This window comes from Coenobita brevimanus, chromosome 20, assembly GCF_032717465.1.
Source record: "Coenobita brevimanus isolate Jiangsu-jjx chromosome 20, ASM3271746v2, whole genome shotgun sequence".
NCBI lineage: Eukaryota > Metazoa > Arthropoda > Malacostraca > Decapoda > Coenobitidae > Coenobita > Coenobita brevimanus.
This window is the reverse complement of record NC_136973.1, coordinates 2,833,146-2,905,234: the sequence shown is the minus strand read 5'-3', so window position 1 is coordinate 2,905,234 and position 72,089 is coordinate 2,833,146. Positions and strand designations below refer to the sequence as shown.

The 72,089-nt window shown below is 41.8% G+C and overlaps 1 protein-coding gene across 1 annotated transcript; it reads right to left on the bottom strand.

Moving 5' to 3' along the window:
• Window positions 1-44,971: 44,971 nt before the first annotated feature.
• On the bottom strand, window positions 44,972-58,979 carry Prestin (solute carrier family 26 member prestin). The gene is made up of 15 exons (XM_080266455.1): window positions 58,877-58,979; window positions 54,439-54,584; window positions 53,398-53,580; window positions 53,109-53,219; window positions 52,330-52,505; window positions 51,825-51,989; window positions 51,120-51,224; window positions 50,583-50,716; window positions 50,075-50,237; window positions 49,388-49,564; window positions 48,548-48,820; window positions 48,038-48,223; window positions 47,253-47,387; window positions 46,767-46,896; window positions 44,972-46,333 (listed from the first exon to the last, which is right to left on the bottom strand). Exons 1-15 carry the CDS (start codon window positions 58,960-58,962, stop codon window positions 46,194-46,196), a joined length of 2,310 nt encoding a protein of 769 aa, XP_080122581.1. The 5' UTR covers window positions 58,963-58,979; the 3' UTR covers window positions 44,972-46,193.
• Window positions 58,980-72,089: the final 13,110 nt, after the last annotated feature.

The following is a 72,089-nucleotide window of genomic DNA, read 5'->3' as shown; positions in this document are numbered from 1 at the left end:
CAAATTCCTCTCCCCACTCCTTCCACCCCTGCACCCCCTTCTCCCCACTCCACTTCCGCCACCACAAATCACCCTCCTTCATAGTTCCGCCTCTGAACGTGCGAACGAAGGCGAGCCACGTTCTTGATATGCAAAAATGTTCACTTTTTTCATAACTTCTCGAGGAACGAACACGAGACCAGGATAATCTTCAGTGTTCCTTTTTTCTCTTTAATTATCTTTTTTTTTTTTAGTTTTAGATTTATGCCCGGTTCGATTTCCATTTTGTAGGTGTGAAAATTTGTGTCAGGTACTGGAGTGGCTAAATTAAGGTTGGAATATACTGTTAATATATTTCCACTAAGATATATGAGTAAAGAATTTTTTAACGTGGAGAGAAGGTTGTCTGTAGCATATATGGGCCTGGAGATGGTGTATTAAAAAGCAGAATAGCAGATATTGAGGGGGAGGGGTGGTAGAAGTGTTTATGGCTGAAGGTACATTAATCAGTGTTATCTAGTTCGTTGTTTGTCGAAGCGTAACCCCGGTCTGTCTAGCCATGAGGACCCGTCGACCACAGGAAAGTAACTGCTTCTGTGGGACCGTCTTACAGGTATATTAAAGGGTATCTCGAAATGATCGGATCTCGAATTTGGCTCTCTCTTGTATTTTGTTTTTCTCTTGGAAGGAACACTTATTGCGGGCTTGTGGTTTTTGGTTCCTTCTTCCTCGCATAAAAAAAAAAAAAACGTAGAGGGATCCGGCACCCCCTTATGGTAGACAGTGCCCCCGAATGGACGCCGCATCTGCTCCACCCAGAGTTCGCAGTGCCATCATATGTAGGCCACGAGATATTCTATTTTAGTTATAATGCCCTCAGTCTTCGCCATTTTTTTCTAATTTTTCCTAAGTTATGTATTACTTAGGTTTCCGGCTATTTTACATCTGCTTATGTGAATATTTATATCTAGCCAATTTATAGCGGAATATACTCCCAAGGAACAATTTTTTTTTTTTAGCAAGTTTCATGTCGCTGGGAAGATAGGCGACCCATCACGAGGAATCTAAAATGACATGACCCTCGCACGTAACCATCACGAGGAATTTAGAATGACATGACCCCCGCACTTCGATGATTACAGCCCTGGCACTCCTGAATCACCACCCTCTTCCTTCATCCCATCCTTCCATCTCACGTGCCTCGAGGGAGATTCTGAACTGCATAGAACTGACCAGCTTTACGATGCCTAGTCTTCAATGCTTGGATCCCGTTATGGTGCAGCTGAGGAGGTCCAGATTTTCGTCCTCTTGCAGCTCATTTCCTGTAGCTAAGTGGCAGGATGAGATTTTAGGCTCGACCTCCTTCCCATAGCACTTCTTCGTGACTGACACCATACCTCTTTGTGTCAATCTTGTGAATTTTGTGCCTAGTTGAAGTGAACGGAGTAAAGGCAAATCCACCCTCCGTTCTGACTACACTTGGCCATCAACTGAGCTGAAAGAGGTGAGGGATTTTGATCAGGTTAGAACGAACGGGCTGTTGTTAGGTTAAAATAAGTTAGAATGAGATAGGTTAGGCTAGGTTGGGTTAAGTTACATTAGGTTTAACTGGGTTGGGTTAAATTAGTTTAGACAAATAAGGAAAGATCTCATAAGAACTGTGACCCACTCCATCTTGTCAACATTGAGAGTAAACAGATGCAGCACCAGTTGATAATTTAGGGACCTTGAGTGTTAATCGCCTGGTTCAGTCGTTAATTGCTCTACAGGCTCGTTATAGCCTAAACAGTCGTGCCAATTAACCGCTTCTGGGTACGCTTGTTGCTCTACCCCTTCACAACGATGACGTGGTGCTAAAGAGGGACGCATTTCAGATGAATCTGGGGTACAGCAACAACAACCACATACTGCTACTACTGCTACTACTACTACTGCTATTACTACTACTATTACTACTACTACTACTACTACTCGTTGTGCAGTGTTTTCCTTGCCGTACAGTTATTTCCTTGTTATGCAGAAGGTTTAACTCCCATTGCAAATATACCTTCGTGTTGCATGTGTCCCTCTCGCCTCCTCAATGCTTGCTTCGTGTGGATGGATAACTATTTTTTGCCCACATTCTTTGCCGCACCCTCCCATTCTTCTTCCTTCTGTTCATCTTATTATTTTCTCCTCCTCCTCCTCCTCCTCCATCATGTCTTCTTCCTGTGTTTGGCTTCTCGTCCACTGAAATACCCAGTCTTAGGCATCGAAAGCTGTGTCAGTGTGTGTGTGTGTGTGAGAGAGAGAGAGAGAGAGAGAGAGAGAGAGAGAGAGAGAGAGAGAGAGAGAGAGAGTTTTATTTGCTTTTATATATTACAATAATTTTTCCTCGCTACTGTTAAGTCTCTCTCTCTCTCTCTCTCTCTCTCTCTCTCTCTCTCTCTCTCTCTCTCTCTCTCTCTCTCTCACACACACACACACACACACACACACACACACACACAGTTCCGCATCATCTCAATCCCGTTGTTATTCAGTACTGCATGACAGGAAGGAGAGCAAAGAGCAAAGGGGTGTGCGTCCTTGGAGTATGGGAGGGAGGAAGAGGAGTGGGGTGTCATGGTTTGAGAGAGAGAGAGAGAGAGTCATCAATCATTGTAGTTCCGTAAAGGTTTGGAATTAAAACCTTCATATAACACTTTCTTCTCTCAAAATTAACCCAACAGTCACCTCTCGAAGCCAGTGCATCAGCTCACAGTATATAGACAGGTAGATTGATAGACAGATATAGATGTGTGTGTGTGTGTGTGTGTGTGTGTGTGTGTGTGTGTGTGTGTGTGTGTGTGTGTGTGTGTGTGTGTGTGTGTGTGTGTGTGTGTGTGTGTGTGTGTGTGTGTTGTAATCTCACTCACACGAAATGTTAAGTTCGCTGAATGGAATCCCGTCTCTGTACACAATAAAAACGGTACAATATAAAAAAAAGAGAAAGAAGAGGCAGGAAATAAAAAAGAATAATGAAGAAGGATGTGGCACTTGAGTATTCATTTTAGGTTGTCAGAAAAAAAAGAAGGAAAAATAGGAATGGGGTTAAATGGAGATTGGTAGTGCCTTTGTTGTGTATGCAGGTGGTGGTGGTGGTGTGGTGGTGGTGGTGGTGGTGGTGGTTTGTCGTGGTGGTGGTGGTGGTGAGTTGTCGTGGTGGTGGAGGAAGTTGTGATGGTGAGTTGTGGTGGTGGTGAGTTGTCATGGTGGTGGTGGTGAGTTGTCGTGGTGGTTGTGGTGAACTGTGGTGGTGGTTTGTGGTGATGGTGGTAGTACTGAAAGTAAGTGATGGAGGAGGAGGACGAGGAAGAGAAGGGGGAAGAAGAAGAAGAAGAAGAAGAAATGACGGGAAGGATACAGAGACGAGAAAGGAAATGAAAACGAAGAGGAAATGAGAACAGTAAAGAAGAAAATGAAGTTGTAAAGAGACTGAAAGGAAAAGAAATAGAGATAAAGGAAGAAAGAAATAAAGTAAGAAAAAGGGAAGGAAGGAGAGAGAGAGAGAGAGAGAGAGAGAGAGAGAGATTGGAGGAACACAGGAAGAAAAGTGGCCTGGAAAGACGAAACAGAAATAGGGAGAGAATGAACGAAGGTAAGACAGAGGGAAGGAGGGATGAGGAAAAGAGAAAAACATGAAAGAGAATAGGGGAAGAGAGGAAAAAAAAGTGATATGGAAAGGGTGACCTGAGAGAGAGATGAAGAAGGGAGGCAGATGAAAGGAAAGGTGAAGGAGAGAAATGAACAGTGTGTGAGAATGGATTGAGGGGGAACTGGAATCAATATCAGGAAGTAACGGAGAGAGGCAGACTAGGACAATAAGAAGGGAGGAGGACACGGAGAAGAGGGGGAGGGGGGGAGGGAAGGATGGAGGAAGGGGGAGGGGTGAGGGAAGGATGGAGGAAGGGGGAGAGTTGGGGAAAGATGAAGAGTAAAGGCGTAGGGTGGGAGGGGGACATGTAAAGAGGAGGGCGAGGGGGAGGAGGGGGGAAAAGGAGGGGGAGGGGGTGAGGGAAGGATGGAGGAAGGGGGAGAGTTGGGGAAAGAGGAAGAGTAAAGGTGGAGGGTGGGAGGGGGACATGCGAAGAAGGGGGAGGGGGAAGAATTGGGATGAGAAGGGGAGGAGGAGGAGGAGGAGGAAGTAAAAGGAGGAGCAGGAGGACGAGGAGGAGGACATGCTAAGAAGAGGAGAGGAGATAGTGAGGAAGAGGGAAGAGGAGTGAAGAGGGCGTGAGGAGGAGAGGCAGAGAGAAAGAGAGGGAGAAGAATGAGAGAAATGAAGAGAGGAGAGGGCGGAGTGGAATGCCGTGAGGAGGAGGGATGGAATGAAGAGAAGGTAGTGAGGAGAGGGAAGGGAGGGGGAGGGAATCGGGGGGGGAAGGGGGGAGGGGAAGAGTAAAGAGGTCATGTCCTTGGCCCTACCCCCCTCTCCCCTCTCCCCTCCCCCTCCCCCTCCTCCTCACGGGAAGTTACCAAATAAAGACGGTTCCCAGGGCTTCGATAGGGGGGGGAGGGTCGCAGCGGTCTCGTTCACCTGAGGCACAGATGGGTTAATTAAGGTAAGGCAGGTGTGTGTGTGTGTGTGTGTGTGTGTGTGTGTGTGAGAGAGAGAGAGAGATGGGGAGATGGGGGTGAACTAAGGTGAAACAGGTGGGAGAATTAGTCGAGGTTTGTGAGAAAAGGGGAGATGGGGGGAGCTTATATGGGAGAGGGGGAGGGGGTCAAGGCAATTGCTAAGGGGAGGGAGGGAGGGAGGGAGGGAGGGGAGGGGAGGGGAGGGAGGGAGGGAGGGAGGGGGAGTAGGGGGAGGAATATAACCTTGACCACCTGTGTCCTTCAGATTTTTAACTGCCAAGAACCTGAGTTGAAAATAATTAAATAAACAGGTTAAAGGAGGAGGAGGGGAAGGCTGAGGAGGAGGTGGAGAGATGGGAGGAGGAGGGGGAGACTGAGGATGTAAGGTGGAGAGATGGGAGGGGGAGGGTGAAGATGAGGTGGAGAGATGGGGTGAGGAGGGGGAGGCTGAGGATGAGGTGGAGAGACGGGAGGAGGAGGGGGAGACTGAGGATGTAAGGTGGAGGGAGGGCAGCCTGATGAAGAAGAACAAGTTGACAGGGAGGCGCTTTGTTTGTGGTCCATTCCTGTTGGTATAAAGGCACCTGAATAGATAGACAGATAGATAAATAGATACAAATTCTACTGGCCTACCCTAGCACTTCTTCGTGACTAGCATTATATTTACCAGGGAAAGTAAGCTGCTCATCTACCCTTAAATCCACTTTATTACCCTAGCACTTCTTCGTGACTAGCATTATCTTTACCCAGGGAAGTAGGCTGCTCATCTACCCTTAAATCCACTTTATTACCCTAGCCTAGCCCCGGGACCCTACGCCTGCAAGGGGGTAGTTGAGGATTGGCTCTTACTCTTATCGTTACTACAATCTAATATAGCCGTGTGTGTGTGTGAGTGTGTGTGTGTGTGTGTGTGTGTGTGTGTGTGTGTGTGTGTGTGTGTGTGTTCGATACTGGATATAGGTTTAGCAGCCCGTTCCCTAAGGCCCTGTAGTCCTCCTGTCTACCACACACCTTCACCTGTCACCACTCTGGCGCTAACACTCACCGTCCATATTAATTGCTAGGGTTATCTCACACAGGACTGGTGTATTGGTATTAGCGGGGCAGATTTTACATGTTGGTGAGTTAAAAAGATCAGTCAGTTCTATCCATCTATCTATCTATTACCAGACGCCACAATCCCGTATGGGTGGCCATTTGACTTTGAGTTATTTGTTTTACGGGGAGGGGCACTAACCCTTCACCAACCCTCTTGTTGACACGTAGGGAGCACGTATGGTTTGGTTATATGGTTACCACCCGGCGTTATAAATGGTTTCTTGGCTTACAGGAAACCATTTGGCTTGTCACTCAATGTAAAGTCACTTGTAAAGGAAAGAAAAGCAAAAAGAAGTGACAGGAAAGATGGGAGAAATAGGAAGAGAAGAGGGCTGGCTCAGAAAAAGAATGATAAAGGCTAAGGAAGAAGTAGGCAGCACTACATCAAGTGAGTGGATGATGGTCGCCACCACCTACCACTAAATCAACAAATACTCATTCTTCTGCATCAACGAAATTCCATAAACTATTCCATGCCGTAGCTGGGATTCGAACTGGCATCCATCAAAACAGCAGGTCACATGTCTACCGCAACCACCCCTGGGATTTTAACTTACAGGTCACACATAGAGCGCCGTAACCCACTAGGCCACCACACGAGAATGAAAAAATAAAGAGAATAATGAACTGAACAGAAATAGAAGCAAATAAAGGAAAAATAAATAAAAGAAATAATGAAACTGAGGGAAGAAAATCATAACAGTAAAGACAAGCCAAGGAAGAATTAAAAAGGACAGGTTGATTGCTAATTAAGGTGAGGCAGGTGTGTGGGATGAGGCAGGTGTGTGATACTGGTGTGTTTTAAGAGGCAGGTGTTGTGTGAGAGGGAGGTGTGTTGTGAGACAGGTGTGGTGTGTGAAGCAGGTGTATTGGGTGAGGCAGGTGTGGTGTGTGAGGCATGTGTATTGGGTGAGGCAGGTATATTGTGAGGCAGGTGTACTGTGTGAGGCAGGTATGTGAATCAGGTGTGTTATGAGAGGCAGGTGTGTGAGGCAGGTGCGAGAGGGAGGTGTGTTGTGAGGCAGGTGCGTGAATCAGGTCTGTTATGAGAAGTAGGTGTGTGAAGCAGGTATGCTGTGAGGCAGGTGTGTGTGTGTGTGTGAGGCAGGTGTATTGGGTGAGACAGGTGTGTTATGAGAGGCAGGTGTGGTGTGTGAGGCAGGTGTGGGATGAGGCAGGTAAGATCGTGTGATGCCTCAGTGACATGAAGTGCTTTTAAAATGTTACAGGTGAAAGAAATGATCAGTTGTCGTGCTGGAATTTCTCCTTTTTTTTTTTTTTTCATATAATCTTTTCGTTTCTTCTCAGTCTTAATTCGTCCATTTCTCTTATAGTTTTTTTTTTTTTATTCGTCTGTCTTTTTTTCCATTTTTCTGTCTGTCTGTCTGTCTGTCTGTCTGTCTGTCTCTCTCTCTCTCTCTCTCTCTCTCTCTCTCTCTCTCTCTCTCCTGTGTACCTACCTGTATATCTATCTATATCTGTAGAACACACACACACACACACACACACACACACACACACACACACACACACACAACCCCCCCACACACACAAACCCCACACACACAAACCCCCCCCCACACAGTCCCCAACACAAACCCCACACACAAAATCACGTAACATTTTCGATATCAATAATTCCTCTACAGTTTTGGCGGGAAACTCTTCAGCTCAGTAAAGCAAAAATAATGACCTCCGTTTAATATATATATGAAATTCTTCCATGTCTTTCCCGCAATTGTAACCTTCGGAATACACAAAAACAAAAAGTAAGAAGGAGAAGAGTAGAAGGAGGATGGAGAGGGATGGGTTGAAGAACGATAAGATAGGGAAAAGGAGGAGGAAGAGGAGGAGGAGGAGGAGAAGATGAAGTAATAATAATAATAATAATAATAATAATAATAATAGGAGTTGTAAAAGAGCAAGAGGTACACGACAACGACGGAGAGTGAAAATTTGTGAAGGAGAGAGAGAGAGAGAGAGAGAGAGAGAGAGAGAGAGAGAGAGAGAGTTCTTCACCTCTGTTCCCAAACTCGCTTCTATTTTCGCCCCTCTCACCTTTCCCATCCCTTCTCAATTCGTCTGAACATTTCCCACTTATAATTTCAACATATCCCCTCTCTCTCTCTCTCTCTCTCTCTCTCTCTCTCTCTCTCTCTCTCTCTCACACACACACACACACACACAATTGGTAAAAGGCAGGGCGCGCTTGTGTGTGTGTGTGTGTGTGTGTGTGTGTGTGTGTGTGTGTGTGAAACGCTTCGAATCGACATTTAAATCGCCAATTGATAGTGTCAAAGTTAGTGGTGACAACGTGATTCAGAAATCGATACGAACTGTGTGTGTGTGTGTGTGTGTGTGTGTGTGTGTGTGTGTGTGTGTGATCTAAGTTCATATAAGTTGTATGAACTTAGATCTGAAGTTGTGAACCATATATGATATAACAGATGGGTCACAACCTCACACAGGTTTCATAACGGCATACTTCGACCATGTTGCTGGATTATAAAAAATTCTATCTATCTATCTATCTATAGCCCGACGCCCTAATCTCGCAAAGGGTGGCCGCAGACAAAACGCCTCCAAGTCGCTCTGTCACCCACCATTTGACTACCCTCCCCCCAACTCATCCCCCCTCCCTCATATACCTTTCAACTCCATCCCTCCACCTCATCCTCGGTCTACCTCTCCCTCTCCCTCTCTCCACCTCACCTACATACACCCTCTTAGTCAGTCTTTCGTTCTCCATTCTCTTCACATATCCAAACCACCTCAGTGTATTTCTCCTAATCTTCTCAACCACATCCACATCCACCCCACAGCGTTCCTTCACTTCTTCATTCGTCAACCTGTCCCTCCACGTCACTCCACATGCTCCTCTCAAGTAACTCATTTCCACTGCTCTCACTCTTGACTTGTTCCCCCTCTTGCAAGGTCCATGCCTCGCTTCCATACGTCAGGGTAGGGATCACAATACTATCATGCAGTGACTTCTTAACTTCCATACTCACCTCCCTATTTCTCATCACTGCTTTCAGTGTACCAACAACCTTCCTTCCCTGCTGTACCCTTTCACGCACTTCATCCCCCAAAGTTCCATCCTTACTCATCACACTACCCAAGTACTTGAATGCACTCACATTCTCCATATCCTCACCATCCTACTGTGCGAGTGGATGGTGAGCTGAGTGAGTTCTTTGATCTCAATGTGGAACTGAAACAGGGTTGTGTGATGTCTCCATGGCTGTTTAATATATACATGGATGGGGTTGTAAAGGAGGTGCAGGGTAGGGCAGTGGATGTGTGGGTGGCTCTAATGAATGAGGGTGAGATTTGGAAGCTTCCGGTGTTGCTGTTTGCTAATGATACAGTACTGTTGAGTGAAGATGAATGGGAGTTGCAAGGTTTGGTGAATGAATTTGGGACAGTGTGTAGGAGGAGGAATCTGAAAGTTAATGTAAACAAAAGTAAAGTTATGGTGTTTGAGAGGAATGAAGTCACAGAGTGTGCAGTGAGGTATAAAAATTGCAGCTCGTAAAACGGTGAAAAGTCAAATAAATTCCCATAATGAATATTTCTGCTACTGTCATATCGCTCACTATCCGAAAATTCCATACATAACATGCATGTACTGACACTGTACTCATATATACTCGATACTCGAACATGGTATCGATACTGCGGGGTTTAAGTATGGTGTTGATAGTATCGACTCAAAGCCAACAGAATTTTAGAGTTTGGACTGTGCAGTAGTAAGATGTTCTCACGTCATAGCAGGAGATAACTAAGTTTACGCTAAATTTCAAGTTTTCTTTGTGCGCAATACCCGTTTTCTCTCAAAGTTAAAGTTATGTGACACTATTATTCTGTCTTCGAGTCAAGTTCGTTTTATCAACTTTTGCCTCAGCTCCTTGACTACATTGATATTTATATTATATCATTCTTACTCACTCCATGATCTTTACGCAGCTAAGGAGAGACTTTCCAGGCTGGAGAGTCAAAAGTTGTACCCTGTTTGCCCGTTTCCTATTCATTTATGCAATAGGTGTCGTCGAAACTGAAGATTGTCAAATGTTCTATGAGTTTTAAATAAACTCATCCACTCTGAGTAGTCATGTATTATATCACCTGCTCTTGTGTTTGTAGAAAAGTACCAGGCTTTCTTTATACTAGCCCTTAATACCAAGTTTTTATAAATTATACCAAAATCTGTGGAAAGGAATCAGAAATATCTGTCTGTATACCCATCTAGCCAGACACCATAATCCCAGAAGGAGCGGCCACAAACAAATTGCATCCATGTCACCTTGACCTTGTCCTCTGCTATCAGTTTGCCTTTCCACAATTTCGCACCATCCTCATACACAGTACCTGTGCCTCCACCTCATCCCTCCATCTCATCCTCGGTCTACCTTACCCCTTCTCCCCTTCCATGTCACTCATCACTCACAGTCGCCTAATCAGTCTTTCTCTTTCCACACAGCCAAACTATCTCACAGTACCTCCTCAGATATTGTCCAGCAAGTACACATAGTGTTATATGCCTTTTCAACAGAGTTCAAACTTCACTTCATGCATTAGAGTGGGTTGCTTGGATTTTTAAAAAGGGATGGCCATTAGGTGACCAAGCCTAGCTATGGGGTGGCCCAAGGAAAACTCAATTGGAGGATCCATGGGTATTCCTCTGGAAGTTAGGATGGCCATGCATATTTTAGGGCTGGTCAGTGCCACGTACCTTTCTGGTTGTGCCACTGCATAGATGTGCTGCTAAACTCTGCGACAAGACTCCCTAGCCTGTGTTCAGAGTTAGATGCATATTGTTTTAAAATGGGTGTTGAGGTGGCCTAAATATACCATTCCCATCTACAACACTGAGTTCACACAATAGATAACAGTAGAATATGGAGATGATCATGAAGAAGTGCCATGAACAGGATGTAGAGTCGCGGTAATACCATTTTCATCCACTGAGCTACATGAAATATACTGCAAAAGGCAAATATGGATCATGTTATGTTTAAAGAACAAGCGTGACGTGGTGGTGAATGGTAAGAAGCTTATGCCAAGATCTGTCGAGGTGGTGGAAGAACCTGTGAATGTCCCTAGGTACCATCTCCCCTGGGGAATGGGGGATAGAACACTTCCCCGTCCCTGCTTGTCGTAAGAGGCGACTAAAAGGGCCTTTTGTTTCCAATTTTTCTCTTCTTAATTGCTATGCTATCTTCTGTACCACCTCTGTTCTTGATCTTTCCCTGTTTCTTCCGGACTTTATTTTCCCTCTATTCCTATCAAGTTAGAAATTTGGTTTAATGACATGGATAGTTTAAGGACCTCCCATTACCCTTCCTACCTATGTAACACCAAATAGTTTCTTCACCAAACCCTTTCAGCTCCAAAACCACTTCAGCGCCAGCCTTAGTGAAATATAGCCAATTTATGGTTTTGTGCTAGTCATTCGCCACGTTTCTACCCTCAACCAAATGACGTATATTGTATATTATTTTTGCTGTCCCCATGTAGAGGTAGAGATAAAGGGAGAGAAGCTATGAGGTGTTACATACAGGCTTTGTGAAGAATAAAATCGTGTGGTAATAGATTAAGCTAAAAGTAGTGTGGCATCACTTTGCAGGAATTAATGTCCAGGCTGCGTTGCTTCCACTTTTAGGCCGTGGCCCAACATCGCTTTTCAATTTTGCCGCGGTCAAATGTGGTGGGTAGTCGTCGCTATTGGACAAGGTGCGGTAGAGCGGTTTCTTAATTGTTGAGAAGTTGAGCATCCGTAAATAAACTATATTATTTAATTTGTGAGCCTTAGGAATGAAATATGTGGATGAACTCATCATATGCAATAGCCTGTTATTTTTCTGTGGATCTACTTCTGATTTCATGGACATCACTCAGAACCTAGCAGGGAAAACTTCAAAAAGGATGAAAAGATTCAACGAGTGTGTGAACCTAAGTTAAATAATGACCATTCTAGGTAGGAATGAATTCCTGTATTGTGAAAAAAGAAGGGTTATTACTTTTATTCATAAGCCTAAACAAGTTAAAGTCAGTCCCTATGCAACGTCTCACATTGATCAGTTTTTGCCATTTCCTGCCTGCTAGTCTTGCCTTCAGAATCGATGGTTTTTGGATCTCCAGAGGGCTGCTCTGGGCGGCATATGCAGAAGTCGTTCATGGAATTTTGAATTGCTATCTGGTAAAATGGAATACCATCCTGATATCATAGGTTCAAGCCCTCCATAACAGAGTTATTTGTGACTTTGGAACCATCTGAATCCCACAACAGCCCTGTGGTTTTTGGTTTCGAATCATCTGAACCCATGAACCCGCCGTAGTCCACTGCCACGTAGGCGGTTAGACGAGGCGGAGGTGCGGAGAGGTAACGGAGGTGAGATAACTTTATTTGATGTTACAGTTGCATATTTCCAGCTCAGTCTCATTACTTTTATGCTGCTTTTGATTTCCAGCACCGTTTGGTGAAAGATAGTTGTCATTTACTAAAGGTTAATAGTGTTAGCAGCCCTGCTTGTTTTGGGCCGCTTGTTAACAGCAACGTTTCCTTTTTCTTCTCCCTTTTTTTATCATGAATTATTGGGCCCAGAGAGTTAGGAAAAATTATAGAGCAAGCAACTAATCAGAGTTTGCTCAGTTGATTTAGTCAAAGTCCCATTCAAGCCCCCGGAATCCTGGGAATTCGGAGCCGTAGACCATGGTTAAGGATAGTGTGAGTGGAGTTCTGTATGTTTTCCTCTAACCTGATAGAATATTACCCACCATCTTTAAGCCCGTCGATGTAATGACGTAATAGCATTTTATTCCTACAGTACTACCATACGATTTTATTCAATGTAGGAGAGGCATTGGTGAACGGGTTACTGAAGGCTATCTCTTAACCCCTCCAGCTCAGTCCCTTATCAAAATAAAATCGTGTGGTGGCGTATAAAAAGCGCCATCGTAGTAAAGGATTGACACTAGAATATCATGCTACAGTCATGAAAGGTGCTATGGAAAGAATACGAGTTGTAGTCTTTCTCCCATCACGGAATAAGCTGCAAAAGGACAAACTTAGGCTAGATTAAGAAAGGAATTGCTTATAAATGTCTTCTTTTCAAACATAACATAGTAGCCATAATCTTGTCTTGAACTTTCTATAAATTGTCCTCTCAGTTTTAAATATGGAGTTTAATTTAAGGATAGATTAAGCCTAGAATATGGTGCTATACTCCTTTAATTTTTATTTGATCCAAAATTGACACCCTTCATGAGTAATTAGCTGTAAAAAAAAAGTTAATAAATAACACAATAAAGTACTGTACTCTAATCAATCTTTGCCTCAATTTGCCATCACACCATCTAGCATGCTGAGTTATAGAAAGAGATGAATACTTGAATGTGATGCATTTGGTGAAGTGCTGTGGAAAGGATAAATAGCTTTAGTAGTATCTTTTCCTGTCACTGAACTGTAGGTAAAATGGACTGCACAAGACAAATCTATAGCAAGTTAAGGTGGAAGTTAAGAATAATAGTCTGTTACCTACTATATGTCTACAGTAAATGTTAAAAAATTTGCACACTATTTCTACAGTCATTGCAGGCATGTTCCTATGGTGACCTGGGGTTCGTGTGGCTGGGAATGAAGTATCAAGGTTGTTTGGTTCAAAAGAGAGAGCAACCTTAAGGTCTGGTTCAGAAGTAGTGATGGGAGACCCCTGGAGTGGCTCAAGTGGTGGATGGGCTTCAGCTGTGTGGAGGTGAGAGGCGGAAGTCTGTTTAGATAGGCATACTGTACTGTATTACTGTAATGCATTTGTCCTAACTGGATACGATTCTTAAGCATCATCAGCTGTGTTAAAGTGTAGTCATTTGTCCTTACCTGATACGATTCTTAAGCATCGTCAGCTGTGTTAAAGTGTAGTCATTTGTCCTAACCTGATACGATTCTTAAGCATCATCAGCTGTGTTAAAGTGTAGTCATTTGTCCTAACCTGATACGATTCTTAAGCATCATCAGCTGTGTTAAAGTGTAGTCATTTGTCCTAACCTGATACGATTCTTAAGCATCGTCAGCTGTGTTAAAGCGTAGGCAAGTAATTATGCAAGGGTGAATTGACCAAAGAGGTTCATTCCCACTTTGCAACAAAGGCTGATTGAATTTCATCCATCTGTTGCCAGACGTCTCAATGTCACCGTCTTATGCCATTTGGCTACCCTCTTTCGAGCTTAAAATCCCCTTCTCTCACATCTGTCTCTGCTCCATCCCTCCATCTCATCCTTGGTCTCCCCCTTTTCCTTTTCCCCCTCCACTAACACATACAACTCTTCAGATCAGTCTCTTATTCATGCAACCACAATTTGTTGATGTGAGAGTGTTAGTTCTGTCCAGAGAAAAAAAATAAAAACAAGAAGACTCATTTCTGTCTCATAAGTAAAAAGCTAACCAGATTTTTTTCAGTACTGTATAGAGTTGTGGGAATGGCCCAGGCCCAGCAGGTGAATAACAAACTACAGTATAGCTAAGCAAAAAGAATTTTCTAGTGGTAAGAGAATTGTTCTCAGAGTTAAACAATTAAAATGAGATGGAGGTACCTTTTTTTTTTTTTTGTTTCTTTTTTTTTTTTACATTGGTCCATATATTTTCCCTGTTATTGCTTATTTAATATAGTACTGTATAATGGCAGAATGGTAATACCTTGCCTATATACCTTTGCCATACCACATCCTTTAGTAGCAGAGGTGTTAATCTTGTACTGTATTTCATTTAGATTCTGATGGTAGAACAAGTTAATACAGCCTCTATCTATCTGTATATTGCCAGATGCCCTAATGCTGTGAGGGGTGGTCATAAACAAATTGCCTCCGTGTTGTCCTGTCCCCTGCCATTTCACTGCCCTCCTCCCAACCCACACTCCCCTCTCTCATATACCTCTACTTCATCCCTCCATCTCAATCTTGGCCTCCCCTTTCCTCTCCCCTCCCTCCACCTCACTCACACACACTCTCCTCTTTCTCTATCCTCTCCACATGGCCAAACTTCCTCAATGTATTTCTCCTAATTTTCTGTCACGTCCACACCACAATGCTCCATCACTTCCTGATTTGTCAGTCTCTCTCCATGTAACTCACATGCTCTTCTCAAATTACTCATTTCCACTGCTCTCACTCTTGACTTGTGTCTTTCCAACAAGGTCCAAGCTCTGCTTCCAGATGTTAGAGTTCGTATCACAGTACAGTAAAACCACTATTAACTGACTAATTGGGGCCCAAGCCATTCTGAAAAGGCAAAATTCGATAAAAGCAGCGACATCTGGACTTCCTTGCTAACCCAGACTTTTTCCAGTACAATATATCAGACATTACTCCAGATTGCACCAATGGTTTTTAAACTGTTTTCACTACCATTGCAGTCCTGTACTGTATTATACATCTGTTACAGTAATCAAATGGTATAATATATTTAATAATACTGTACTGTACACTGATAAACATGTCTTTTATTATCTTGTGATAAACATAGCTGAAGTGGTTAGGCAGTCCCGACTGCTTTGGCTTTATCGGACTTTTTCCGATTTATAAGAATTTAGTCTGGTAGCTCCATGATTCCAGTAAAGGCGAATTCCAGTCTACTGAAGTCTGTTATATCGAGGTTTTATTGTACCATCATGCAGTGACTTTTTACTTCCATGTTTACTTCCCAGTTTCTTATCACTGCTTTCAAAGAACCAGCAGCCTTTCTTCCCTGTTGTACCCTTTCAATAACTTCATCCTCCAAACTTCCATCCTTCCTCATCATACTACCCAAGTACTTAAACGCACTCACATTTTCCATTTCCTCATCATCCAGCCTCACTGTTCATTCAGTGACTTCATTTCTCTTGAAGGCCATAATATTACACTTCCTTATGTTCACCTTTAGATTCCGATTCTTATACACGCTTCCAAACTCATTCACCAAGCCTTGCAGTTCCCCTTCGTCTTTGCCTAACACTACAGAGTCATCTACAAACAACAGAACAGGAAATTTCCAAATGCTGCCCTCTTTCATTAGGGCCTCTCCAATATCCACTTCCTTACCTTGTATCTCTTTTATAACTCCATCCAGATACAGATTGAAATCCTTGTTTCAGTCCAACATTCAGATAGAAAAAATCACCTAGTTCACTATCCACACACACACTGCAGCCGTAGCACCCTCATACGTACTCTTCACGGCATTCAAAAACTTCCCATTTACTCCATGTATTCTTAATATTTAACACATTCCTTGCCCATCCACTCTGTTATATGCTTTCTCCAGATCCTTGAAAGCTGCATATAACTTCTTTCCCTTCACTAGAAACTTTGTCCACTAAAGACCTAAGGGTGAATATCTAATCTACACAACCTCATCCCATGTTAAATCCTCCCTGGTCTTCTCCAACTAATTCTTCCGTTATTTCCCAAACTCTGTCAATAAGTATCGTACCATATACTGTACTGTAATGTAGCATACAGTATACAATTCAGATAGTGTTAGAGAAAGGTGATTGAAACATTTAGGCTTAACAGTTTGGTCCAGTGTGGGTGAGAGCAGAGGTAAAATAAGTATGATATATATATATGTTGGTGCAGTCATTGAAATTTTTGTGGCCCATTTCACTGGTCATGTGGAGGGATGGTGAATAACAGTGTGTGGAGGGTGAGTGGTGTGAACATTGAGGGTAGAGTTGCAAGAGGCAGACCAAAAAGACCTGGAATGTGGTCATAGAGTGTGACATCAGGGATAAGAGACTGAAACGGGAGGCTGTTAGAAATCAAGTAGCATGGAGAACCACCTTTACGTGACCAAAGCCAATGTTTGCAAGTGTGTTGGAGCCTTTATAAGTGAATGCAGGAATTGTTGATTAGTTCACCCTCTTTTTCTGAACCCTGCCTTATCCCAGCCTTAGGTAGGTAAAGAGGCTGAGATTATTTGGATATAAAGAATCCCTCTGTAGTGCTTTCTCAAATCTTGTGCTCTAGTCCCTGCCCCCTCCCACCCCTCCCACCAGTAAGTGTAAAGAGACTGGGGTGATGGAAGATTAATAAGTTTTGTTGCTAGATAATTCACTTACTGTTTGTAATAGTTCAACTTAACTAGAGAAGTAGCATTACACTATAGGAAGAAGTGCGTTGGTTACCATACACATTTTGGTGAGGATATTTTTTGGTGAGATTAGGTAGCTAGTTATGTACATAAGACCTTAATTCATTTGTGGCCCCATGCTCTTGTGATTGTGAATATGGTGAACTGCAGACTGATTTTACCTCTCTGAAATCTACCATCCTCCTTCTGGGGGATTTGTGCTTACCTGTATTGCAAGAATTTTAACTGATAGACTTCATGAGGTGAATGACACAGATATAGCCTTCAGTTATGTCCTTTAGCATGAAACTAAATAGTCACGAGGTAACACTGTCATTGTAGTTGTTGGGTTAATGAGGTCTAAAGTATATTTGTATTTCAGGGCAGTTGGAGGGGAGAGGCAGCTTGGCAAAGGAGGCCACCCATCCTTGGATTAGGGCATCTGGAGGTAGACTTCCACATATACGATGACCAATGTAGAGGAACAAACTCAGCTGGGTACTAAAATGGTGAGTAGCCTGCCCTTAAAAATGTTATACTTAATCATATAGATGCCAGTCAGATGAATCAGCCAGTGATGGGCCTAGTGGAGTGTAGAATACAGCAACTTGTATGTACAGTATTTGAATCATGCCATATTACTTTTTTTTGCTAGTTGCCAGTCATTTGCAGAACTTGCCTCAAAAATGTGTTGGAAAGTCAGGATGCATTAAAGCCTATACTTAAATAGCTCAAGAAGCTAAAGTGCAAGAATCCAGCCTAATTTTGGTAAAAACTCACTTACTTTTGCTAAATGAAATTATCAAGAGTAGGTGTAGCAGTTACATTGGCAAGGCTAATAACCATATCCCTGGAAAAGATCATTTTCATCCCTTGCACCATATGTATATTTCATTATTAATTTCATTATATAGTTTTAATAGCAATGAAACTGGAAAGGTTAGATATAACCATTCTTTCCCCTTCACTACAGAAATTTAATTAAAGTGATAGGGTTCTAGAGGTTAAGCCAGAATCAGCTTGAGACCCAGTGCATTTAACAGGGACAGCAGTGTTGTTAGAAAAGTCTTGTGTTTTAATGTATTTGTGCTTTTTAAAGTTCCACTGGTTCTTTTAACTTCTCCACACAAATAACTTTAAATTTTATATATGCTATTTCCTGATTATATTCATTGTATACATTTTGAACTGGAAGATATAACCTTCATTAACCCCATCACAGCTTGAGGTTCTCCTTAAGTTGTAAAATGTCTGACACTAACAAGAATAAAAGTGTCATAAGGGACTGTAAGTATACCTTATTTTGAAGTTATCCCTTGGCCATCTGATATTTGAACCAATTGAATTGCAAGCTGAAGAGTTCCCTCGTGCAGTTCACCATTCTCCCTTCAGTGGCTAGGGAAGTAGTTGAGGAATATTTCTATAATGAGTCAGTTGAGCAACCCAGCTATATCAGTACCACCTCATGAAGTCTCTTCATATCTCCATTTTTAAGTAGGTTTATATAGGGGGAAAAAAAAAACTGCTTGTGACTGTTTCCTTCTCTTTGATTTGTTCTGCCTGCGACTGTTTTCTTCTCTCTCTGACTTTTTTATGCCAGTGACTGACTCTTTCCATCTGCCAGTGTTTGTAAATAAGTTTCTTTTCCTGTGACTGACTGTTTCTTTCTGTCTGTGACTGACCGATTCCTTGTGTCTGTGACTGACTAACTTCCTCCTGCCTGTGGCTTTTCTTCGTCATATGACTGACTGTTTCCTTTTGCCGGTGACTTTCCTTCTGCCAGTGACATGCATTTCTTGATTAAATATCTATTTCCTTCAGCTTGTGCACAGGGATGAGTGAGGCTGGTTACTCTCATCTTAAATGCCAGGACCAGCTTGCCTAGCCCCGGGCTCCTATGCTCCTCATGGGGCAATATAGGATTAGATGATGGATGGATGGATGGATCAGCTTGTGCCTGTAAATAACTGTTTACGTTTGCCAGTGTCTGACTATTTCCTTCTGCCTGTGACTGGCTGTTTACTTCTGCATGCGATTGAATTTCCATCTGCCACTGATTGTAAATAACTGTTTCCTTCTGTTTGAGACTCAGCCTGTTTCACTTTGCCTGAGACCTCAAATAACTGTTTCCTTCTTGCCTGCAACACAGCCCGTTTCCTTCTGCCTCTGATATCATAATCTTCTCAATGCAGTGGCCTGGCATCTTTCACTGAATGGATCTTGAGTTTGTTCAAGTTTTGTTAGAAAGATTTTTTTTTTTTAACTATTATTATTTTTTTTCAGTTAATATCTACCGTATAACTTTAATATACTGTCTAGGATTGCTTCTCTTGATTTTAACACTACCAAGGCTTCCAAGGGAGTATGGTGGATTATCTTTTGGTGTATGATCATTGTTCGTGGTTTTTGCTTTCTTTTTAAAAAAATACTTCATAGGTGTACTGACAAACCTAATCCTTCAGCCTGTGACCACCTGTAATTTTGCATCGTCACCATCACCATCATCACTGTCATCGTTGGCGTGGTTGTCATCGTCAGTATCATCATCATCTTCATCAGCTGTGGAAAAATGATATGGCTGTGACGGCTCCCTGATGTGGGAACAGTGGAAAATGATAATGATTAGGAGAGTAAGGTGGAGGGATTGAGGAGACAGGATGAGGTGGAGGGATAGGGTGGAGAGCTAGGTATACGAGAGAGGGAGTTGGAGAGTGGGCAGTGGTTTTAAGGAAGTTCTGTTTGTTATAGCTACTGTGTATTGTATAGGTGCCTGGTGGTGTAGTGGGTCAAGGTGCTTTTTTTTTTTTTTTTTTTTTTTAATAGGTACAGTATTTGCATTCCTGGTGGTCATGTGGATCAACTTCAAGTGAATGAAGTTTGGAATAGTTAAGTTGTGTTTTAGGTAGTGTCATGGATGCCTGTTAGTGTAGTGGGTCAAGGTGCTTCACATGATTAGGTTTGGAATGTTAGGAGTGTTTGATCTAGAGGCACGGGTACCTGGTTGTATAGAGGGTCAAGGTGCTTCAACTGGATGATGTTTAGAATTGTTAAGGTGTGTTTTAGCTAGTCATAGATGTTTGCTTCAGCTGGTATATTATGTAGGTGCCTGGTGGTCCTGTGGGTTATGGTGCCTCAACTGTGTGATTAGGCAGGTTTTTGGAATATGTTAAGTCTGTTTAGGGGTCTTTTAGCTGCTGTGTATTGAGATGCCTGGTGGTGCTGGCTTGCAGTGCTCCAACTAGATTTTTATTTTTTATCATTTTTTTAGGCACAGTACTGTATTTACACTCCTGGTGGTCTGGTGGGTTTAGTGCCCCAGTTGGCTGGTGTTTGAAATACAATAGGTTTGTGTAACTGTGCATTTAGAGGACTTGTTTTAGTGGATTTTGGTGCCTGTTGGTCCAGTGGGTTTGGGTGTATGGTGGTCCAGTGGGTTTGCGTGTCAGGTGGTCCTGTGGGTTTGGGAGCCTAGTGGTCCAGTAGGCTTAGGTGCCTGTTGGCTTAGTGGGTTGAGGTGCCAAGTGGTCTAGTGGAAGCAAACCAGCTAATGTTTTTTATATATATGCAGAAGGTAAGTTGACTTTTAACAAGATGGTTGAAGATCATTTCAAGATATCAACACAGGTGTGCAGAGGAAAATACCGGTACCTTTTTCCTCTAAGAAGATTGGTACTGTGTTAAAGCTCCATTTCCCTTTTTGCTTTAACTTGGCCTAAAATTACCGTCTTCAGATCTTGACTGCCAAGCTTTGGGACAGTAGATTAAAACTAGTTTTGTTTGTCACCAAGAAGTGCTGTGGAAAGAGTTTTGAGTTGTTGCTGTCTTTATTGTTACTTACCTAAGTGAAATAAGCTGACAAAGGATAAACCTTGGCCAAGTTAAGGTGGAAGAACTATAGTTGTATATACAGAAAGGCCTCATTTACTTTTTTTTTTTTTTTTTTTTTACATAAAAGTTTGTGATCCCAGACTCATCATAGCATGAACATGGTGGTCTACAGGCTGAATCAGCCCTTCCCCTGTAGTCCATCATTATCATTTGGAAGGATGGGGGGGGGAATTGAGGGACATTTTAATTGGATTATAGAGCCACCCAGTTTATATCACTGCCACCACATGAAGGCAACCCTCTGTGGTGTGTACAAAGTTTAATTGCTATAGCATGTTTTCATACATGACAGAACCCGGTCCTGTTTTGTCATAGATGATGGGAATGTGGAGGGTTGATATCACTAGTAACCAAGGAGACATTCCTGGCTCATAACTAAGGCTGATGTAACGTAAATGCAACCACCTTTTTGGAAAGATTGTGATTAGCAAGAAAAGAAACTCATTTGTATGTCATAGCTAAGGCTTATCAAACAATTCATTTTTTTTTTCTTATTTCCTCCCCCAGTTCTGTGAAGTTAAAGGCTGTACCTATAAAGCTTTAAGCAGGGTACAAAATTTTCATTACCCATCATGTGGAAGGAGTATCATGCTTATTTTAGGTCATACCTGTGACTTAGAGGATGTCTGTATATACACTATGTATGTACGGTATTAGTGGACGTGGGAGCATCTCTTGGAGCAGCTCATTGTCAGACCCACAGATTTTTCCAAAGTTCATCACACATCTAGTTTATAATATACAGTATTAAGGCTCTCTTGATCCCACATCCATTACTATAATAATTTTTTGCCTTTAGGACTTTCTTTTTATCACAGTAGCACAGTCATACAGCGTGTCGGTGTTTATTCCCCCTTCTTATAACCCTCGGTCTGGTGTCGTCTTCATGATATAACTTATTAATTTGGTTCTTTTGTTTAAACTTTTCTGGGAACAAATTTGCATAAAACCTTGCTGCTGTAGTGTTTCAAAATTGTTTTACATACTTTGTCATAGACCAGTTGTATGGGTATGGAAAGGTCAAGTAGGCCAGAAACAGCTGACTGAAACTTATATAATTAGTTGCCTACTTGCACCAGACCAAGCATGAAAAATTCAAATATCAGCCCGTCATAGTTGTGTGTTGCAGCTTATTAATGATCTGAAGATTAACTTAATTGATGACAACTGTACAAGTCTGTTCATAAGGGCATAAGCCAATTGTGTATTTTGTTTTTTTCCAAGATTGTTTTAAGGGAAAGTCTTCAAGGCAAAAAATGTTACATAACTTATGATCTTATTTATTATAACTGGAGTGAAGGTGATTTTTTTAGAGGAAGATCCGTCAGTTACGTTACGTGAATATCCCATATCTTGAGTCTGTTCAGAAATGATAGAAATGTCACTGTGTCATCTGTTGCTTCAGAAATTAGAAGTGGGAGCTAGTCCAAACCTTCGTACTGTGTTATAAAAATATGGCCATGAGTATCGCATTTATTTTGGAAGATTTGTTTATTTGCTATGGAATTATACTCAGAACTTTAACTTGGCTTAAAATTTTCATCTCTCCAACTTGAATTATGAACTTTGGCTTTAGATTAACACTTGGAATATCCAACTTGAATTATAAGCTGTGGATTTAGATTAACACTTGGAATATGATGCTAGTCACAGACATACTATGAAATGGATTTTGAGCCATAGCATTGCCATTCTGTCCTGTGAATTATGTAAAATAGATGGAAAAGAATAAAAAACCAGGCTAAGTTACAGTGAAGAGTATAATAATGGTTATGTTCAGAATGTGTGCATATAGATAACGTGCATCACAACCTGTGCATATTATCTTTTAACCCCTTCAATACCGTGACGTTGTCTTAGTTTTTTGTTGCAACCTTCCATGACTTTATTCAGAGCTATTCTTGCTGCCACTCGCTGATTTAATCAAGTTTATTTTTGCTACCTCTGGACAATTTTTATTTGACTTCGGATGGATCGCACTGAAGGAAGGCTGTTGTACGCCCCCTCCAGTATGAGAAGCCATCCCCGTCATTTTGTTTATAAGGCTCCAACATGCTTGCATGCATCACCCTTGGTCACCTAATGGTGGCTCTCCATGCTGCTGAGTTAGTGGCAGCCTCCCTATTCAGTCCTCTATCCCTGAGGTCACACTGTGTGACCTCATCCCAGGTATTTATCGTTGTCTTGCAGCCCAACCCCTGACGTTCACATTTCTCACTTTCCACATTCAGTTGTCATCCCCCATTCTCTCCACATGCCCAAGCCATCTCAGTCTACCCCACCTCATCACACTGCAGTCCCATCCATCCCCTTAACTCTTCCACCTAGCCCCCCCAGGCCCAGCATTCAAGGATGAACTGCACATCTGTCAGATCATAGGCATTTCTGTAAGTTTGAGCCTGCGAATAATTATCCACTTCCTTTATAGCCCAGGTCTCACTACCATATAGCATTACATTCCCGAAACATGCAACTTACCGAGATTCCTTAGGATAGAAGTGGAGAGATGGTATGGGGCAAAAGGGTTTAAAAGGGTTTAAGGGTAAATGCAGATAAAACAAAAGTGATGATATCTAGGGTTGGTGGCGGTACTGTCAAAGACGAGGGAGAGTGGCCATGTGCAGTTTGCCACAAGGGCGTGGGAAGTAATTCCATCTTGTGCGGTGTGTGTGATAAATGGGTGCATAAGAGATGTAGTGGTATCAGAGGTAGACTGCGAGATAATGCTGATTTTATGTGTACGGCGTGCCGGGGTGAGCAGGTGGAGATCGTCAGACGTGAAAGAATTGAACTTGCTGGTGAATCTCTTGAGTGTGTGGAAGAGTTTTGTTATTTAGGAGACATGTTGTGTGCTGGAGGTGGGGCTGGAGCTAGCTCTGTGGCTAGGGTGAGAAGTGGTTGGAAGAAGTTCAGGGAGCTCTTGCCTCTCCTGACATTGAGGGGGCTCTCCCTACGTGCTAAGGGGTCTTTGTATGCAGCGTGTGTTAGGAGTGTAATGCTGTATGGCAGTGAGACCTGGGCAGTGAAGGAGGAAGACATTCGCCGGCTCAGACGTACAGAAATGACAATGATTAGGTGGATGTGCAGTGCGTCCCTGCGTCCAAGGCCTGGAGGGGCTGGGTTTACAATGGAAGAGTTGAGAGGTAGGATGGGACTGGAGTGTATTGGTGTTGTGATGAGGAGAGGTAGATTGAGGTGGTTTGGACATGTGGAGAGGATGGGGGATGATAGTTGGGTGAGGAAGGTGAGAAGTGTTAATATTGGGGGTGGGGTTATGAGGGGTAGACCGAGAAAGACATGGGACGAGGTCATTAAGTGTGACCTTAGGGTTAAGGGACTGAACAGGGAGGCTGCAATGGATCGTGCAGCATGGAGAGCCGCCATTAGGTGACCAAGGCCGACACATGCAAGCATGTTGGAGCCTTTAAAAACGAAAACGAGAATAAAATCATGTGGCATCAGTGGGAATAAAGCCAAGCAACTTAATATGGTGGTAGCAGGAACAAAAACTGAAAAGACATCCTTGTACTGAAGGGGTTAATTGGCCATGCTTATCCTCAGATGTATGCCATGTTGTCTAGTATCCTTTTTATTGCACAGTTTTACTCGTGGGTGATATTAGAGTATTGAAACGGCATACCATTATGCCAGAGGATGAGTAGGGTGTGATTAAATAGTTGCAGTGTGACATGGGAACCTCCCTGTCTTGATAAATAGGACAGCCAGTGCTAGTTATTCTGCCCTGTTTATCGGGATGGTATAATTCTACGTGTGTTTATATAATGAAAATAAAATCAGTGTCTTCTACAGTGACTTTTACTATGTATTTATAAATATACATGCATATATTTTTTTCGTACATTGTAGTGTATGTACATTGTAATGTGTGTGCTTGACGTGGACTGACATTCATGGAAGACGATTCAGCACTTTTTGACTTAGTATAATGTTGACATTCTGAGAAGAGGACTGGGGACTTGTGGACAGTCTTAAGACTAAGTCCGTAAGTCCCCAGTCTTTATCCACCTATATCCATTCCACCGCCGCGCCTTCACTAGGGTTGCGGCTGTAACATGTACTGTATCTTCACTTAGGGCGTACCAAATATATATATATATATATAAAGATACCCAAGTGTCTTGTGGAGGAAGACATGTTATGAAAGCTCCAATGCCACTTAGAGTATAATTGAAGACTAATAATGGTAGTCACGAATTAGTGCTTTGAAAATTGTAGGTCCAATATTGTGACATTCATGGTGACGACTCGGCATTTTTGGATTTAGCATAATGTTGTCATTCAGAGAAGAGGACTGGGGACTTGTGGACTTTTTTAAGACTAAGTCCACAAGTCCCCATTTGAGAGGACTTGTGGACGGGTCTTACACAAGTCCCCAGTTCTCTTCTCTGAATGTCAACATTATGCTAAGTCCAAAAATGCCAAGTCGTCACCATGATTGTCACAATTTTGGACCTACAATTTTCAAAGCACTAATTCGTGACTACCATTATTAGCCTTCAATAAAACTCTAAGTGGCATATTAGCCTTCAATAAAACTCTAAGTGGCATTGGAGCTTTAATAACATGTCTCCCTCCACAAGACACTTGGGTATCTTTTTTTTTTTTTCTTGGTACGGACTAAGTGAAAATACAGTAGATGTTCCAACCGCAACCAAAGTGGGGGTGTGGTGGTAGAACGGATCCAGGCATGGCCTAGAATCCCAGGGAGCTGAGTTCAATTCTCGGCTGGTTCAGGTGGAAACTTTAATATAGTTACAAACAAACACATCACACTTTACACATACCCACGAGCACCAGACACTAAATACCAGCACACACACGTGCAGAAACAAGCACATAAAAACCACTTACACTAATTAGGAAAATGACATACAGACATACGTTCAGGCACACATGTACCCAGGTAGGGGCAAACCCAGAGGGACATATACAAACAGACGGCGGGGAAGTGCAAGGGGGTTTTAGTAAAAATTTTTAATTTTCCAATAGGGGGTTTAATAAAACTGAACAGGGCCCCCCTTTGAAACCTATTTTGATTGACCGTCTCTCAGGCTCCTTTGATTCACTTAGCTGAACAAAATCCCCTGGCATCAGCTGGAACAGAATATGCTAGAGTTATGCCAGTCATGTGGGGGGTTAATGGTGATTGTATTAACACTCTCAGGCTCCTATGACACCCTCAGCCAAATAAAATCGTGAGCCAGCTGGAATACATGACTAGAGTTGACCCGGCCATTAAAGGGTTAAGAAATGCATAAGTTTACCCTCCAATGCTCGGGCCTACTCTAGTTCTCTCTTTCCAGCTGACAGTAGACTATTATATTCGGCTGAGAGTGTGTCTAAGGAGCCTGAATGTGTTAACAGTCACCATTAACCCCCTCACAATCGGCATAACTCTACAATATTCTGTTCCAGCTGATGCCAGACGATTTTGTTCAGTGAATCATAGGAGCCTGAGAGACGATCACTGCACCCTGGCGAAAAAATATGCCCTCGACATCTTGATTTTAAACATTCAGAAATATAACACAGGACTTACGAATCTATAAAAGCCGAGCCTAAACATACATTCAGGAACAGACGCTATCTGTGGCCTTAAATTTATTATAACTTATAGACGGTATAACATGATAAGATTACCCAAGGGTCAGGGAGGGGGAGCAGAAGGGCAGGTCAAGAGCAGGGTAGGGTAGGGTAGGGCAGAGCAGGGCAGAAAAGAGCAGGACAGGGCCAGTGAGGAAATTACACAGCAAGGTAAGAAGGCAGGGTGGCAGAGCAAGGTGAAGGACAGCAGGATAGGGGAAGGACGGCAGGCAAGGGGAAGGTGAAGAATAGCAAGGAAGGGCAGGTGAAGGAGGGCTGGGGAGGGGAAAAATGGCACAGTAGGGCAGGGCTTTGGGCATGGCAGGAAATAGCAAGGGTGCAAAGGAGGCATGGCAAGGTATACCATGGGTGCAGAGGAGGACATGGCAGTGATGGCTGGGTAGCAGTGCATAGGGAGATGACAAAACAGGGATGCAGGGTAGGGCATGCAGACAGGGCAAGGATGTAGGGCTGGGAAAGGGTGTAGGGCATATGATGCATGGCAGGGCAAGGCAAGGATATAAGGCTGAGTAAAGTTAGGCAAGGATGCAAGGTAAGGTATGGCACGGGTTCAAGGATGCAAGGTAGGGCATGGCAGGGCAAGAGTGTAGGGCAGGACAAGTGTGTCAGGCAGTGCTGGGCATGGAAGACGAGGACCCAATATGGCATGGTGGGTGGGGAGGGGTAGGACAAGGCATGGTATGGTAGGGAAGGCAAGACTGGGCAGAGGATGGCAAGAAAGGGATGGGAGGGCAGGGCAGAGGACAGTATGTGCAGGGAAAAGAAGAGTAGAGGGCATGGTACATGGCACTGTAGTGTAGAGGTCAAAGGCAGGGCAGAGGGCATAGCAGAGAAGGGAAAACGGCAGGACTGGAAAAATAGCAGGGCAGGGTGGTACTAGTGATAGTAGGGTTGCTGGCAGGGTGGTGATAGCAGGGTGAAGACAATAATATTTATAATCAGCGAAGGTAATCACTGGCATCGATTCCATTTTTTATTAAGGAAATAGAGCACTAACATTCCACTGTCTCAATACTAGTCACAAAACTGATTACAGTACGGCTAATTGTCACCTATGAAGTTCCAATTTATGCTCTCCACAAACAATATAACATTGGGAGGAAAACAAAATGGAAAAGGCATATATTAAGACTGGCTATAACTTCAATTATGAAGAGTATATAAAAATTACTGTCCTTATGGAAAGTTTACAATCCAACTGTTACGCCTGCCAAACTTTAGCAGATGACTGGGGACGAGAACTGATGATGTTCAGTCGTGATGCAGGGCCCAGCAGCTTGCCAACGAGATAATTGTACATCTGAAAATACAGCATTATCTTCTTTACAGTGATACTGAATATAGCTATATCCTCTTGTTTGGGGGATTATTTTGAAACTGTTCAGGCAAATTCTGCTTTATTTTCCAATACTGAAAATGTTGCAGCTTATTAAAGCACCAGGCTTCTTGATATTAATGGATCTTGGATTTACCTCTTATTTCTTATTTCTTGGAGGGAACAATTATTGTGGGTTCCTAGATTTTGGTTCCTTCCTCCTGGCATTAAAAGACAAAAATGCAGCAACCCGCTGATATACTTTGAAATGGGAAGAGTGACTGCCTGGAGCAGGAATGAAGGGACCAAAAGGAGTGGAGGCCGAGATGATCAGGAAGTCTATGCCCTTCCGTGCCATTTGCTGCACCGATATATTTTTAATCTGTTCTTGCATATTTGTTATTATGCTCAATAATCTGTCACAATTTAGCCAACAAAACCTTTGCCAGGTAAGATAAAAATGTCTTGCTTTCCTTCAACAATGTAATTTGTAATCATAAGCACCACTGAGTGTGACCTCAGGGATAAGAGACTGAATAGGGAGTCTGCCAGAGATCGAGAAGCATGGACAGCCATCATTAGGTGACCAAGGCCGACGTTTGCAGGCATGTTGGAGCCTTAAAAAAAAAAAAAAGTATTTGTAACTGCAACCATAACTAATTCTAAGGCTTTGTGGATGAAAGTGCTATCATAATCATAACTGATTCCTTGGCTGATGAGTACTAACATGTCTGGTTGGGTGGAAGTCGTGGCAATAGAAGGGTAGTGGTGGTGGTTGTGGTGGTGGCAGGGTGGTGGTGGTAGGACGGGTTGCAGGATGGTGGTGGTAACAGGATGGGTTGCAGGGTATATACTGGTAGTGGTGGCAGGGAGGGTAGGATTGAGGTAGACTGGATATGGTATGGAAAGGGGAAAAGGAAAAAGAAGGGGGGAAAGGAAAAAAAGGAGGGGGGAAAAGGAAAAAAGGAGGGGGGAAAAGGAAAAAAGGAGGGGGGGGAAAGGAAAAAAAGGAGGGGGGAAAAAAGGAAGAAGGTGGTGTGGGGAAAAAAAAAAAAAAAAGAGGAGAAAGGAAGTGGAGAAGAAGAGGGGGTGGATGGGTGGAGGGAACCTAATACAATAGACTGCACCTAACCAGAAAACCAAATACACAAACACATAAAACTTTTCATTTGTGATATAATGCCTACATGGGGTTTCAATAGTTTGTTTCGCCTTTTAAATTTCAGTGATGTAATTTTGTTGCTATTCTCCAGAAATTGCTTCTGTGTTTGAGAAGTTAAATTATAATAAACACACTGTGGAACCCCTGCCAGTCATATATGATACTTTCACTATGCACGTGTTTCACTAAAGCTGTCAGTTATAATGCAAACACTTTTCACACCTTATTTATGAAGTAAAAGTGTGCAGTGAAACACCAAGGTTAATTCAACTAACACTAATGCCTGTTTGAATCTAAAATTATTACTAATTAAAGCTGTCTTTCCTTTAGTATGACTGTATTATATATCTTGATACTTAGACCCAGTCTTGAATAAGATCCTTAAATCCATGAATCTTTCTTGCGGGAGCCGGGCCCCTCACTTAAAGCAATTTTCACCTAACAGCAATGTACAGAAATTTATATAAACTGTTAAATGAGGAATTACTTTTGTTGGCATTATACACAAGTGAAAATTTACAATTTCATATACTGTATTTCATTTGTAATTCTGTGGAAAACGTGCCATTAAATCTCAAATGAATGTTTAAAAACCTTTCAATCTTATGCATTTAAACTATATACTCCAATAATCTCTATATTCAGAGTGCCTGATGGGCCTGTAGAAGTAGTTTGGTATTTTTGTCATACACGGGCTGTGAAAATATGCAAAGGTGGTGCTGGAAAGACGCCTTCATGTGGAGGTGCTGATATACCATGCCATGAACTGTGAAAAGAACCAGACACAGACACAATGACCATTTAAACCCTTGGAATTCTGACTCTACCTCAAAAGTCTAACTATCTGCACAGATTTTGCTTTACATAAGCACTTCATATCAACTATTCCATGACATTCCCCATTACAGATCATCTCCAATGCAATAACAGCCAAAGGATGCAGTACCTGACCTCTCACTTTACCACTGCCTAATACCTCCATCCAAAAGGGATGGTGTTGTGAAGAGCATATTATTTCACAGGAGTCACTGGCCTCAACCATCTGGCAATGACTATGGACATCAACCACCTACACTACACAGAGTGCTTCAAAAACATCTATTCTCATCCTTTACCCAGCACTAAACTTCACACATTTTTTTTTTCTCTCCTTCCCCCCCTCAATGACCTCCATTCAACAGGAACTGCCGAGAAAAGCAATTGCTATTTCCAGTACAGGTCACTGGATCCAACCATCCACCAATAACTGTGGTCATCAACAATCTTTCATTTTTCTTCTTTTCCTTTTGCTTTACTTCTCATATTTAGGACTACACACCTACTATCATACATGGCCACTATAGCCATCCAAAACTTCCACTCAAACAGTATCCTTAACAAAACATCATCAGACATCCATCCAACACTAAACTTCAGATTTATTCCACCCCTCATCCCCCCCAAAACGACCTCCATTCAAAAGGAACCGTGCTGTGAAAAGCATTTGATATTTCACAGTATAGGCCACTGGCCCCGACCACCCGCCAATGACTGTGGTCATCAACCATCTTCCCCCCCCCCCCACATTTGTACATGGCCTGAACCTAGCCACACATAGCCACTATAGCTATAAAAAATCTCTAGACAAACAGTGTCCTTCAGCAAATCATCACCAGACATCCACCTCTTAGATGCAACCCTACCTAAACGACCCCCATCCAAAAGGAACTGTGCAGTGAAAAGCATATAAAACATTTCACAGTACAGGTCATTGGCTCCGACCATTCCGCCAATGACTGTGGTCATCAACCATCTTTATTTTTTTCTTGTTTTGAATTTTATTTTTAATATTTCAGACTGTACACATCCACAACCTAGCCACGCATGGCCACTACATTCATCCAATATCACCAACCAAACAGCATCCTTCACAAACCATCACCAGATATCCATCCCTCAGATACAATCCTACCCAGAAAACATAAGCACACTCAGCCAGACTGCCATGTGGTCACCATCCTTCCCTGCTTCACCATCAACCTCTCTTCATAAACTACCCAATCAAGAGAGACCTGTGAACATTTATTATGTTCTTTTTTTATCGAACTTGGTCTAAAAATGCCACTTGCTCTCCCATGAATACTGAGTTGTAAGAATACAGAACATTGGCACTAAAATATGATGTTTGTCATGAAAAAATACAATAAAAAGAATGTAGGTCTGCAATATTGTCTTTTCTGGCCACTGAACGACATGAAATAAGTTGCAAAAGGCTGAAAATCTGTGTCAAGTTAGAGGTAAATGTGTATAACCAGACTCCAAAACAAACATCACCCTTCTCTGCTTCAGTGCCAACATAAAATACGACTTACAATCAGTACACTATGCCCACAGTGTAATGCATCCTCCCACACCACAACACACTCACCACATGCATCACACTAACACAACACACTCACCACATGCATTACATTAACACAACACACTCACCACATGCACTACACTAACACAACACACTCATCATGTGCACCACACTATCGCAACACATTCACTACATGCACCACACCATCACAACAGATAATCCTTCAACATATATTTTGGGGGCTGCAAGGATTTCTGCAGCCAGTCCATTGGGTTTGTCTAGATGAACCTGGGGTTGTAATCACCACCATCAACCAATTTACATCTATTTTATCCAGGGTCCAGGAGAGGGAGATGTTAATGATGCCAAAACACCAGAGCCTGAGCCCAGAGGGGGCCCACAAATCAAGCCAAGATTTAACTAATATGTATTAAATATTCTTCAAAACTGATTACTCTTGATTTAATGTGTTTATCATCTATTCACACACTAGGACTAAAATATATCAAAACAATTAATGTTTCTGCTTCATGGGGAAGGGAGGAGGGGACTGTCCGGACAGGTGATGGGAGGGTCAGTGGCCTGTAATGATTTTTAACACCAGGGAATCAAGGTGTCTCTCCCAGGCCCTGATTCCACTCATGTGACCGTACCACCATCCCACCTTATATCTCCAACTAGAGTTAAATTAACGTGGGAGACCTACCAGTGTCATGCCAGTCAAGTGGACTAATCATCATCATCAGGATCCTAACCAGTTCTTTTTCAAACAATCATCATCATCATCATATGCACTCTACAAGTTTTCCAGATCCGTCTACTCCAAAGTCAATGACTAACTCCTTCAGTAACTTTTATTGGTATTTACCTGTCATTCATTTCTTTCTCAGCATCTCCATTTGCAGAGTCTCCCTCTCTCTCTCTCTCTCTCACACACATCTAGCATAACACAAGTTTTCCAAATCCATCTACTCCAAATTCAATGATACTAACTCCTCCATAGCTGGTATTCAACTGTCACTGTTTTGCTTCTCAGATCCTCCACTTCAGCTTTTGATTTTAAGTTCTTCTTGTAAATCTTCACACACTATCATATAGCATCAAAATCTAACCTGACAAACACCAACATCATTATAATTACCCCCAAAAACCCATAACAAAGAGAAAGCATCAAAATGGGATAACTATCAACAGCAGACACAATGACTCTCCCTTGGGATCCTGTCTCCACCTCAATACCATAATAAGCACCATCACCATCAACTAACAAAAAAAAAAACACAAAATGAAAGACTCAAAGCTGGAGAACTATCAACAGCATACACTATGAGGCAAATTTGTTCTTTCACAAGTTTTTCTATCTATCCATCTATCTATTGCCAGACGCCTCAATCCCGTTTGGGGTGGCCACAAACAAATCGCCTCCAAGTCGCCCTGTCCCCCGCCATTTCACTGCCCTGCTCCCAACTCACACCCCCCTCTCTCATATACCTCTCCACTCCATCCCTCCATCTCATCCTCGGCCTCCCCCTCCCTCTTTCCCCCTCCACCTCACTCATATACACTCTCTTCGTCAGTCTTTCACCCTCCATCCTCTCCAAAAAAAATATATAACAAATTTTAAACATGAGAAGGGAATTGCTACTACGTTATGTGATTTAAAGCTCACACACTTATCAGAAAATATTTCAGTCTACTGGGACACCACAGCATCAATTCACAATTTAACACAGCTCAAGATGATAAGATAAAGGCACATTTTCCCACATTTTTACATACCAAAAGAAAAGATGTATGAAACTTATGCACATACAGTATTACAGTTAAATTAGAGAACAGTAATCCCCCCAGTTATCTGTCATAACTCAGCCAAAGCCTCCCTCTACAGGGGGCACAACCCCTACAAAAATCTTATATTGTATTGTATAACTAGTCAAACATTGAGAAAACAACCCCAAACAGAGATTTCCTGATAAACAGTACAGTAATTTACAGCAAAATATTGTTACTGTACACTGAACTCAGCATACTGTAGTGCTGATTAAAGATTTTGCTGATTATTCCCATGTAGTTAGTGGCATGTTGTTCACTAATGGCGAAAAAAAAAAAAAATTAATCCAGCCAGGTTTTTGCCTGTCGGGATAATGACCCCTGGCAGTTCATGCGGTGTCAGATAATCGGGAGTTTACTGTATATATTACAATTCAACAGTAATACACACGTAGAAAAAATCTCATTATAAGTCAATAAGAAATCTATCTATCTATCTATTGCCAGAGGCCTCAATCCCGTTTGGGGTGGCCACAAACAAATCGCCTCCAAGTCGCCCTGTCCCACGCCATTTCACTCCCCTGCTCCCAACTCACACCCCCCTCTCTCATATACAAACATTAAAACCGATGCATAACTACAGTCAGTCTGTTTTCATCTAACAGAACCATGCAACTTTTATAACTAATACTAATTCATGGGTACATAAAAGTCAATAAGCTTTAGTCATGAGGCAGGAATGAGCTTCCTTGGTTACTAGTCAAATTAACTCTCCAGTCTGACTGCACGTGGCCAACAACTAAACTAAAAGCAGATATGAATCTCTGTCATGTGAAAACTGACTGACTATAATATAAATAAATAGAAAAAAAAACTACAGTACTCACATTGCTTTGTAAATAAACGTACAGTTGGCCACAGGAAAAAAATATTAACAAAACAAGTAAACTATATTAACGTCAAATGCTTTTATAAACGAAGGGAAACAATTCAAGATGCTCATTAATCTTCTATATATATATATGATGGAAAACAACTCAAGATGCTCATTAATCTCTGACATAAATGAAGGGAAAACAACTCAAGATGCTCATTAATCTCTGACATAAATGAAGGGAAAACAACTCAAGATGCTCATTAATCTCTGACATAAATGAAGGGAAAACAACTCAAGATGCTCATTAATCTCAGACATAAAAGGACTTCCATCATTTTTAATTTTCCGGTGCTGTTTTTTTTTTATGATGCATAGAAGAAAGAGCAAAAGGCCAGAAACCCATAATGCTGTTCCCTCCAAGAAAAAAACAGAGAACAAAAGAGAAAAATTTCATACCCATTAATTTTAAGATTCCAGCACACACTGCATTTTAAAGACTGGAGATCATAAGCAGAGGGATATACAAACTGAGGAAGACAATTTCATCGGTGACCAGTTGCCAATTAAAATCTCCCAAACAAGGACTATAGGTGCATATTATTTTTTTTTTCCTGTGGCATACTGTCAAATACATCACTATGACACACACAAAAAACATATCATTACAAAAAAATAGGGATAAAAATGTACCAAAAGCTATATCAATACTTCAAGGAGAATTATAGAGGCAAAACCCCTACATTTATTGTGAGCTAAAATGTATGAGTAAGTCCTTTTATATTCCACATTTATTTTTTATCATTTGGGCTGCTATGTCATTAAAGTTTTAGTAATACCTATTGTTGTTGTGGTCCCATTCCAGTCACAAATATTTCCATGGGTCAGTGAATGGTAGAGAAACTAAAATACTGGACTGTAATCAAAGAAGAATGCCAATATGAGCTTCAAATTAATTACAGCTGGGCTCTAAAATTATCCTTACAACATCGATTATGCTCTAATAATTATCCGTTACAGACGTGTGTGCACTTTACTACCAGCAGTCTACACTGGAAAATTATAAGAATATGTATATCCTTAACAAAACTTCTCAGCTCATTTAGCAACACTTCATTTAACAAGCTATTCATTTTTACAAAAAAATGATAATCAGCACACACAGACAAGCTACAAAACAGCTGACACTGTTTTGCTTTTGTCAGAGAGCAAGTACTGTAGGCCCTATTGATAAAAATACTGAAATTACTGATAAATCAGTTCTGAGAAATGGTTTGGCTACAGCACTACTACAGAGGAATCCAGGACCACAACAACAGCAACCCACAAATTGCTGAACCATACTACAGGGCTGCCCATGGAATCCTGACTACACCACACAGGATGGTGGACTCCTGCATGAGAATGACAACACAAACACACAAATGTCCCTCAATTCCCTATTTAAAAAAACAACAAAAACAACAACTGCAGAACGGCACCAGCACCAGCATACAAATGTCCCTCAACTCCCTTAAAAAAAAAAAGTGGACTGTAGAAGAATGGCAGCACCAATACACAAATTTCCCTCACCTTCCTATTCCACAAAAGGAGCATGGTGGACTGTAGGAGATGGGCAACATCAGCCTGAGGTCCACCAGATTCATACACAGACAGGCCTGAAGTCACAACAGGAACAAAACATACCCGGTAATTACATTCATACACTTACAAGATGGTGGGTGTAGCTGGCTGTCATTGATGATGTTCTTGTATCTGTTTGACTCAACTGATTATCATGTCTGGCTGTCTGGATGATCTTTAAGTTTATCTGGTAGGCTGGTTCCATTCCAAGACTGACTGTCATTTTAACACCTGAAAAAATATTAAACTATTATACCAATTCCGTCCACGCTGTGAGGAATGTCTTCATATGGTGGCATATTACTGTAATACTGTACAGTATCTGGGTAGCTATGGTGGCATCATATAAACATCCTACAACTCCATGCCTTATCACCTGAGAGGAAGGCAGATTCTGAAATCTACAGGGTTCACATCCAGATACGACTTGGGATACAACTGTACCAATCCAAATTTATTAGTTTTGGATTTAAAATTTTTCCTTATAACCCCCTTTTGTGTAGCATGGTAAATTTGTCTAGTTAATCAGCCACCTCAGCATTCTGCTGCTTTTAGTGTGGGTCGATGTAATTGCATAGCCCACGGTGCAATGGTACCCTTCCAGTGAGGTGCCTAATAATCCAAAGTTTCTGTTATCATTACCATTGAGAGCTTTGGTTATAATGGGTATTACTGATCAGCAGTATGAGTTAACTAGGCTAATTCTTTGTGAATGGTAACTGCACATTCAGCAGCTTCTAATACATTACTGTACTGTGACTGTCACATCACAGAATTTGGGTGGGAGAGGAAGGGTCCCTAGGAATCACCCCTCCCTCCCCAGTCAGAGCTGCAGTTTTATTAAGTGCAAAGTCACTTCCTTTGGCTTGAGGATTCTTTCTATCATGTTCCATCACGTAAGGTAGGCTGAATGATTTGTAACTACACATACGGGGCTTTGTATGTATTAGTGTTCATATAGTAATCAGGCAATGAACTAAATATACTGTATTGTTAACTACAGAGTATTTACAGCACTGATTGGCAATGATTATATAACACTTCAATGCAGGTTCTCAAGCAGTACGTGTGTGGGAAACCTTACGTAACTCATATAACTTGTTGTTCATTTATTATAATACAATAATGTACATACCTTTACCCACACGAATATTCATTTTATGTACCGTATGTACCAAGAGAACCGCATTTTGTTTTTGTTCATTATTCTTCATACACTCCTCACCCTGTTTTTCCTCTCCATCTGATCTGTCATTTAAATACCATTTTCTTCCTTTCAACATTATTACATTTTTGCCCTCTATACCTCCTTTGTAGCCCTATGCTTGGGAGTCAAGTATTCCTCTCTGTTACTACCCCTTTTCCATTCCTGGAAAAGTCTGTTTCTTTATATGTGACAGTATGTTGCAGCAAAACTGATTCCCTGCACAATTAAGATACACAAAGGTAAACTGCCCTATGTGAAGTAAAGTTACAAGTGGCTCTGCACATACTCAAAGCTGTTGGAGAATATGAGGCAGCAAAAGGCAGAAAGGAATAGGAAAGGGAGCAGAGAAGTATAAAACAAAAACAAAAAGTAAATATAAACATTAAAAGCCGCTGCATGACTGCACTGCAATCCCCACTCTAGTATACACAAGTGAAGCTTGGGCCTTACCTTGTGATACTCTGTGAAGATCTTGGCCACTCAGCCTCAGCTACATGTAGTGCCAGTGCATCAGGCATGTTCTCCAAATAATATTGCTATGGTATCCTGTACTCAAGCTTGTAGTATGCAAGAAGCAGCAATGTCTTCAATATTCTGCAGGAAGGTGTCCACTTTTGACTTGGAGGATTCCACAGTGGACACTACCATCTTTCTGGGATATCTAGGTAGGCTGCTGAACAGCTTGGGCCCTGTTATGGTGTAGCTGTTGGCCCCTGTGATGCTTTGGCAATTGGTTGGGGGTCCTTTGATGACGCAGGATCTTCCCCGATTGAAAAAACTGATTTTGATGCCAGTGTAAGGAACTTGCTTCATCTTTGAAAAGAGTAAAGACTGATGAGCTTCTGGCATTTCCAGTAAGTTTTGCTTGCTACTGACGATATCTTGCTTGTGAAGCTTCGCTGTATGGGCTCGAGCTTCTCAATTTCACAATGGCAGATGAGTTCCAGAGCTGGCAGCAATATTCAAGCTTGGGTAGTACCAGACTCCTCCACAAGGTTAACATGTTCAGTAGGTCTCATCATCCCTGGAGGAAGGACATACCGGTAAGTCAAGGGTGAAAGCAGTGGAAAAAAAAAGTTATTTGTGAGAAGCATGTGGAGTTACATGGAGAAACAGACAAATGAGGAAGTAAAAGGCAGTATGGTATTGATGTGGATTTAACTGAAAGTGTTATGAAAAATACTTTGAGATAGTCTGGCCATGGAGACTAACCAAGAGACAGTATGTGAGTGAGGTGAGAGGGGAAACTAAGGATAAGATGGTGGGATGGAATGGAGAGAGAAAGTAGGGGAGGGGTGTGCGAGCTGGAGGGAGGACAGTGGATAGCCAGATGACAGAAGACACAGCAACTTGGAGGTGATTTGTCTGTGGCCACCCCCTGCAGGAGTAAGGCACCTGACAAGATAGTTTGACGGATAGACGGACAAAGTTAAAGGGTGTCTGCTGGTGGGGCAGAACTTCGTGTAAATGTCTGCTACCATGGCCTCAACTACACAAGGCCAATACAATGAGGAAAAAAAATAATATGCAACAAAGAGCAGTTTTTCTTCATGCCAAAAGGGTCACTGTTTTGAAATGTTCCATCAGAACTAGGTTTAATGAAAAAAAAAAAAAAAAAAAAAAAAAAAGTGTAAGGTCAATTGCATTGGCCATGCTTTTGATTTGTTCACCATCAATCAGGTTTTTCTTTTTTCTTGCTTTCGGAACCCTACCTCAGCCAACCTTTGAGTGGGATAAAGATTTAATACCATGAGAAAGATAAGGAGGAAGATGGCGAGCAGGAGGTGCAAGAGGGAGAAGAGAATGATGCATGATGATGATGATGATGTTGTGTATATTGCAACAATCCAGAATATGTTGAAACCATTGTTATAGTATGAGTTCTCTTAGAGTTTTCACATGCAACTATAACTGGGAGAGGTACTTAGGTCCATTTAAGATTTCTCTCTCTCTAACCTTTAGTGTTCTCAGTAAGTCATGTACAATAGATGAATTTCTGATCATCTGGGAGCCATGGAATCACCTTATTTTGATGTTTCCTTGCTTTTTCTTTACCAAAGCCTTTCAGGTGATTTTATTATTTTTCTCTAGTATATTTCCAAATCTGGTGTGCCTTATTATTTCTTTTACAAAGAATAACTCAAGTTTAAAAAGTAGTTTTTGTTTGAAATCACAAGGTTACAAACAGAAGGTTCGTACCGGTATAATATCTAAAAATACACTTCAAGAGCCTTAAACATCGTCAATCCACACAGGAAAAACAAGCTGGTGAGAACACTGATAAAATGAGGTGCCCGTAAAGTTATTATTGACCAATTTTCTACTCTGCCATGCACTCCCTCCACAAACAACTGTCAGATACTGCACATGGCTGTGTTTTAGGTGATATCTGATCTAGGGTAATAGGGTGTATCACGAAAAACTTGATGAAACAATTCTCTGGATAAAAATGCATGGATGCAACTAATATATTAAGATTTCAATTACTTAATCTTCTTCACAAGACATGCAAAAATTATATAGTAACTTAAAAAATATATATATAACTAGCCTACATGTGGGATAGGGCTGGCATGAGTTTAGGCTATGGTCACTATTCCACTCTGCCTCCTATAACTCCCTCTCAGCTTACCCTGGTGAAACTATGGAGATCAGGATGCTAAATACTCATAACGTGCCTCTTCTCGGTGCATCTCTCAAGATAATTTTATGTTTTTCTACGTTTACGGCTACAAACATTCCCCAGGAGGTTATTCTCCAACCCTTGCATCAATGAACTAGGCTCTCTTATGGGTCCAATGTCTTGCTTGCTGCAGCTTAAGGCTATCTCCTCTTGTTGTACGACCGCTGAAATATAATTGAACGACAACTAAGGCCAAGAAAAGGTAAATTAAAAATAAATAAACAAACGTGGCTACTTACCCAGTATCGTGAGATCTCATGCGGCACAACAAAGTTACAAAACAACATCGACGTGCGCAATAATTCTTTAAGACTGAATAAAAGACATATTAAGTTATTTTCAAAATTGTAAAAAAGTGGATACTGTTTATAAATTAAAGAACGCGGGCGTGAATGGCTGGGGAGGGGGGGACACGTCTACCATTCACTCTATGTAGGTGACGCTAATCCAAGCTAGGTGGTTTCTTGAAACCCAGAAAATACATTTATCATGCAGGGTGGTATAACCAACTGACGCCTGGTGGTCTAGTGTGCAAAGCAATCCAACCAGATGGGGACCGTAAGGGTTTCCTTCTGAAGAATGGGTGGGGTTTGTTCCCTACGCAATGCCGCGCATGGAAGAATCTCTATCTATCTATTGCCAGACACCATAATCCTGTAAGGGGTGGCCATTTGACTTTGAGTTATTGGTTTTACGGGGAGGGGCACTAACCCTCCACCAACCCACTTGTTGACACGTAGGGAGCACGTATAGGTTGGTTAAATGGTTGCCACCCAGCGTTGTAAATGGTTTCTTGGCTTACAGGAAACCATTTGGCTTGTCACTCAATGTAAAGCCACCTGTAAAGGAAAGAAGTGCAATAAGAAGTGAGAGGAAAGATGGAAGATAGGAAGAGAGGAGGGCAGGCACATAAAACGAATGATAAATGCTAAGGAAGAGGTAGGCAGCGCATTATGGTCGCCACCACCTACCACTCATGGAAGAATGAGGCCTGTAATTCTCGCCTTCAGTGTCGGAAGTTGCCCGAGCACTCAACGGTCCTGATGGAGTGATGGGTTAATTAAGGCTTTACATACCCTAAACCCTCCTAAGACATCACACCGACGACATTAAAGAAGCAAAGAGGAGGAGGGAATACGCGGGAGAGCAAGCACAGTGGATGAAGGGGAATAAACAGAGGGAATGAGGAGTCGGAGAAGAAATAAGCAAGGAGAAGCAATAAGCAAGCTTGAGTTGCTGTTGCTGGTCTGTCTGGTTAAGAAGACCCATCATCTACTGTACAGTCAAGCAGCTGCCTGTGCAGGGTCATCCCATGCAGTGAACCAATGTTCACAGCACCTCATCTAAGGGGTGTGGGAGAGTGTTGATGGATGCCGCATTTGCATCTGCACCCCACAGCAGGTTTCACACCACCCTGTTATTTGGTAATATGGTTACCACCCAGCGTTGTTGGCTAAATAGTTTTCTGGGTTAAGGCCTAAAGGAAACCATAAGCTTGTCACTTATTGTACAGCCACCTGTATTGGAAACAAAATCAAGTGGCAGTAAGGATGAGGAAAATATCTCGAGGAGGGCATACACTAAAAATGAATAACAAGATGAAGGAAGTAGAAAGCACCACACCAAGTGAATGGATAATGGTCATCACCACCTACCATCAAACAAGTTGGAGTAGAAATAAACTCAGTAGAGTTGGAGAAATAGGCAAGGGGGAGGAGGCAGAAGGAAGAGTAAGAAAAAACAAGAGGGAGAAGAGGAAATGAAGGAGAACTCAAAGAGATGAAGGAAGTTTAGGAAAGATATAAAAAAAGGGAAGGAGGGGGAATTGGGAGAAGCAAATATGAGAAAAAAGGAGGAAAGGAAAGAGAAGAGTCATGGGGAAGGTATAGGAGGAACAGCAAAGTAGATGAGGAGGAAAAGGAGAGGAATGGATGAGAAAGAAATGGGGAATGGATGAGGAGAAAGAGGATGAAAGACTGAGAGTGGATTAGGGGAAGAGAAACAGAGTGGTGGAAGAGGAAAGTGGAGGAGAGGAAGAGGAGAGTAGAGGAGGAGGAGGAAGAGGAGAGTAGAGGAGGAGGAGGAGGAAGAGGAGAGTAGAGGAGGAGGAGGAAGAAGAGGAGAGTAGAGGAGGAGGAGGAAGAAGAGGAGAGTGGAAGAAGACAAAGAGACGACTGATAAGTGATGAAGGAGGAAAAAGAGGAGAGTAGGAAAGGAGGAAAAGAAGGAGCATGGAGGAAGAGGAAGAATAAGAGTGTGGAAGAGGACAAAAAGGGGAAAAGTGAAGGAGGAGAGTGAATGAGAAGACAGAGGGGGAGGAAGAGATGGAGGGTGGAAGAAGTAAAACAGAGTCAAGCTGAGAGAAATGAGGAGGATGAGTTATATGAGAAATTTCCTTCCTCGCTTGTAATTGTTTAATTGAAAGTAGCATTTTTCCTGCACATCTTACAACAAAGACCTGTACAGTATTCTAAATGGTGTAGGAAACGTCATAACACCTCATCCTTACTTAATTATTGTGCAAATTTCAACATAACATTCTCTTGCAGGTTATTTATGTCACTTTAACATGAGCATAGTTTGCATCAATAACAAACAAGATCTATCTACAGTATCTATCTATCTATCTACAACCAGATGCCATAATCCTATAAGGGGTGCTCGTTTGTCTTTAAGTTAGTGGCTTTACGGGGAGGGGCAATAATCCTCCGCCAACTTGACCTGTAGGGAACGCATATGGCTTGTTCTATGGTTACCACCCAGCATTATAAATGGTTTCCTGGCTTACAGGAAACCATTAGACTTGTCACTCAATGAAAAGCCACCTAAAAAGGAGAGAAGAGTAACAAAAAGTGACAGGAAAGATGGAAGAAATAGGAAGAGAGGGCAGACACGGAAAAAGAATGATAAAGGTGAAGGAAGAAGCAGGCAGTACTACATCAAGTGAGTGGATGATGGTTGCCACCACCAACCACCAAGATACTGAGGCATAATAAGCAGTATAATTCACTTAGGAAGATGTGTTATGAATCCCTAAAGCCACTACAAATACATGCATGAGAACTGACTGCACAACGAAGTCTGAAAATAATAATAATAATGGAGATCAGAGTGAATAATACAGTGTCTTTATTATATTCATATAAAGGATATACAGCACTGACAACACAATTACACTATATAATAAAGAGTAGTAAACACAGTGAGCAGAGTAATGTATAAATGTTATAATAAATAAAAGTTTATAAATGTATGAACACTGAAGCGAATTTCTATGTAAGTACAGTATGAAAAAGCAGTATGGATGTAGTATCAAAACTATATATTCATGTGTTACAGTCTCTGGTGCAAAATCATAACAGGATGTACCTCTTCAATATAAAATAGAGTTTGATCTGATGTAGTAGTAGTAGCAGCTGTAGCACCAGGTTCATCTGAGAGGGAACCCATGGGGCTGCAGGTTAAAGTACCCTTCTCCTGCGGTCCACCATCCTCTTTTTAGGGGAACAGGGAGAGAGCTGAGGGATGTTCATATAACCGGGCAGTGAAACCACCTTGTTATATCAGTGTGACCACATGAAGGCATCCCTCTCCACATATGCATCACTGCCCAACACCAATCTTTTTTAACATGTCAGCCTGAAGCCTGTAATACTGAACCTAGGAAAGAGTCAAGCAAGTGCAAGAGGCAATGAGCACACTGAATACCTAAACTCAACTTGAGAAAAGAGGGTAAAAACCATCATATACTTGGGTACAGTTGAAGACAAGATAATAAACCTGAAAGACACATCACACTCGTAATGATGCAAGGTGTACTGGTGGGACTCTGGATCACATGCTTGCTGGTTTTTGTTGCATTTGTGACCTTAAGTTCATCTCAAAGGTGAACCCTGTGGATTGCTGGCTGAAGCTACTCTCCTCCTGCAGCTCACCATCCTCCTTCCAAGTGATGGTGAAATAGTTGAGGGAGATTTGCACAACCAGGTAGTTAAGCTGATCAATGATATCAGTGCCACCACATGAAGGCTGCCATATCTAGCATCATTCTTATTGGTTAAGGAGGTTCACTAGTCATCCCATCATACATCCAAGATCAATACACTGTGCAATAAATATAACATAATCAAGGCATAAAAACAATGTTAAGATATGTAAGTACTTAACAGATGTTGATTCTTAGTCTTATAAAATTATGATGCAAGGAAAACACAGCTACAGTACTTTGAACACAGTACTCTTAACACTCTAGGGAAATTCCATTATCTTGACATTACAGTTTGGTAAAAATTTGATATTATGTAATACCCTACCTAAATTAAACTGCTATAATTCCTGAGTCCATTTAACCATTCACTTCAATGACAAATTTTATATTTAATTACCACTACCATAAGACAATTATATTTAGCTTTGGGGAGAATTTTTGAACTAGAGGAGTCAGATATAATTTTTGGTAAACCCTTCACAGCTAGAGGCTTGTTTTAAGTCGAATACGATTGACTAGTAGAAGCATGATGAAGGGACTGACTTCCTGTATGCATCATGTCAGACGAGTTGCTAAAAACAGACTACAAGAGGGAGTATGGCAACAAGGCCTTATCCCATCACCACCTTGATGGCTTTTGTATTTGTTCCTGCTTACTCCAGACAATTTAATTTAAATTACAGGAAACCACTTGCAGAGAAAAAGAGCCCGAAACAATTTCTATGACCTTCTTCCACAATAGAAAGTTTCCCCAGAGCTAATTAAGGCTATCAGGAGGTTGGGAAGGAACTGAACAACACTGAATAAAGAGAAGAAACATTATGTTAGTCTGTTGGTGAGTATAAAGTACTGGTAAACCTGAATTTTCATGGAACCTTGTACATTTTGTTAAAGAAATATATGGTTAAACAATGATAAATTAAGGACATCAAAATATTGCTTTACCATGGCCAAGAAAACGTACGGTATGTCAAAATATAACCTCATATGAAGAATTTAGGATCTATGAGCTCAAATGGACGTATCATTAAAAAGGAGAGAAAAGCAAGCATCTAATTTTTGATCGGCACTTATAGAAGTCCTGTAATGGCAATACAAGATCTGCTAGCATCCATAGTGTTAAGTTAGCAATTATACAGAAAGGTTAGACATGTTCTATCATTATCATGCTAAAAAAAATTATTACTGTATGAAAATAACCAGGGGCTTCTCACCACTCTCACTCTCTCAATTTTAATAACAAAGCCCAAAGTCTGCAAATATAAACCATTCTCTCTCTCTGGTAAAGAAATATTCTTAATGGCACTCAGATACATAAGGACCGTTTTAACTTGCTGTAATAAAACTAGCAGTTTATCATATTAAGGCTCTCAGTACCACAGCTTATGTTCACTACTACAGTTTACTGTGCTCTAGTTTTGTAATTTACACTACCTATTCTGCAATAACATAGGCTGCAGTAAGGCATTTAGTCTCTTTTTTTAATTCACACTTTGATATAAAAGAATATGCACATCACATGTACAAAAACACTGTACTTGTACATTATGTCCTTCATTGCACCTTGATTTTTTTGTTATGCACAATATATATTTTCTATTCAGTAAAAGTATACAAAAACATTTCATTCAGATCAGCAATAACACATACCCAGTAACGTACTGCTCAGCAGCCTGAGCTCAAAACACATAAGTACATTTTTTTCACCAGTGTCTTACAAAAAAAGCTTCCATCATCCATTACTGAACAGTGATACACTGTTCAAGATACACTCTACAGTACGTGACTGGTAGAGATGGTACACAATTGTGAATTTGTAATTTGCACAACAATACACAAATATTACATGACTTACAAAAATAAGTATACCTGTATAACTACAGTATAGAGCGCAGCTCTTATGATATTACATACAATACAAATACTGTACCTGTAAACATTTAGCAGCAATAAATATACAGTATAACTGTTAGTAATGGCACATACAGGTCCAGCAGTCTCTATTGAAACTATTAGAAGTAGACCTCTGAAAAATCACATACTGCAACCGCAACACCAAAGTGGTGAGCACGAATGATTAAAAATAGATATAAAAATGTATGCACAATATTCCCATACAAACACATCTGTACCTTAACCCTCTGTCTGGCTAGGGTGAAGCATTTATGGTAGTGTTGACTGAGATTTATTAAAGCAGATGCAGCTGAATGCACTAACACTGCCCTATTCTATCAGAACTTGCAAAAATATTTATCTGATCAACAGACACACTGTTTCATCCTGTCCAAGTTTACTATTCAAGACAGTGTGAATGAAGCAAATACTGAGTATTACAACTCCAGGCTCCTCTAGTTGTGAACCCAATAGATTGAAGAAAACCTGCCGCTCCAAAAAGCACAATGCAGAACTGGACTGGAATACAACATACTTCTCATCAGAAACGAATATTCATCAAGACGGACAGACCACAGTAACACTTTGATCATTTCATATACAGTACAGTAAGAGAAAATCTGAAGGGCCTCTGAGTGCTGCAACAAAAACTAAGAGCCTGTTAGAGTAAAATCAAGATCAGATGCTTCTCAAACTACTGTATATAAAATAACGACAACAGATACCGGGGCTATTAAAAAAAAAAAAAAAAAAAAAAGTCAGTGGGTTCAAGGGAATTTCACTATAAAAAATAGTAATCAAAATGCAGCATGATTTACAGGCCTATAAAACTGACTCATTAAAAATATTGTGACCCCTATTTTGGGAGTCTTTATCAGTGTTCTATTACAGTATACAAAATTAGTTTCTTATCTTACAAATATATATACAGTGTATATATCAGAAATGTGAGATAGTAACTGGAAAAAATACTCTAGTTATACCTATCAATGTATTAATAAACTACCTTGATTTTTAGTAAGTATAGACTATGAGGCCATGCTATAACTTGGTGTTATGTGCAGATGGTGCTGGGGGAGGAGTGGTGAGGAGGGTGACAGCATCGTGGGTGGAGTGGAAGATACTCTCACCAGTCATTTCCTTTAGTGCACCACATCCCTCCAGGCTCTCAAGAACACTCTCTGAGGAAACATAAGAGAAAGAAAAAATTAGCTATCAGTCCGAGTCATGAGAACAAGTTTATAAAATCCATCCATCCATCATCTAATCCTTTACTACCCTATCAGAGGTACAGGGGGCAGAGGCTTGACTACTCAATCCAGCAACTTGAGGCAAAAATGACCAGTAACTCTTTCCTGAGTAACAACATTATGTGAGTAATTACCTCCACCCACCTCTAGGACTTAGATCCAAAAAGGCTACATCCAGCTGCAGGCTACCTTAGTATATATTTAAGGACTGATAGAATTACATGCTTGAAAAACATCATCACCTATTGAGGCTTTAATCTATGTGACTAATTCCTTTAGTGGCATTACATGATCAAAAAACCTCAAGTTACCTCTTCAGACTGAACTTAAGCTTGACAAACTGAAGAACTTTCAAGTCACATACCTGAGATTCCAGCCAGACAGAGGAAGATGCCAGCAGCCTTGTAGTCTTTGTGTAATTGTTTGAGAAGGTTGCCACCACTGGAGTCCACATAACTGACACTGCTCATCTCCAACACTAAGTACTTCACCTCCTGTAATGGTGCAGCATCAATAATTCATACTCCCATAAGTATATTTAGTCCCCATTTAAAGCTGTTTCACATAAAGTTATTTCATTACTCAGTTGCTAATGAAGTAAGACCTGTCTTACTTTGGAGGGAAGGGATCAAAAGAATTCACACTTATTTTGCCTGAAAGTAAGCACTGAGAAAATGTGAATATAAACCAGACAATAGCTGGTAAAGAAATGCTTTACCTCTTACATACTCTGATGATACAACAGCGCTGACATGACTTTGGACTCTATTCATGATAAACTGGAGTTATCCTGCCTGAATGAAAGAATACATAAACTGTAAACATATAACTGATGCAGTGCTGTACTTACCGGTACAGTCAGAGTAACGTGCTGCACCTCCTGCTCCTTGTTGCGGCCCCCCCTGCTTCTGATGAACTCCAACAGTCTGCTGGAGTTCTTCACTTCTTTGTTACCCACTTCAGGCTTGGCAGCCCCATTAGCTTCCTGTAAGTTAAATAATATATATGTTTTAATAACACTGTGAGATTGTGACTGTATCATATAACCCCCTTGAAGGTGTACAGTAGGGGCAGAGACTAAGATACCATTGTCCAGTGACAAGTCTACTTCCCTCGATGGCAATACATGATTAATTAACCTTCAGTCACCTCCTGGGACTTAAATATACTGTACATGCAAGACCATCACTCCCAATGGAGCATTCTAACCACTAGGTCTCCAACCTCTTCTTTCACAAAGCAGCACAGAAGTTTTTATAGTTAAGCAGGGAGCTTTACACTAACTGTACATGATTAGACATCAACCCGTATTTTCAGTTCAAATTTCAACCTGTGTTCTCAGTTCCACTTTGACAGTTTTATAAGACTACTGCACAATGGTACAGGTATTCATATATATTTGTCTCAAATAAATGTATGGGTGGGTGTAAGTGCTTATTTCATTTTGTAATATACATATGAATCTAGGATACAACTTACTAATAATTTGGTTTCTGCTGACAAAGTGAAAATTCCCTCACCTTACACACCTGAGTTCAACACTGGCGTCTATCAGTGCAAGGTACTCACATGCATAAGATACATATAAAGTATCATAAATGATAAAACAATTACTGCAAACTCAAATTATCTTACCTTTGTGGACTGGTTGGTATTGTCTGCATCAGAGATTTGTTGGTCTTGAAGAAGAGCCTTAGTGTTGGCAATGGTGGTGGGGTCCAGACCACTGACTGAAATCAGCTGCACACGGAAGTACTCAGTGTTGGCAAAGTGAAGTGGGCCGCCAAACTGGAATATGCTCATGGTCGGGATCTCTCTGGCCTGCCATGATGGGAAGATTGTTTAGAAAGACCGTCTAAGTTATTGTGCTACAATATTTCTCAGTCTGTCAACATACAATTCTGCACTTTAATGTTTTTGTGCAACAGTTTTATTCCTAAAAAACGTCCAGGAAAAAAATGCCCTCATGCAGTGGCAATTACCTGTATACTATTTAAATGAGAGGTTTCATTGCCCTGTTATATAGATCTTGCTTATCCACCAAAAGGAGGATAATGAACTGCAGCCTATAGTCCAACTGTGTTCATGTTCAGATGAACCTGGGGAACAACAACAATATGTTGATATGTACAATACAGTACTCACAGCAGAATATTTATCAACATCAAGGTAGATGTCAGTGTTAGGGACATGGCCAAGGCGTGCAGTCTTGGGTTGCTGTGAACGACTAAGCAGCACCAGGAGTGACATAATAATGCCCAGTGCCAGGCCATAGTCAATGTCGATAAGCACCACACCCAGGAAGGACGTGATCCAGATGGTGGCATCCACTCGAGACACTGCCCACACGCGGGACAGATCCTTCACTTGCAGAAACATACCCTTCAGTGCCACCACAATGATGGATGACAGCACACACTGGAATAAGATTACATACAAGCATGGTAAAATATGTTAAAGTACAGAAAGTACAGTACAGTATTACTATACAACTACTCTCAGATGCACTGTACCTGGCTAAATCTCATCATCATCATACAGCGATCCATGTCTACACAGCCTTAACTGATTGACTGCATATGACATAATGTGATAGCTGCGACAAGGTATGAAACATGTGCAATACAGAAACTAAGTCAGCATCAAGCACAAAATGGCACACTTTAATAAATTTACACCTAGACAGAAGTGGTAACAGCAAGTCTCATATTGCAGTATATAATCAACACCTTCAGCCCACAGACATATTTTAAATTTTACTCTTAATATTACTACATAATTCTATTTACGGTAACTTATGAGAGATTTCTGGAACTGGAGGGGTTAGATATATCTTTGGTTAACCCTTTCAGTACAAGAAATCTTTCCCATGCTGAAAAAAAGTCACCTGGGGGAAGCAGGAATAAAATCAATAAAGAACAAGAATAAAATCAATATGCTGTTCCCAGGCTAAATGTGTTAAAGAAAATTAAGGCTAAGACTCACATTGGGGAGCGACTCAAAGACAGGGCCGACAAAGAGCAGGACAAGTAGAATAAGGGAAGAGCAGATGAAAGTCGTGATCTGTGTGACGCCACCCACTGCCTCCTGGATGAGAGACCGGGACAACGATGCTGCCACAGGAGCACAACTGAAGAATGACCCGAAGATGTTGCTGGCACCCTGAAGTAAGGGGAGGGTAACATTCAACACTTAACCCACCGACTGAGAAGGTACCTGCTTTGCATTTTATTCTGGCTAACATCAGACAATTTTACTGTCCTGGAAAGAAACCTATAGCACAGAAAATGGTATTATTATATGGAAAATGATGATGACGATGGTGATGATGATGATGATGATGATGATGATACAGAAAATGCTTTTTTTATTATGGTTAACATCAAACAATTTTACTATGCTGGAATGAAACATGCTGCACAAAAAATTTTGAACCTATACAAAAAATGCTAAAAACTATCATGATCAACTGGAACTGGAAAATAGGCACTGCTTTTTCTTTTTAGTTGTTGAACATACTTATTTCCAGTTATGGATTTTAGTTATCATTAATAACAAAAGGTAATGTGTATTTCTGACAGTCTGGAAAACTATGGAACAGAAAATTATGAACAGTGTTTCGACCCTTTGTACCCCCCCTCCTCCCTTCTGGATCTGCCACTGTTGACTCACTAGTGCGTAGAGTTCCTGTGTAGCATCAACACTATAGTTGTGGCGCTTGGCGAAGATCTTGGACATGGAGAATGAGATGGTGTAGGCCACGATGCTAATGATAACAGCATCCATCACCACTGCTGGTATCAGTTCCAACTGTGGCACTGTTGGTGCAGGCAATCTAAAATAAAAAACATTCATAGCATTAATTCATTTTTTTTTTTTTTTTTTACACTCATTAATCATTTAAAGTCTAGGATACGATCTAAAAAAAAAAAAAAAAAAAAAAAAAAAAAAAAAAATGAATTCATCTTTGTACTGAATCACCCGCACTTTAAGTGGAAAATATGTACTGGTTCATCAGTCAATTTATAGTAAAACAACTTCAACTGAAATTACTTTAAATGAAGACTGCCTATTGTTTCAAGCCATGTTTTTGGTGGGGTTTTATGCAACAGAAAAAGCATGATGTCATTGTAGCAAGGAGGTTAAAACACCATAACAAATTCAAACTTGTGTTACTGACCCAGTTGGAATCTCCCCAACAATCCGAATGTTGAATTTGTCATGCAGGTGACCGAAGTAGGAGGCAGTTGTACCCACAATCACCACAATCAGCTCAATGGGAAGAGGGATCTTGGTCTTGGTGCGTAACCATGGCTTCAAGCAGAGGGGGATGTTACAATTACTCTTCCTTAAACTGAGACTAGCAATCACACTGTCAAAACTGAGAATGCTATGGGGGAGGCCAGCCCCCAGTTCTGACTGGCATTTATGGAATGTCTATGATTATTATACATTATAATTCTGCACCCTTTGCGGGATTAGGGCGTCGGGCTATAGATAGATAGATAGATAATTCTGCAGTCCACATTACAGAATGCAATCAACAATTATGGAGAGGCTAGACACATACTACATTCTGGAACCAGTGACACTTAATACTGTACTTTATTTAAAAGGACATTGCATTAAAAAAATACTTAGCCTGAATATCTCAAGAGCTTTATATGATATTACAAAACTTGGGTAACTGAAGCAACTGAGGTCTAAGCATGGCTACCTTCAAAACCTCATTGTTGATGGCAAGAGTAGCGATGGTGAGGCCGGATATAACCATGGCAGCAGGGTTGGAGAAAAGAAGTTGACTGATGAGGTCTCTGTATGTCTGAAATAAATCAAGGCACTTCAGTGGTTATAACAATATACATTATTTTTGTGCTTACAGTTACAGTACATCTTTCATATATTTAAAAAAAATCTAGGTAGGCTAAACCATTTATTTATCATTCAGTCCTTTATTGCCCCATCAGAAGCATACGGGCCATGGCTAGGCTACTCAGTCCGGATATATAAGACAAAAGTGACAACACCCTAATCCAGGCAGTATCATGTCAACAATGAACCCTAACCATCCTTTAGCTGTAACTGCTTTGTGGATCACATCTGGTGGGACAACCTTAACCCACAAGACCACCAGGCATCCATTTTATTGTATGATTAAAATGTAGTAAATGATTTCCTGAGTTACATGAAACCATTTGTGCGGAGTGACCTGAGGGAAACACTTCAAATAGTACAATTTGATCCCATGCCCCCTTTGCTTGTAAGGTGGTGCTAAGCCTGCCACTGATAAATAAGTTGTGATTCTGACCAGTCCAACATTAAACAAGGAATGCCTGTACACTGAGAGACAGCTGAGTGATGCACAGTACAGACAGGACTGCAATTGAAGTACAGAGTAGATACCATTGGACATCAAACTCACATAGATGATCTTAAAGGGTCCTGAGTATCGCTGCACTTGGATGCCAAAGAGATACTTGATCTGTGAGGTGAGAACGTGGACGGCTGCCCCAGTGGTAAACCCGGATACCAGCATGTCAGAGAGGAACACAGCGAGAGACCCCAACTGCAGAATTCCAAAGATTACCTGCAACATACAAATACACATAAAAACATTTTATACTAACTTACATACACACACACACACACACACACACACACACACACACACACACACACACACACACACACACACACAGGGTATCCTCATTTTCAGCTAGTAAGTCATTTATAAAATCCATCACTCTCTCTCTCTCTGACACACACACACACACACAATTACCATCAACAATTGCACTACATGAGGGCCATTAGGGTGCACACACACACACACACACACACACACACACACACACACACACACACACACACACACACACACACAGAGGCATTCAAGCAATATTTCTTCTACAACTACTGCTACACACCTGCACTACTCCGTTCATCAGGGCAACCACTGTGGCCACTTGTATGGGGGTGTAGGTGGTGCTGGTGGTGTTGGTGGCATTGGTGGTAGTGGAGGTGAGGTCAGAGGTGTCATCAGAGTCAGTAGCCAGGTCACCTACCACCTTCCCTGTCATCAGGCACAGTACGGCAAAGGTACCTGTGGAAAATACACTGTAGTCTGTAAAGAGCATTCCACTAGAAATGGTTCAGTCTGCTGGTGTGGGAGTGGGTGTGGGAGTGGAAGTAGGAAATGAGTAAATGAAGACTAGACACTGATAACACTGACCAAACCATCCCCAGAAAACACAATAAATCGCCCAGTGGAGTTAAAAAGGAAGTCTGTCTATAGACGACATAAATACAGTACTGATATTCAGCCACCTGACTTCAAGTTGTGGTAGCAGCCCAGTTCCATCAGATGAAAATTGACAGAAATCTTTCCCCAAATCCACTAATATGCCATATAAACAGCCCCACTACTACCATTTACGCCAGTACTGAATGAGACAGCCCGAACATTTACTCTGTATGAACGGTGGGTATAAGTGCCTTAATGATGCCCAGCGATGGAGTGGCTGTAATATGACTGGGTGACTCTGCTACCTGGGTACACAAACGCCCCTCAGTTCTCTTCCTATCCCTCAAAAGGACGATAGCAGACTGCAGAAGAGAGGTAGCTTTAGTCTGCAGTCCACTGGGTTCACATTTATAACATGTACGAGGGATGTTGGGATGTAGTGACACAGGACTCAGTATTTACCCATGGAGCAGTGTCTTGAAGTGCCCAGAACTGCATAGACAAGCAGAGGGAAGAAGGCCATGTAGAGACCAACAATGGGAGGCAGACCACCTAACAGAGCGTACGCCATTCCTGGAAAATAAATAAATAAATAAATGGACGAAAAGTAAAGAGGTGATGTTGGAAGAAGTGAAGGGAAAATGATGGAGGGGAAGATCAAAGAATGAGGGAAAATGAGTTCAGAATACTCTCTCTCTCTCTCTCACACACACACACACACACACACACACACACACACACACACACTGACCTTGTGGGATGTGCATAATAGCGACGGTAACTCCTGCAATGACATCCCCCATTATGGATTTCTTGAAGGAGTACTGAGGAAGCCAAGACAGGATGGGGACGCGGGCAGTGAGGGCGGAAAGAAGGCACTGTCCGGAGCAGGTGCAGGATTTCTTCACCTTGTCTCGTAGCTTCTCAAGGGTGCCTGTGGAAGGAAGGCGTGAGTTGGAGAGATGAGAGCTTGAAGGCAGGTAGGGTGATATGGGGGTAGTTTGTCTGTGGGTACCCTTTTTGGTATTAAGGTAGACAGATAGATAGAGACACAGGTAGATGGATAGATAAAACATTCACGTCTATATATCATTCTAATCCCGACTACATACTTACACAACCACACTCTCAAACTACAAATTACTTATCACACACACACACACACACACACACACACACACACACACACACAAACACACACACCATTCCCCTCTCACACCACTCAGTCAATAGGTCACCAACTCATAACAACGCTAAACACCCACTGCCACCCTTTACTGATCAGTTATGGCCCACCCCACGCTGACTCTCTCTACAGGCACAAAATAACAAGCAGGAACGGAGAAGCCGATGTTATAACCTATCCCAAGTTTGAATTTTGAGTGAGGGTCGTGTTCTGAGTGGAGTTTTCGTAATATCTCTTTCATGGTGACTCATTCTGTACTTTGCACATCAGAATGGCGCTGACGAGGAGCCTACGTGTGTGTGTGTGTGTGTGTGTGTGTGAGGGAGGTACCAACACACTGCAACTTCTCCGTGGTGTGTTTAAAAATCTCTCCATTTGTTTTAAAATATCACAGCTTCCAGACAACTGATGCTGAAAAAATTTGAGGAAATGGCAAATCGTCTTTAAAAGTACCACTGGAACTATTTTGAGAAGTGTTTTGTGACTAATGTGGACTTAGAATACAAAAAAGAATATCAAAAGCTTACAGTGTTTCTCCTCCACCTCCCCTTTCTCTCACTCTGTCTCTATCTATCTGTCTGTCTATCTATCTATCTATCTACTCACTTGGCGTGGTCTGTGTGCGATGAAGGCAATATGATGCTCTATGGGTGACGGTAAGGGCGGGGCGCACCACACACACCTCATTCCCACTACCACCACCTTCACTCGCCCCTGTGCTCTGCTGACCCATCCTCACACCCGCTTCACCGCTGCAATAAAGAGGAAAAAAAAATATTGAATACTTTACAACACTCTCTGCAACACCACAACAAATGCACCAGAGGCAAAATCAACACCATTCCTTCTTCTGTTGTCATATATTTACACCTACCTCACTACTGAAATGAAGAGCAGCGTACATTTGAATACACTTTTGGCTTTCGCAAAATTAAAGTCATGCAACAGTAAATGCCAACAGAATAAAAGTAGAAAGCACTAACGGAACATATACCTCTGCCAATACCAAGATTTTACTGTTTGTTGCTGTAATATCCCCCTTTCAACCAGACGAATATTTTTACGATCTCACGTAGTCAATTAATTCTGCGGTCTTAGTTTGCCCTGATACACAATCTCAAAACGTACATACCTCCGCCAGTGCCAATACAATTTATGATATATTCCTGCTCAGGATTCGGATCCACCTCAAAATCTAATCACCTATTCCTTGGCTCAATGTCCACCTATCCATCATACCTCATTCAAATCTGATGACAATCCTTTTTGACAGATTCTGTACACAAACTAATCAACACCCTTCTCCCTCTGCTACCTCATTCAAACCCCCACCTCACTGCTGCAACCAAGAGTAACATAAATTTCTGACTCTCCTGCAACATCATGATATATGTATGCAACCATAAATGCAATTATAAATCCATCAATAAGGTTTATCGAGCCAATAATGCCACCAAGGGAAGCAGCCTGATCATCTACCCTATACTGGCCTCCCCTAGCCTAGCCTCGCCACCCTACGCCACAAAAGGGGTCACGTGAGCTAAGCAGTTACCGTAATTATGAATGTTGAAATAAATGTGGTTAAAGTTTGTTTGCCTTGTCTTTTACATGCATCTCATTGACACCATTAGAGGAAGTGTTTTTATATTTCCAGTTACCTCCACACGATAATGATGATGGTGTGTGTGTGTGTGTGTGTGTGTGTGTGTGTGTGTGTGTGTGTGTGTGTGTGTGTGTATGCAGATGCGCGCGTGGGTAATCCTACTTGCACATCACACCACACGCAGCTGCATGGAACGTAATCATATCCCCTCATTTTACCAAACACTTGTGCTTCTTTATATATATACTTTGCACACCAGTCTCTCAAAATCATTTGCTACATTTACAAACATTTCTAAGCTTATGGTGTGTGTAATAATGATTGTTTAGGCGTATTTCTTCACTCTTATGGCTGGCGAACATTTTTAAAATCAAATGAGGAGGTAATATTAAAAGTAAAAAAAAAAAAGCTTGAATGTTGCTGAGAAATGTTTATTATTATTATTACTATTATTATCATTATTATTATTATTATTATTATTATTATTATTATTATTGTAGTGGATTGTGTTTATATTTTTGTTCTTACACACGTACCACAAACTATGCAAGGCAGGGGTTCATATTAAAGTGTGTGTGTGTGTGTGTGTGTGTGTGAAAGAGAGAGAGAGAGAGAGAGAGAGAGAGAGAGAGAGAGAGAGAGAGAGAGAGAGAATTACACTGCTTCACATCCGCCACAAAAGAGAAAATCAGCCTTAACGAAAGAAACATCGACTATTTTAAACACCTAAGGGAAAGAACGTAATTTTTTCATAATGTCTCGTTTTATTCAGTTCATTTGAGACGTTTTACCTTCCTCGCAAGATGCCTGGAAAATGAGAGCAACGCGTGCTTAGCTAGTGGGTGTTTTTCATGGAGTAAACTAATAAATCTTCACACACACACACACACACACACACACACACACCATGAAAGCAACGGAATATCAAGCAGTTCACCCTTGCCCCCCACCACCGCTCCTTTCTTCCAGACGGCGCCACTCCCATGTCACCTCGCCTCTCTAACTCCTCGACCACCAACCCCCTGCCCTGCCCTGCCCTGCTCTCCCTCCTGACGCCTCCTGACTGATGGGCAGAGAGGAGATAAGGAGGAAACAGGAGATGAGTAGAGAAGGAAGACACAGAATGAGACACAGAGAGGAAGCGTATAAAATGATAGCACAGTAGGATGGGAAGTGGATGTAAGGGCAAGGAGAATGGCATAGAGGGAAGGAAACAAGACACGAATACACACTACACACGAATGCATGAAGAAAAAGATACAAATTCTCAGAGGTTACAGCTACACCGTGACCATATTCTGACCTTTACCAATGACCTTTACCTTTGATCAAAAATGCACTCAAATCGAATCACATCTTACCATCCTCACACCCGATGAATGTGCGAAATTTAACCCAAACCGAACCAGGCATTCATGAAGTGACGCCATACGTGAACTCTGACCCTTACCCTGACCTTTTGATCCTGACCTTCGATTGATCTGCACCATTATGGAATCACTTGTGCCCAGATCCATGTGACAATTTTAATCACGTCTAATCAATCTATCTACCTATTGCCAGACGCCTTAATCCCATACGGGGTGGCCACAAACAAATCGCCTCCATGTCACCCTGTCCCCCACCATTTCACTGCCCTGCTCCCAGCTCACCCCTCCCCCTCTCTCATATACCTCTCCACACCAACCCTCCATCTCATTCATGAAATTATGCTGCATCCTGAACCTTTCCTTCGACCTGTGACCTTTGAACTATAACTGACATGAGCTAAAACCATATCACGTTTCCCCTGACCCACTTATGAACCATTTATTAGTCCCTCTGGATCAGAAGATGAGATTTTTCCGTACACACACACACACACACACACACACACACACACACACACACACACACACACACACACACACACACATACATACATACACAGAGACGATCACAAATGCTATGTCTGTGCTTCGCTAATCGGACGATCAACAAGAGGATGGAGGGCAGATGAAGAGAGAGAGAGAGAGAGAGAGAGAGAGAGAGAGAGAGGCAGGAAGGAAGTAGGAGGGGACAGGTAGAGGAAACAAGGAAGGAAGCAGTACCCGCCCTACTTAAAGGAGAGAGAGAGAGAGAGAGAGAGAGAGAGAGAGAGAGAGATTAACTAATATAAATTCCTAGATCTGAATAAGTACCATGACCTTCTGTTCTTTAAGCGACTCTATTCATGTTCGTGTCTATGAGAAGAATAAGACGCGGTTTGTATTTCATTTCTTCCTGTCTACCTCTCTACCCCTCTCTGTCTCTCTCTGTCCTCTCTTCCCTTCTCTCTGTCTTTCCTCTTTACCACTGCTGTCATTTTTTTTTTATTCCTCTTCCTCTTTCTCCCTGTCTTCGTGTGTACCTCTCTCTCTCTCTGCCTCCTTCTGTCTCCCTGTCTCTGTCTCTGTGTGTCTGTCTTCTCTTCCCGTCTTTCTGTCTCTTCCTTGAGGAATTAGTAGTTTAATTCCTTGCTTCCTCTTCTTGCATCCCTTTCTTGCTTCTTCCCTGCCCCCCTCCTCTCTCTCTCTCTCTCTCTCTCTCTCTCTCTCTCTCTCTCTCTCTCTCTCTCTCTCTCGTGCTACCTCCAGACAATTTTCTTCTTAACAGTTAAATGCTCCTAAACAGTGACGAAATTACCTCCACATAAAATCGTAATTACAATCTTCAGGGCATGTAAATATCCACCCCTCACTAGATGCAGCATTGGACAACAGACAGAGATATGACATGCGCAATGCTCTATGATAATGAAACGTAGGCCTAATAATGCAAGAGTTAACTGATATTCCCACTCCTTCATGTATGCAACAGGTCAACTCTGGAACTGTCTCTGTATTTCCCTCTGCCTATGACCTCCAGTCCTTCAAGCGTAATGTCCAGGCACCTGATCGGAACTTAAATTTGTCTCTCTTTTGTTCAGTTAGTCATGGACAAATCTTTTCATTTATTTATTTATTGCAAGCCAATTTGGTTCTATCTTCTTTGCAAAATAAGTCTCCACAATTGAGTTTCTTGAAAAAAGTATCAACATAACGAAGAGGTTGAAACAGAAAGCCTGAAAGTTGTCAAAATTCATATCATTCAAACCCATAAAATAAAGCAAGAGACTGACGAGGAGAGTGTATGTGAGTGAGGTGGAGGGGGGGAAAGGGAGGGGCAGGCCAAGGATGAGATGGAGGAATGAAGTGGAGAGTTATATGAGAGAGGGGAGTGTGAGCTGGGAGCAGGGCAGTGAAATGGCAGGGGACAGGGCGACATGGAGGCGATTGTTTGCGGCCACCCCTTACAGGATTAAGGCGTCTGGCAATAAACAGATAGAGATATTCGCTGACTCAAAATATTTAAGATAAGAAAATTCTCTCACCATTCTTTTCCCAAATTAAAAAAAAAACAAAAACAACAACAATAGTTTACCTTGGCGACTGTTTCATTTTCCCGCCCTGGATTTGTGGACTGTCCGGCCCTCTGGCGAAATCGTCACGAGTCACTGGCACCCTCATCTTCGGCACTGATAATTACAGTTATTATGGAGAAAATTGTTGTGTATATTTTGAGATTTCTGATGTTTATTCTGGGGTTATTTGAGCTTATTTTTAGCCGAGGAGGATGTCAGTCGTCGAACATAATGGCCAAACCGAAGACCGCATGGACAGTCTCAGGATGATGTCTTTAGCCTCTAGTGCTAAGAACTTGAAGGTTATGTCGGCAACTGGGCAACCTGAAGATGGGTCTGACGGCTTTTGGGACAGGTAATTGCAAGTGATATCAAGATGCACAGATGTTGGCACTTGGTGGTAACTGACGATCTTGTGGGTAACTTGGAAACTGGAAGCCGCTTGGGGTTGGACTCGGAGCTACGAAGTCTCTGTTTACATCTTGACCCTTGACTGACAACTTGAGGACGATGTGGACGCGCGAAAAGTTTTGGGTGAAGTTGTGACTGTGGACAGCTGAAGAATTTATAGGCAGAATGTGGCTCTGAAAAGGCTGCGAAACTACCAATATGTCGTTCCCTAAGAGGCCTGCTTGGTGGATACGGAGATTAAGTACTTCCTCTTCAGCACATGGCGTATCAGGGCCTTGTTTCAGTCTGGGGCTTTAGTGGACGATGGATGCTGAGGCGCTGAAGGACTTGGGTTGAACGTCGACTGGGAATCACCAAAATTTCTATCTCTGTCCTGGAACTCTGAGAACAGCACGTGTCTTGCTAAGTCTTGGTGCTTCTTAGTGGTGATGCTGGAAGAGGAGGTCAAATGCCACTCTTCCAGCGCAAAACGTATCTTGGCGCATGTGTCCTGTACTTATCCCACAGGTGGTGTTGGATGTGTGTTGGTGTCACTTAAAACACGTATCATTGCGTACCTATGTCTTCATTTCAGTGGTGGTGTTGGAATTGGTGCCACCCTTCCACCACAATACGCTGCCACCAACTGCCACCATCCGCTCCACACGCCCACTTTATGGTCTCCGGAACACACCCACCACATTGCGCGCGCAGAAGCCAATGGAGAGGTGAACTGGCTTCTGCTTTCCTTTTTTTTCTTTTTCTTTTTCTGTGGGTTGGCTAGCGGCGTCCTTGTGTGCCTCGACTTCAGAATCTACACTGGATTGAACTGGCGCCTGTGTGTGTGTGTGTGTGTGTGTGTGTGTGTGTGTGTGTGTGTGTGTGTGTGTGTGTGCTTGAATATGCGTATGTATGTGAGTGTATGAGTGTTTGTGTGGTGTTTGTGTGGATGTCTGGGTTTACCTTTGTGTGTGTGTGTGTGTGTGTGTGTGTGTGTGTGTGTGTGTGTGTGTGTGTGTGTGTGTGTGTGTGTGTGTGTGTGTGTGTGTGTGTGTGTGTGTGTGTGCTTCCCAGTAAGCATTTTTGACAAACAGACAGACAGAGATTCAACCTTCATATATTTCTAGCTGCCTGAACACACAGCATTTAAAAGACAGGAGGTCATAGGCAGAGGGAAATGAAAACAGAGGAAGACAGCTTCAGATCTGACCTATTGCATGCACTATCTCACCTACAATGACCCACACATCCACGCTGCAACATTAGATAAAACTTCAACTTCCTGCAACACGAATTTCAACTTTGCAACTGTGATCGTGAATGGAGAAGTTTGCACGTGTTGAAAATGAAGGCTAGGTGTGTGTGTGTGTGTGTGTGTGTGTGTGTGTGTGTGTGTGTGTGTGTGTGTGTGTGTGTGTGTGTGTGTGTGTGTGTGTGTGTGTGTGTGTGTGTGTGTGTGTGTGTGTGACGTAATATACTGTCCGTATTGTTTGTATCTGGGTAACTGTACCTTGAATACGCTTCACTGACTCCTACGGTTTTTCCATTAAAGGCACAGATAGATAGATAGATAGACAGATAGACAGATAGACAGATTCTTAACTAAACTGTCATATTTTTGCTTTATTTTTGTTACGTTCGAGGTACTAGGGAGGGGCGCCTCCATGGCATAGCGCAGATATAGCTCGGGTCCTCTGCTGCCCAGTTATAAAATCGCCCCTCCACTTCTTCTATGGAGGGCTGCAGAGTCGGCACAAACTACAGACAACGTATGGAAATTGCTCAGTCAGTAAAGCCACGAACGACAAAAAATTACTACATATTTCTTACTACGAGACTGCTTAACTCATCTTGCAGGAATGAGGCTGACTTGTGCAATGAGTGGTAGTTAGGCAATACGCAATTATAAGCTTTCAAAGTTATTTCCCTCCTACCTTTCTATCCAGCCATTAGCCATTTTTTTTAATATTTGAGGGAACTGGGTCACTTTCACATCTTGATTACCAAGTTGTGGTTCTATTAAATTCAGTGATCCTTAGTTATGAGGTAAGAATAAGTCTCCCTGGTTACTAGTCAAATCAACCCCCAATCTAACTACACCTGTCCATCAACTCAGCAGAAATGGGTTAGAAATGAGCCTAACTATGAGGTAATAAGTCTCCTTGGTTACTAGTCAAACCAATCCTCTAATATGACTACTGACCATCAACTGAGCTGAAAGGAACGAATCTCCATGGTTACTAGTCAAATCTACCCTCCAATCTAACCACCCTTCACCATCAATTAAGCTGAATGGAAGGAATCTTGGTTACTAGTCAAATCAACCCTCCATTCTAACCACACCTGCGCTGAAAGGAGTTACAGGTGTCTGCAGGATATAATAAACAAACTAGAGAAAGGAGGCTAATAAGGGAGTAAGGTAATTAGGCAATCATAATTCCAGGTAGGGCAATCACACACCTGTCTACACCTTTCCATCGAGTAATTAGCAACCTGGTATTGATGACTGAGGTGGTAATTACGTACAGGTAAAGAGGTAAGCTAGGAATATGTTAGAAATCGTACATGGTGTGGATACTAATTACACACATCCATACATACAGGTACACATACATACATAAGCGTAATGAGGTAAGTATGGGAGGTTAGAAAGTGTACATGGTGTAAATATTGAATACGTACACACACACACACACACACACACACACACACACACACACACACACACACACACACACACGCTCTCCTTGCTCCCAACCTACTGATCCTTTGCCTCCCTGGTGTTGTTAATATCACTAGTCTGTTTACACTCAACAGAACTGGCCAAATAAATAACAAAAATATCAAGGCAGAGAGGCGTGAAAATAGATGGGCTTTAGTTATGAGGTAGGGATGCGTCTCCTTGGTTACTAGTCAAATCACCCCTCCAGTCTGACTACACTTAATATCAAAATAGTTGGGTGGGTTGTGTATAGGTAATTTTTTGACGGAGAGAAACATTACTAACACACACACACACACACACACACACACACACACACACACACACATACAAACCCCACTACACACGCAAACCCCAACACACACACAACCTCCATACACCCCCTCCCCTCAAACAACCCCCCACAAGCACTCCTTATCATCACCAACCAATCACAACAGGCAACCAGCCTAAGAAAAAAAAAAATAACTAAATAAACAATCACTTGATCAGGCAAAAACAAGACACTGATCAAAGAAAACGGAGGAAAATAAAAGAAAATGCGAATAAATGTGTATTGGCAGTAAGTGATGTGTTAGTTTGTATGCGTCACGACTGCCCTTGATTTTTGCTGATATAAAAGTTGAGTTTCTTCGTGTGTGTGTGTGTGTGTGTGTGTGTGTGTGTGTGTGTGTGTGTGTGTGTGTGTGTTGTGAGTAATAGGTCAGGAATATTAAACATAATGGCCTTGTCTGTGAGCACTAAGCTAGAACTGCATGAGCTAATTCAGCGAGCCTGCTTCAGTTCCTCCTGCATAGATTTTTAAAAACAGATGAACAGTGGAAGGAAAAACAAATTAAATACAAAAATAATTCCATACACCAGATTACATGCGTCCTCCATTCAAAAAACCCGCGTAACAGATGAGTGTGGATAACAACGCATGGACTTTCTCGAGATCGCTTTCCACAACATGCATCCCAAACATCCATCCATCCATCCATCCATCCATACACACATACATACATACACACATACATACATACATCCTTACATACTCTTATAGGTACAGCTAAAAGATTTAATGGCTATCTGAAGGGAAAAGTATAATTATTCTTAGATCTAACCCACGTCTGTGAGAAAGGGTAAGAAGGAGGCTTTACCTCATTTATCAGATCATTAGAGAGAGAGAGAGAGAGAGAGAGAGAGAGAGAGAAAGAGAGAGAGAGAGAGAGAGAGAGAGAGAGAGAGAATAAGGAGGAAATTTTAGACAATATACTGAAGGAGATGATAACACACACACACACACACACACACACACACACACACACACACACACACACCTCGTCAATGAGATGCAGTTCCGGGAGGGGGTGGGAAGGTGATATATTCCTAAGCAGACCCACTATGATAATGTACCGTCGTATGTCCAAAATAAATCGCTTGGGAGCAGGTGTTGCGAGGTCAAAGGTCAAGGTCACGTTTGGACTATTAGGGCGGGTTATGTAAGCTGACCTAGGCGGGGATCGAACCTGGGTCAAATCTTATATAAGTTAGGTCACGGAGTACTCTTGACCCCTTGACCTCTTGACCTTTTAGGAGGCTGTTTGTAAGGTCACTAGATGGAGTCCCAAGAGCAGTTTATTATTATTATTTTTTTTTTTGGAAAGAGAGAGAGAGAGAGAGAGAGGGTGGGGGGTGTAGGTGTGTAGGGGGGTGTGGGTGTAGAGAAAGTCTGGGCTGGTATGTTTATAAGACTGGACGGGTCAGAGCAAAGAACAAGGTTATCCGCTGCCTCTCACTACACCACCACACCACACTACACCACACCACACCACACCACACTGTACCACCACACCACACCACACCACACTATACCACCCTGTCACACCACACCAGACCACACCAGACCACACTATACCATCCTGTCACACCACTCTATACCACACCACACTATACCACCCTGTCACACCACACTACACTATACCACCTTGTCATCTCACCACACCACACCACACTGAGGAGGTGTTCGTGGCCACTATGTCACTAGCATACAACATGAGGAGGCATTGATGAGAGGGCTGAAGGCTGACCATATAATTCAATCCCAGACACACTCACTGACGACCTACTGACTCTATCCTGTACTGTGAGGTGTGATGGTGGTTTAATAACATCAATGTTCTGCGAAATACAATCTTCAGTATTTCATTTGATGGCAATGGAAGGGCGAAAAGGAAATCTATAAGGGTTTTCAAAAAATGTAAATACCTATCTATTGCCAGACGCCTTAATCCCCTATACGGGGTGGCCACAAACAAATCGCCTCCACGTCACACTGTCCCCCGCCATTTCACTGCCCCGCTCCCTCTCTCATATACCTCCCCACTCCATCCCTCCATCTCACTCTCATAAAGGGATAATCAGCTACTGTAATGGCGTAGAGTTTGTATGCAGAATATATGTATGTATGTATGTATGTATGTATGTATGTACAATATGTAAACCAAGCTCCGACCCCCCACAAACGTTCACAGCGAAATCTTGCACACACAATCATTGGAGGTCCAAGAGATGACATTCAAAGTTCTATACAGATGGATATTCTCTGAGGGAGTGTTTTGGACGATTTTGTGCTCCTGTGATGGCTTCGTTAGTGAAATGCGGGTGGCAATGTGCGTAGAATTTTGCAAACGCACTCTGGATGTCATGTGGATTTATTAGTCTGTGTGTGTGTGTGTGTGTGTGTGTGTGTGTGTGTTTTGAGCTACATAAAAGTCGTCTGTTGTACACTGGAATAAAAATAAGAATCTCTCTCTCTCTCTCTCTCTCTCTCTCTCTCTCTCTCTCTCTCTCGCACTGAACGTTAACCCTTTACAAGACACTCACAGGCAGAGAGAGAGAGAGAGAGAGAGAGAGAGAGAGAGAGAGAAGGATTAAGATTCCCACTTCCCTTAATATACCTACAACACTGTAAGTATATCTGTAAGTATGTCTGTAAGTATGTATGTTTGTAAGTATATTTCTGAGTATGTATGTTTGTATTCAAGTATGCTTGTAAGTATGTAAGTATCTTTGTATGTTCCTAGGCATATTTGTAAGTATGTCTGTAAGTAAATAAGTATGTAAGTATGTCTCTAGGTAAATAAGTATGTAAGTATGTCTCTAGGTAAATAAGTATGTAAGTAAATAAATATGTATGTCTAAAGTAGGTAAGTATGTCTGTAAGTAAATATGTAAGTATGTCTGTAAGTAAATAAGTATGTAAGTATGTCTGTAAGTAAATATGTAAGTATGTCTGTAAGTAAATAAGTATGTAAGTATGTCTGTAAGTAAATAAGTATGTAAGTATGTCTGTAAGTAAGTATGTAAGTATGTCTGTAAGTAAATAAGTATGTAAGTATGTCTGTAAGTAAATAAGTATGTATGTCTGTAAGTAAATAAGTATGTAAGTATGTCTGTAAGTAAATAAGTATGTAAGTATGTCTAAGTAAATAAGTATGTAAGTATGTCTGTAAGTAAATAAGTATGTAAGTATGTCTGTAAGTAAGTATGTAAGTATGTCTGTAAGTAAAGAAGTATGTAAGTACGTCTGTAAGTAGGTAAGTATGTTTGTATCTCTGTAAATAAACGATAAAAATCTAAGTCGCCGAATGGAATGAGTTAAGGAACACTTGAGCACGTTAAGTATTGGGTTATTACGCTTCTCTCTCTCTCTCTCTCTCTCTCTCTCTCTCTCTCTCTCTCTCTCTCTCTCTCTCTCTCTCCATCAAGTTCTTCAAGCTTAACGTCACCTTCTCAGCGGTTTATCCTGGCTTGGAAGATTTGTGTTTGTCTTGGATTTAAGGTACAGAAAAATGTGTTATCTTTAATTTATTGGGCTGCCTTTGCGTTTCTCTCTCTCTCTCTCTCTCTCTCTCTCTCTCTCTCTCTCTCTCTCTCTCTCTCTCCTAAAAAAATCGTCTTCGTCAGCTTAAAATGCAAGAGTTATCCCAATCATCCGAAATTCAATCACCGCATTCCTATCACTTGTTCCTATGCGATTAATTTTGTTATTGCTCCTTACTGCCTTCTTCTCTGCCACTTAAATCATTCAAATACTACTATACTTAGCATCAATATCATACACATTGATACCAACCAGCCGTATCCAAAAATAAATCGCTACGGAAGAGGTGTTTGGGAGTTTAACAGACGAGAATACGAACCAATGTCACCCATATACCTTTATTTAAAATCAGAATTATTTAAGTAACACAGAAGAGGGCGGCAAGGTGTAATAAGTAAAATAAATCGCTTAGGAAGGGGTGTTAGGAAGCCCGAGACGTTTAACTTCCGCGTCATAATATCACCACGATCAAAGCCATTTTTTTTTTTCCATCATTTTTTGCCTAATCCACTTGTAGGTAAATGTTAAGGGAGTGAAGGAAGGGAACACTCAAGGTTATTCTTATACGTGTTTATCTGAAGTGGTTTGGCCGTGAGGAGAAGATGGTGAGAGACTAACCAGGAGTGTATGTGAGCGAGGTGGAGGGGGAGAGAGGAAGGGAGAGACCGAGGATGAGGTGGAGGGATGGAGTGGAGAGGTATATGAGAGAGAGGGATGTAAGTTGGGGGGAGGGCAGGGAGATGGCAGGGGACAGGGCGACATGGAGGCGAATTGTTTGTGGCCACCCCTTACGGGATTAAGGCGTCTGGATATAGACAGATAGATAGATAGATAGATGGATAGACAGATAGATAGATAGACAGATTTTTATTCGTGTGTTTTATGGGTATTTGAAGCAATGCAATAAAACATGATAGGTTATATCAGAGGCGCACGATACTGAATGATTGTGTGTGTGTGTGTGTGTGTGTGTGTGTGTGTGTGTGTGTGTGTGTGTGTGTGTGTGTGTGTGTGTGTGTGTGTGTGTGTGTGTGTGTGTGTGTGTGTGTGTGTGTGTGACTAGACACAATAAAAAAAGAAGAGAGAAAGAAAAAAAAGGAACGAAAGAACGACCGATCGAAAGACAGACAGAAAGAAAATACATAACACCCGCTCTCACATCGCCAGCGCGGGTGCAATAGACTCCCTTAGCAATGGACTGACAGATTATATAAAAGAGTCTGTCCCACTCCTGACGTCACAGCAGGAGTTACGTACCGAGGACGAGATGGTCACGTCGACAATAACAATCCCTGGGACGGACAATCTCTGGGACGGTACAATTTCGCCTGACAAAGATCCGTAACCCCCTGCAGCTCAGTTGATGGCCAAGGGTAGTCAGATTCGAGGGCAAATTTCACTAGTAACCAAGGAGACTCATGTCTAACTCATAAAGCTTATAAATTAATAGAATAATGAATAAATAAACAAAAACCGAGGAGAAAAAGGGCCGAAGTCTCCTATATGAATGTAAATACGGTGCACTGATGACAGAATTGAAACACGAAAGAGTATTAACGCACCAAACGCAGAATAAACCGTTCAGGAGACGTTGCTACGGCAGTCTCTCAATCGAGGGCTCACTGACGTCCTAGGAGCTGCGATCATAATACGAAATCTCCAATACGGAAGAGAATATTAATGTGTAGGAGGGAACTGCATATTGCCTTGTGTGGTGTGGCACTGTTACGTAAAGATGGGGATGCATTGAAGGAAGGGGGGAATGAAGGGGTGTAGTGGAAGGGGAAGGGGAGGGGGGATTGCAGGGTATGTAGGGGAAGGGGAAGGGGAGGGGGGATTGCAGGGTATGTAGGGGAAAGGGGAGAGGAGGGAATATTGGGGTGCAAGAAAGGAGGAGGAGGGGAGGGGGTAGGAGAGGGGAAAATTGCAGGGATGTAGGGGGAAGGGGAGAGGGAGGAATGTAGGGGTGCAGGGAAGAGGGGAATGCACGGGATGTAAGGGGAAGGGGGAGGAGGGGTGTGAAGGTACAGTGGGGTGTGGAGGAGAAGGGAAGGGGGTAATGGCATTGAAATGGGGTAGGGTAAGAGATGAACTGATGGGTGGGGAACAAGATAAACACTGCAGTTATATATATTGCCATCCATGCTTACAGTACAATATATACCACAACAAAGAGAAACAGGACGATTCAATAAGAGACCCAACACTACCCCAATGTACCCAACATTACCTCAATATACCCAACATTACTCCAATATACCCAACATTACTCCAATATACCCAACATTACCCCAGTATACCTAACATCACCCCGATATACCCAACATTACCCCAATATGCCTCTTATGAACGAATTTTATTGATGCTTCGTACAAACTGCATTCTCATTGGTTCAGGAAGCTCCCTAACACCTATTCCTTTGAGATTTATTTTTATATACGGTTGGCTAATATCGCTTTGAACTGATAGAGTATGGTGATGGTAGAATGATTTAAGTAACACACAGGAGGACGGGAATAAGCAAAATAAATCGCTTAGGACTGAGATAAGCTTTCAAAAATGGAGTGAATGAAGATAACTTGTTTTGAAAAGTTAATACCATATTTCACTTAAGCTTATTCATTTATACCACACACCACACCACACCACAACACTGACCATACTTCACCACACATCACATAGGCCACCACATTAAACACACCACCACACCACACCACACCACACCACACCACCACACCAGACAGGGGTGCCAAATTAAGTCTTCCAGTGTTTCCTAATGTCTCTGTCCCAATGACCTGAGAAGGGAGGAAAGATGGAGGATATTAAGTACACACACACACACACACACACACACACACACACACACACACAAAGAAAGACCAAAATAACCACTCTATAGGGATGCATGGGGACAGAAACGCCCCATCCAAAATTGGAAAAAAAAAAAGAAAAACAAATCTAACAGTAAGAGCAAAAATGATAAAAGTGGCCATTGAATTTTAGGATATAATTTACTAGTGACTATCTCTATTTCTTTTTTCTCTCACGTTTCTCTCTTTTTCTGTCTCTTTTTTCTCAGATTTCTGTGGCTCTTATATCATGTGGTCAAGATGTTAACGGGTTTGGATTGGTAAAAAGTGACGATCGTGTTTTTTATAGTACACACACACACACACACACACACACACACACACACACACACACACACACACACACACACACACTCACTCACTCTCTCTCTCTCTCTCTCTCTCTCTCTCTCTCTCTCTCTCTCTCTCTCTTTCTGTGTCTGTCTATCTGTGTCTCTGTCGGTTTGTCTGTCTGTTAGTTTGTCCCTCTCTCCCCCCCTCTCTCTCTCTCATCATCATCATCATCATCATCACAATCCCACCTTCATACACCAAACAGACAGGCAAGATTCACCCACTACCCCCCTCAAAAACCATGGGGGGGGACTACCAGCAAAGCACCACATAGGCCAGACATCCCTTACCTGAGGACAAGACATATACCTAAGATCAGAAGGCTCCCTAGCACCTTTTCCTTAGCGATTTATTTTGCAAACTACCCATTAATATCCTCCTACTCTGCTTCTTGTGTCTGTTTAATATCGACGTAGGCTGCATGAATAACACACAAGATTTTAGTAACGGAGCAGAATCAGGAATAAATCGGTAAGGAAGAGGTGTTAGTAAGCTTCCTAACCACAGAATAAACCAGTAAGGAAGAGGTGTTAGTAAGCTTCCTAACCACAGAATAAACCGGTAAGAAAGAGGTGTTAGTAAGCTTCCTAATCACAGAATAAACCGGTAAGGAAGAGGTGTTAGTAAGCTTCCTCACCACACGAAAATAAGCCAGTAAGGAAGAGGTGTTAGTAACCTTTCTAACCAAAGAATAAACCGGTAACGAAGAGGTGTTTGCACGCTCCCTAACCACAAAATAAACCGGTAAGGATGAGGTGTTAGGGTGTCTTTCCTTCAGGTGAGTAAAATCAAGGTGGAAGCAAGAAATAATTAAGGTACAACAGGTGTGAATGATATAAGCTTCCTGTAAAAAATAAAATGGCTCTCTCCAAACCCACCTCTCTCTCCGGCTCCTCTCTGACAGGTGTGGATTCGTTGACTTACCTGGGAAAAGAAGACAGTAATTAGCACAAACAAACAACAATACTAACAAACGCAATAACATCAACACAAAGAAGACTGGGAAAATGTGTGTGTGTGTGTGTGTGTGTGTGTGTGTGTGTGTGTGTGTGTGTGTGTGTGAGAGAGAGAGAGAGAGAGAGAGAGAGAGAGAGAGTCACCATGAAAAATAAAGTCAATTCTTACATGTAGTGCTGAGGTTGTGGTGTGGCGTGGTGGTGGTGGTGGTGGTGGAGTTAGGTGGTGTACTGTGGTAGTTGTGGTAGTGTGGTGAACTGGTGGTGTTGGTGGTGGTGTGTGGTGACGACTGTGGTGGTGGATACAGTTTGGTGGTGGTGGTGTGAGGGTTGTGTGGTGATGGTGGTGGTGGTGGTGGTGATGGTGGTGGTGGTGGTAGTGGATGGTGACTATTATGGTGTAAAAATGAACGTGTGATGACGCAAGGTGATGAAATTGGTGATAATGATGCAAGATGATGGTGATAATGATGATGGTGATGATAGTGTGGTTGTGGAGAAGAAATGATGATGGTGATGATGGGGGTGGAGAGGGATGCTTGGATGGGTGGGTGGTTTTGGTGGGGGTGGAGAGAGATGGTTCGAGGGCGAGGTGGAGAGAGTGGAGCGAGCCTGAGTGGTGGAGCGAGTGGAGCGAGTGGAGAGAGTGGAGCGAGTGGAGAGAGGCGTGTGAGTGTTTTCAAGTCCAATGATGATGTGAGCTTTCGTCCCCAGCCTTCCTCATGTCTTTCATATTGTCTCCCTCCCTCTCCCTCTCTTGCATAACCATACATGCACTTACACGCACACACACACACACACACACACACACACACACACCGCATATTATCTCTCACGTCTTGGGAACATTCCACCAAAGACGCACACACACACACACACACACACACACACACACACACACACACACACACACACACACAAGAAAACAGGAAGAAGATGTGCAGACAAAACATGACCTTAGCACAAACCGTTTATACTACACCTAAGTAAACACACACACACACACACACACACACACACACACACACACACACACACACAAAACTGTCCCATGATGAAAGTAGAGTGTGTTTAGTTTCTCTCTATGAATGTGCTATGTACTGAAGGTAAAAATGATGATAATAATAATAATAATAATAAAAATAATAATAATAATAATAATAAGAAGAAGAAGAAGAAGAAGTAAAATTAGCATAAGATCTACTACTATTACAACTACTACTACTACTATTACTACTACTACCACTACTACTAAAATAATAATAATAATAATAATAATAATAATAATAATAACAACGTCTTTTTAGTACTGGCATGTAATATAAAGTCCCCTAACGGATGGATAACCACTCATATGTATCGTGTATGCAATGTGGGTGTGACAGCAATACGTAGCTACTGTGTAAAAGTATGTGTATGTAAAGACCCTGACCTTGGCAATAGATGGCTGGTTGTGGCGCGCGACACACCATCATGGTATGGGGAACAACTGTGTGAAGTTATGTCAAAATCTGCCCATGCATGTGCAAGTTACAGAGCGGACACGACACTGCGGACGGACTGACGAACGTACTGACGGATCCGCGCAAACCTAGTCACCGACCTGTTTGACCGGTAGGCGACTAATAATAATAATAATAATAATAATAGAAATGGTAACTTGTTGACTAAAGATTTGGATATAAAAGGAAGGTGGAAAGAGCATTTTGAATCTGTTCCAAAGAGACCAATCCCAGCTGAAGAGGACATTTTGCCAGCCGAGAGAGATTTGCAGATAGAAACAGGGGATATAACCTTGGAAGAGGTGGCAAAATCTTTAAAGGAATTAAAGAATTTTAAGGTCCCAAGAGAGGATGGAATATTTCCTGAAATGCTTAAGGTGAAAAATGATGAGTTGATAAATGTGCTTTTGAAACTTTTTAATGTGGCATGGAATAATGGTGCAATTCCAGAAGAGTTGAAAAATGGAGTGATTATAAGAATACCAAAAAAGAAGATTTAAGTGTGCATGGCAACTGGAGAGGGATAACTTTGACACCTGTAGTTGCAAAAGTCTTTTCCAAAATCTTGTTGAACAGAATAGAGCCAGTAATT

What these genes read in the sequence shown, in the direction of transcription:
- Prestin (XM_080266455.1), bottom strand. Translation starts at nt 58,962, where the DNA reads ATGAGGGTGCCAGTGACTCGTGACGATTTCGCCAGAGGGCCGGACAGT. An exon ending in TGATGAACGGAGTAGTGCAG is followed by an intron (nt 51,990 to 52,329) that starts GTGTGTAGCAGT and finishes TGTATGTTGCAG; the next exon opens with GTAATCTTTGGAATTCTGCA. An exon ending in TCTTTGAGTCGCTCCCCAAT is followed by an intron (nt 48,821 to 49,387) that starts GTGAGTCTTAGC and finishes ATCTTATTCCAG; the next exon opens with TGTGTGCTGTCATCCATCAT.